The sequence below is a fragment of the Anguilla rostrata genome, chromosome 10 (genome assembly GCF_018555375.3).
Source record: "Anguilla rostrata isolate EN2019 chromosome 10, ASM1855537v3, whole genome shotgun sequence".
In the NCBI taxonomy this organism is placed as follows: domain Eukaryota; kingdom Metazoa; phylum Chordata; class Actinopteri; order Anguilliformes; family Anguillidae; genus Anguilla; species Anguilla rostrata.
Genome location: NC_057942.1, coordinates 33,280,154 through 33,341,101, shown reverse-complemented (window position 1 = coordinate 33,341,101; position 60,948 = coordinate 33,280,154). Strand labels below are relative to the sequence as shown.

The window sequence follows — 60,948 nt, the reverse complement described above, 5'->3', positions numbered from 1 at the left end:
ACTTAATATACTTTTGGAGCCTATAAGACATGTTATGGTTACACTGATTGAATCACTTGCGACAGGGAAAACATGTTTTTAGCAAACTGCTAAACAAATAAACTCAAATCTGGCAAATTTGACACATTTTATTCACTGACAAATATATAATAAAACATGCATTACAAAGTAACCATTAACATATTTGCATGGTTCCAAGGCTGAAAAAGATAAATAAACTTGAGAACTTGTTTAAATAATACATTTTTGATCGCAATACACACCTGAACTCCCAGTGAATAACAAATGGAAACACAACAGTTCTTCGATAGTGAATGGTTCTTGAGTTTCTGTAAGCAGTGCGGGTTGTTTTTCTGGTAAAGTTTTTGTACACCCATACCCTCAAAAAGGCATTAACTGACAAGATGGATTTCACGTTTTCAGAAGTAATTCTGTTCAGCATGAGTTTTACAATACCTGGTGACATTGGCTGAAATTGTGAGTACAGACTAAAACAGTAAATTGATCTACAGTATTTTCATTTGTTGACTATGACTGTATGTATGTAGACTATACCGCTTATGATTTTCCCATTCTAAAGTGTTTTTCAGAAAAATTATTTACAAATTATGCACTGGTTTTTCTTTCATTGAACTTGATCTTGTGATTCATCGTCAGTCTTTAGTTCCTTAGTTGACAAATGCCCAGCTGATTTCATTCTCACTTCTCACAACTAACAATGCAAAGTGTTCCTCCTATTATCTATGCCAAGGTGGTGTCCTAAAGCCATTAATGCACACATCATATGTCATATATGTCAAAATGTCAACAAATTTTTTTCCAATCAAGGTTTGCATGATCACTGGTTGCAGCTGTATTTTAGAATGCAACATGAATTACAGATTCTCTGTGCACCAACATTAGTGCCACCGGCTAGTTTTCTGTATTCGTTTGTGCAGCGGTGGCAGGTTGCAAAAGGGAACAAGCAGACAGCCCTGTCGTGGTTCCAGTTACATCCAGATGTTAAATGCCTCTGCAACATGACTAAAAAGTCTGGGAACACTATTTATGAATACTGTATTTCAGTACATCAGAAGGGTTTAATCCTGCAAACGCTCTAAATGGTCAATAATACCTCGGAAGGAAGTTTTGAGTTTTCAAAAATAATTGTGTACTCAATCACGAAACAACACCATGAAATATCTGACACTCAGGAACCGTGTTACAGACTTCCTTTTCCCTCAATGGACAGGAATTTGTGTACAAACTGCTGAACATAAAAAAAGTTGATCTTACACAATGCATTTACCAGCTCAAAAAGCTCAAGAGAGATTGTGACATAAATATCAAACGCTGCAGAATTGAAATTCCTTCCATGGAAACAGGAAGAAAGCTTCTGAACGCTGACACTGGGCAGAACTGCGTTCGTTATGACGGAAGTAGCCAGCGATATCAATTTTAGGCTTGAGAACTGCTGTATGTGCGCAAAACAACTCGAGCCCTTTACAAATCAAGTCGGCTGCAGGCAGTACCACAGCTCAGAAAACCTGCAGTCCCCTTGTGCCCCGCAGTCAGTTGTGAATGGACGCACTCCAGACCACTCCGCACTCAGTGTTGACCAGCTGTCTGCAAAAGTCCCTTCAGCTGCTGAGCCAATCAGAGTCCAGGGGGAGCCTCTGGATGAGGTAAACACTGGAAACGCTGGAAAGGTACAGGCAGACCTGTCACCACTCGTTTTCCCAGAGGTGACGGAAAAGCAAAATCTAAGCTCAATCAAAGCAAGGCTCCTGGATAGACTCTCAGGATGGTTAGGATCTCATTTTCAGGTGTGCCGTTGTTTTGCATGTGCAGCTTTTTTAATCGTTAAACTGCCGGGGGCCACATTTTACAACCAGAGGGAATTTCTGTCCAGTATGGCAAAAACATTTTTATCTCTTTCTTATTTATCTTGGATGATGACAATGAGGAAAAATAAAAGTAGCGCACGGCCCGTGTTTATCTTGTTCTCCCTCACAGTCCAGAGAATATTCAGGAAAGTTCCAGAAGATCAAGGGGCTGACTTAGTGCTGCACAGTAAAAGTTATTTTGTCTGCAAAAATGACCTGCCCTTACAATTATGGGTCCATTGGCCTGATGCGTCGAAGCCTCAGAAACTGAATTTCTTCCTAGTCCAACACACACACACACACACACACACTGGCGCATTGAAATCACTACATTTGAAGTCCAGTGGAATTCTGGCTTTCCCCCCCCTGTAAACCAGCTGTGACCTCTGGAATCTGAGGGGTGATGCTCCCCACCCTCCCCGCGATCCTTTTAAGTGGTGCAAATTCAAGATCAACAGCTCATTTGCTCCACCAAACCTAACGTGATACAACACCAGAAAATTAAGCTCCAATAGCACGGGGCACCTGGCCCTTTCACTCAATCATACATGACTAATTCCAATGGGACCTCAGAGGATTCTCTGAAAAAGAAAAACGGGGGGCTGGACGCTCGGAGCCCGCTATCACTGGCACAATGCGATAATAGCGACGTCGCTAACAAAGGCCGAGCAAAGGCAACAGAGGAATAGCAGAGATGGCGCTGGCACCTGACTATTTCCATCCGACAACCCTGGCTCCCGAGACGTGGATTAAGGTCCAATTTATCCATTTCTTCTGAGGCTTACCGCTGTCTAAACGGGCAGAAACTTCAAAGTGCAAGACAAACAGGGCAGAAATATATGTGTAGTCTTCGACGGGATCGGCTTAGTTTAGCCCTGTTTAAACGGCTGGAATACAAAAAGGGAAGATGCGTTTGATCTCTGGGAAAAGATGTGTTCGATCCCTCTTTCGCCCCCTTGTGTCCGACTCAGGCAACGCAGCTATACAATGTTCCTGATTGTGATCTTTCTTCAGCAGGCTCTCATACAGCCAATTTCAACAAAGATGATTCAGCAAAATAGCATGTTACCCTCTGTATTAAATTTTGTAGAAGGCATGCTTTTAGTGCATCAGCAAAATCAAATACTCGAATCGAATCCCAGTGGACTCCAAACCTCTGGTTTGATTCACAAGCGAATTTCAGAAAACGGTTTAAGCATGCAGAACCATAAGACATTTATGTGACATTTTCGAATGAAAGAAGAAGAACAACAGCAACAAAGAAAGGCACACAAAGATGGGTAATCAAAATCAGTGAAGTTTATTTGCCTCGGGCTATGGGTTACAACCACAAAGACATTGTGCAAAGAAAGCAAAGATTAAGTTACACTTTGGGGAAAGATGGGGGCTAGCACTGACCGCACATCAATAAAGATATGTCTGAAGAGGGGGCCGGGGAGGGGGGAGGGGGGGGTCATGTCGGGCTGCACATTAAACAGCATATGTCACAGGAAAGAGTACGCTCAAAACACTTAGGTGCCAAAATGGGTTCACTTCCGCGGCTATTAAGAGTCTGCTAACCGAGACGTTAAACGAAAAGCTCTTTACTTTTTACGTTTTCGAGGAGCGAATAAGCGAGTACAGGACGAAGAAGGCAAATAACGTACGGCATTTTTTTTTTCCAACATTCAACAAAAATAGCATCATTAAACCGAGAGTATAAAAATATCCATAGCTGCAAGGCCGTTAATACATCGAGAAACACGATGAGATGAGCCGCCGAATCGGTTAAACGAAAACAGAAATGACGTCCGTTACGCGCGTAAGGGACCGGAGAGTTTTTCGCCTCTGGCGTTTGAGTTTGAGGACAAGCCCTTACGGTGCGCGGGAGGGCTTGCCCTCGCTGGAACCTGCCGACAAGAGCTCGCTCCTGCAAAATAACGCTATCTCCAGAACCATCTCCCCAAGCTCAGCTAAGGCTGAAGTCAGAAACTCAAGGCATGGATATGGATATGTCCCTGTACTGTACAGCGGCGTTTAACTTCTCTGTATAATTTATGGTGAGCGAGCTGAACTGCGGCACTGGTACAGATTACTATCAGATTACACGAGCCTTCTCTATTGAGCTAGAATATATAAACACTGTTAAAAACTTTATACATAATGCTTTTCTTTCGCAGCAAATCGCTGTCCGAGAAAAGCATTACGTGAATAGTGAACTGCCCGTCGGCACTCCGTAACTTACTTTTGGATCCAAACTTTTTCTGTAAATATCTACCTTTTTTTTAGTTTTTCATTTTCTCGTTGCATAAAAGTTTTATTTACAAGCGTGCAGCGTGAGCGGGCGGGACAGCCTGCGGCGCGCGCCCGGAGCTGAGTGTCGAACAGGGCCGGCCCATCTCCCGCCGTTACACCGGGTCTGACTGCATAACAAAAGTGTACAGGTGAACCGTCTGGAGGATTGTGTGCTGTCATGTATTCTGAATAGATAAAAGTTTAGGGGGGGCGGGGGAGGGGGCAGGAGGGGGTTGGGATCAGAGATAGAGACACATTTCATCAAAAGAGAGGAAAGTCAATCAATTGAAAGCTTTAAAAAAACAAAAAACAAAAAAAAAAACAAGAAATGTGTTGTGCATCAGCTCTCCTCTTCCTCACTCTTCGTCGCTCCCGCTCCCTTCGGACTGGTCCTGCGAACGCACCAGACGCCCGTGTCACCATCGCTCGTTATCATCGGTCGCCGGCGGCGACTGACGCCACAGCTGTTATATCTGAAGGGCTATGACGCCGCGGGCTACGCGCGTGTTTTACTTCAATCTACGACAGGAAAGCCCCGCAGACACGCCCCACCCCCACGGGCTTACGAGCACGGGAAAGGAAAAAACCCACCACAGCCGAGACACACAAGAGAAGCCAAGAGAAACAGGACACTTACTTTTTTCCCTGGAAGAGCAGCGGATAAAGACAGAGAGAGACTTGGTCACAGCTGAAGAGCGCATCGGGAAAAGCTCCTGAACTCTACTCATTCAGGGAGACTACAACAGCCAGGCTTACGCGAAAGTTACATTACATTACAGGAATTTAGCACATGCTCTTATCGTTAGCACAAGACCGACGTACACAACTTTTTTTTTCCTTTTTTTTTTTACATAGCATCCATTTATACGGCTGGATATATACTGAAGCAATGCAGGTTAAGTACCGTGCTCACAGGTACAAAGGCAATGTCCTACCTGGGAATCGAACCCGTGACCTTAAGGTTTCAAGACCAGCTCCTTACCCATTACGCTACACTGCTGCCCTAAAGACGAACATCAGCTACAGCGCTGTACACTCATTACCTGCTCGCCTACCGGTTCTGCTTTTGAAGGGGATTAACGCATGCAGGGTGAACTCTGACAGATAGAACAACGCGGGAGGCACGGCAGGAGGCGGGCGGGGCTAGACGAGGATCCTGTCGGGCTCGGAGGCGTCGCTAAGACCTACGTTGTCATCCTGGTCTTCCTCGCTGTCGTCGTCGCTGACGACGGGCTTGGCCTTGGCCCGGCTCTGCCGCTTCTTGCCTTTGTCGTCCTTCTTGCCGAGCTTGATCTTCACCTTCACCGATTTTGCTGCAGGAAAAGGGCGCGGGTTCAGATTATAGCCAAAGAGGCGGCAAAGACGCTTCGCTTTGTTATCCGAAGGTGTCAGGATAAAGGAGGCGCAGGGCAGGGGCCGGTAATCTTACATTCGGACTCGGACTCCTCGTCCTCCTCGTCTTCATCGGCGCTGTCGTCATCACTCTCCTCTTCTTTAGCGATCTTTTGTCGCGCACTCGTGAACACCGACTGAAGCACGATGGAGTCTTCGTAGATCTGTAAAGACCCCGCCACGTTATAAGGGAATGTCAAATTGTTACACACTTGACAATAGCATTTCAGTATGACTGCAATCATGCAGTGTGTGGAGTACACAGAAGCACAAAACCAGCCAAATGGAAGCTGAACTTTGCAGTTACACAGTGTCACAGCTGAGGGCGATTTTAATGAAGCGCCCTTTGGCTGCAGGCCATAGCACTGTTAAAGGATTACATTTACAGTGACACACCTAAGGGTGCTTTTCATGAAGTGTGCTTAGCTGGAGACTACAGCACCGTTAAAGGATTGCAGTTACACAGTGACACAGCTGAGGGTGATTTTCATGAAGTTCGCTTGGAGTGAGACTAAAGCACTGTTAAAGGATTTCAGTTACACAGCGACACAGCTGAGGGTGATTTTCATGTAGTGCGCTTGGCTGGAGTCTAAAGTGCAGTTAAAGGAGAGAGAAGCTCCGCAGACACACCTGGGATCCCTCCAGGTTGAACGTCTGGGCGTTGTGACAGAGGAGCGTGACGTCCTTCTCCAGATCCCCCACGCTCCTGTATCTGTGGTTACGGACACGATCCTGCCAGCAACACAACACAGTCCAATCAGATAAAAAAAACTGCATACAGCAGGCCTTACCATTGGTGCCCCGTGAAATCTTCACCGTATGCAAAATAAGAACTCCCGAAAGTTTGAAAAAAATAAATAAATAAATAAACTACGCCTGACTATGAATTTTGAACAATGGCTCAATAAAGTGGTGATGTCATGTTTGAAAGTATTTTACCAATAATATTGAAATATTACTCCCTGTTTTAAAGAAAAAGAAGAAAAAGATGCCTGGACAGCTAAACATTACCCATCACACAAACAATAGCAACAGAGACTCCTGTATTTGTACTCAGTGCAGTGGAGTGCAGGGCCAGGGCCCAGGCCCGGGTAGATAAAAGCCTACCTTTATCTTCTTGAAGTCCACGGGCTTCCTGATGAGCTCGTAGTACTCGGGGAGCTCCTTCCGCGAGGGCAGCTGGACGAACACCTCGCTGAGCTGTCGGTTGGACCTGAAACCGAGACCCAAGCTCAAAGCCCTCCGCCTTTTTACGCTCATTTACTGGACATCACCGAGGAAAGGGCTAGCAGCCGAGCAACACCACGAGCCGCCAAAGCGAATCCGACCGACGTGAACGTACATCGATTCTCGTCGGACGACAGAAATTGCTCGACACTGGATGTAATTGGACCCGTGAGTCGGTTACTGAAACGGTTGTTGCTCTTGGCAGGCGGACGGACTGGCATTGTTTTAAAAAAAAAAAAACGTTCCAGGCCGCAGAGCCCGAATGGAGAACGTACAGTGAGAAAAATACCGCAGAACCTAGCCAGTCCCAGGAACATAAATCAAACTCCGAATAATGGAGCGATCGACTGCCAAAGCCTGCCCGAGAGACCGCGCTCTGCACGTTTGCTCTTTACCGGCTGTTCTTTACGGGGCCACGGCTGGACCGGAGAGCGCGCCGAAAGCGGCGTTGGCTGTCTCCGAATGCCGCAACGACAGATGCGGCCGGTTTATATTCAGCTACCGCAAAAAAAACCGCCCGCGTCAGACCCCAGGGCGACGACCTGCGACGGCTCAGAAAAAATGCACATCTCCCAGATAATTATCCGCGCCGAGCCGGCAAGACTGCGGTTTCAGCCCGTGCAAGGGTCCACGTTTTAGTTTTTACTTTTTTTTTTTTTACTAAGAACACGTAAAAAATAGAAAATAGGAAATAAATAAAGAAAATAAGCGAAGGCGGTTATGCAGAAAATCATTCAAAATTTTATTGTCTCATTTCAGAAGTTCAGCAGAATACGATAGTGCTGACACAATGTCTAAAACGCACTGGTGCTACTACTGTACTTGCAGGACAAACTAATTGAGGGGCAGGGGGTTGTTGCTATAAAAGTAACCTATAAATGTAGGCTCAGTTAAAGCAGCTGGAAATGGATTGCCAAAATGACAGCCTGCTGGTTAATGACTGAGAAATATTATCAAATACAGTCATGCAGTTAAGTTTCAGAGCTGTATGATATAGCCTGTTTGAAATGCCCATTGGCCTACAGTCGCAGCATTTTCACTATGTAACCACCGGGGGCGCTGCTGAGCGAATAATCAGCAGCATACAATTCTAACATTGGGGATGACAGTTACACATCCTCCCTGGGTGCCATTTATGGACAAATTACTCTGGGACACATCTTGTTTCTGATAACTAGCACCTCAACAGGATGTAGCGTGAGGGACAGTTTTTTTACGCAGTGCCACAGACGGCTTTTTAAATGTTGGGAGGGGGAAACTGAGGTTTCAACTTAACAGTTGTTTTGCCAACCTGTCTATCTAGAGCTCCATGCGGTTCACCGAACACGTCCATCACTTGCGTTATCTGAGCTATGCAAATATGAGAGGAGAGCCCCCCAAGCACTACAGCTTAATATAGCTGATTATCTGTCCTCCAAGACAAGCACAGCTCCTCTTCAAGTGCATGCACAGTCAAGTACATATCTCATATATACAGAAATACGCAGTGCCAATCTTCCAACAAGGATATATGATATATATAAATACCCGAAAAAATTATTTTTCATTTTGTTATGTGGGTGGAATCTATAATATGGGATCCTGGTGACCAGTTTTTCAGAATGTGCAGTATAATCAGGTCACAAGCTCACTGCATGTCCAGTTAGCATTCATGTATGGGAAAAAACATCAATCTGTGATCTAAAGAAAAGGACACAGCTGTAGTCAGGGTAACAGTATAGAGGCTATGAAATGAATACAGAGAAGCTGTTGACTTAGCAATAGGAAGTCTACCTGCCTGAGAACTTTGTTAGTTTGGATCCGCTCAATGCTCAAACTGAAGTTTCACAATTCTAACTATTTAACTGCCTGACCTGCTGCCACTGGCTGAGTTTGTGAAATCCCACTTGTGCTCTGAGAATCTGGGCTGAGTACCATCGAGCGAGGTGGGATCCAGTAAGTACCAGGTCGGCTTGGCCAAGTCTGGAGGCGACAGGGCTCCCTCTGGGGCAGCGTCAGTGTATCAGTGTAACCGATAGCCAGCGCTCGTCACCGGTGCCCCGTGAAGGGAACCGTCTAGCGCGCCCCCCCCCCCCCCCCCCCCCCGGAGAAACGAACCGGCAGGCGGAAAACCGCGCGGGGGTCGAGGCGACAGCGAGCAGTCATTAAGACCCTCTGCAAAGAATTACAACCCACGGAAAGGATGAATTTGACTCATGGAAAGCAGGTATTGGATTCTTGGAAAGGAGAGACTTGCAGTCAGCCAACGCACATTTCAGCAGACTTGGAAAAAAGGCAAGAATTCGACGCACAATCCCAGACCGACCGTCTGTCTATCGCCAGCACAATGAACTCATGTTTACTGAGGAACATTGCTTGTAGATGATGTAGTTTGGATTGCTGAAACCCGACGATGGTGTAATCGATATATTCTTCACGCGTTTCCCCTGACTCACAATAAAATAGCCCTAAAAATCGATAGCCAGCCCTTAAAAGGAAGCTTGAGAAACAACTGCATGCGCTATGGTTCTCGGCCAAATACACTCAAACTGGAATAAATATAACACACGTGCAGTGTCTGCGCAGACGATGTGTTTTTGCTTCAGGGAAAAGGACTTACCCGTCCCTGTAATTGATAACTGTGTCCACGATGGCGTTCATCTGTTTGGTGAGCTTCGGGGGGTTGGGATTGAGCTTCTCTGCTGGGGGTCGGCCCCGCCTCTTTTTCGCCTTCTCCCCGTCCTCTTTCCCGGAATCCTTGTCGACGTGTCTCCGCCGCTTGCGCTTCTTCAGACGGATCTCCTCCTCCATCTCCTCCAGATTGCCGTCCTCGACAGCCTGCCAGGGAAGATGGCAGAAAGATGGTTCTTGGTGGCCCATGCAAATGTTAGCTCCCTTAGTGGCCCATGCTAATGTTGGTCCCTCAGTGGCCCGTGCTAACGTTAACTCCCTTAGTGGCCCATGCTAACATTAGCTCCTTCAGTGGCCCATGCTAACATTAGCTTCCTTAGTGGCCCATGCTAACATTAGCTCCCTTAGTGACCCATGCTGACGTTAACTCCGTCAGTGGCCTGTGCTAAAATTAGCTCCCTTAGTGGCCCATGCGAATGATACCTTCTTTAGTGGCCTCAGCTCATAGAGAAAGTGTGATAAATATTTTAACTTCTTTATAAGAGGTGTGATCAGCAAGGAAAGCAAATGATGACAACATATCCAACTACTAAACAACTACCCTCTTTATTATCAAGGCACAAAGCAAAATAGTGTCAAATCAACTCTATACAGTACAATTTCCCCTGACAGAGTGTGCTTTACCCTGATGAAGTACATTTTACCCTGACAGAATACATGTTTAACCCTCATGGACCCATATAAATACTGTTAAGATCTGAATTAACACTGGGTATTTCACTGTGCAGACACTTCATGGCTACCACACCATAAATGCACCATACAGAAAACTAGCATGTATTTCCGCTTGACATGATTGATGTTTCACAGTTAAACCTAGGCCTCTGTGAACTTTGGAACAGGGCAGAATATTAACTATGGTTCAGCAATGCTACTGGATGTCAAACATCATCTGAAATCACAAGACATCTTCAAAGACTTTACATCACATCAAACAAGTTTGTAATTCAAAACTTCAAAACTAGGTGAGAGACCGTCCAGTTAATCATTATCATGTGTGGTCCTATACCTAGAAACGCTTCAAAACCTTTCTTCTAAAAAAGTCACAAGTTCATCAGATCCTTACAAGCTTGTGCGCAGACAGGCAAGAGTTGATGTGGTGGAAATTATTTAAAATGACTATTGTCTGTTTGTATTTCCACTAATAAGTACAACGTGCTTAAGCCACCTAAAGCTCTAGAGTTTCAAAGGAAAGCAGTGTTCCAGATTTTGACCAAAATTAAAAATGTATTCTCTAGCCAAGAACATGTGGCCTCTACAAAACCAGCAACTCACTTTAATTATAATGTCCCTAGAATTTCTTTGTGCATTTTTGAGTTTAGTGAAAAATATCTTTCTAGTTCATAGGAAGTATTAGCCATTTCCTGAATGTACTCACACAGATTAGTCTAGTGTCATCAGAAGTCTGAGTCTGTACAGATAATAGACTTGCAACCAATAAGAACACTTGGAAGATCACATCCATTTCTGAGAAAACTGAAGCTGCAATACTTGGCCACAGCAGGACATATGTCACACAATTGTAACACACAAAGCTCTCCAGTTGTCAAGACCTGTGACCTGCTACCATCCACAACTACTTGTCCTTAACATTTAATGTTGTTACTTTGGGATCTAAATAGAAGCCCAAATGTTCCCTTTTTCCCCCGGCGCCGCAGGACTGCCACCGTGGGCTATGCGCCGCAAATTGTGGTCACTCACTCACTCACTCCCTCACTCACTCACTCACTCACTGATGACCTTTGTAGGCGCATGCGTGGGTCTGGTTTAATGTGGGTGTCCTGATAAGACACCCAGGAAAACCAGTCAAAAGTTCAAACACACAGAAAAAAAATACAATTCCAACCACAAGCTTTGCAACACAAAGGATATGCAAACTGAAATTTATACTCCTGTCTCGACAACACATTAGCAAGAAAATATGATATGGTCAGTCTTCTTGGTGTCAAGGTCTATATGGTACAGGCTGCATTTACTTCTTTGTTTTTTTAAATAAGGAAATATACAATGGGGAATCAATGTGAACCAAGTTCACTGAGTATCCTAAAGTTCCACTTTGGTAGCTCTTAACAGTGAAAATTGGAAAAATTTGACTTTTTGATTTTACTGTAACCCCACTCAGAAATGCATATAAAAGTACAGTGAGGCTATTAACCTAGCTGTTTGCATTTGTGTAGCAGTCAGCATGGCTCATAACCAACACTGTATTAAGCTCACTGGCTTGACTGAGACACTAATCGAATGAGTGCTTCTAAAGCTGAGACAGCAGCTCCAGGGCTAGAGTTACCTTATAATTAGCGAGTAATTACACCCAAACGATTGAATTTCTTTGAAAATAATGGATTCCATTAAATGCCTTAAAGTCTGACTATTACTTTTTACATCACTTATTTTTTACTGTGCCTCACGTGTAATGAAGGAGATTGAAGAATGCTCAAGTTGGTGGCATGATTTTCCCAGTTTCAGTAAAGTCTCTGCCTCTACAACAAATGAAACTGTTTGCCCTTTTAGCTTTTAGCATTTACGTAAGGGCTGACCAACCCTGTTCCTGGAAATCCACAGTCCCGCAGGTTTTCATTTCCACTCCAATTTGACACATCTGATTATACTAATCAGCAGCTCAAAGAGATCTCTGGTTGTTTAACGAGGAGTGCTTTGTCAGAGCTGGAGTGAGAACCGACAGGATGCTAGATCTCCAGTAACAGGGTTGGGCAGCCCAGATTCACGCTAAATGGTACTGCTTGGAGCAGCTCTCCTCTCCCTGAACGGTTTCGGAGAAGTCATCTGGAAACCATGCTGAAACCCCCCTACTTGGCCTGACTGATTGTGGGGCGACAAAGCCACCATTGTGTAATCCTACTGTGGAAGTGTCATTGAGCGCCAGCTCAGTACGGCGAACACAACTGCCTTCCAGAACCATCTCTACCAATTCCTGCTATAAGTGTGCTTTTCTATACCATACAATAATGGTGTAGTAATACACTTTACGTTTTAAATGGTTATTTTGTGAGGCTATGACTACTGTAACCAAGAAAATTGAACACGTGTTGGTGATACACTGAAGTTGGCAAAAGAAGGCAGAGATAAATGTTGATATATGATGTTTTAAAAATTAAGAATTATAAATCAAATGTGTCATATACAGACTTTTCATTCAGAAGTATGGTGAGTGCTTTTGTTACATCAGGAAAAGTTTTACTTATTTTAGCCATTTTTGAGTGTGCCTTTTTCATCACTGACAATTGCAGATTTCATAAAATTGTTTCTCATAACTGATAACCGTAAACCATATAGGCATGTATCAAAACTCATAATTTCCATGTATATGGACTACAGTGTAAATATGGATAGATTGTTGCTATATGACAAATAATAAAAAAAATAATATTGAAAATAGACTGGACGAGAGTCAGATGTATAAAATGTTTTTTTTTTTTAAGTTTCATTTTTGGACAGTTCAATACTGTGTTTATTTCTACACACGTGCGGGAGTACACACATTAACACACAAGCGCGCGCACACAAAAACACACAATAACATTTAGACTTTTAAATTGTAAATTCTGATAAATCAGTGTGTATGTTTCAAAGAACAAATGCAAAAGCAAACAAATGTACAACAAGAATGCATATAATTTACAGAGCCTTCAAGAACTCTCTCATTACCTGCTAATCTCGCACTGAGCATCGCGAGCCAAACTACGACCCTCATAAAACCGGCAGAGCTGCTTCTAATGAAACGAATCAGTCTGGCTGCTCCTCGTGCCTTTCCCAACCCCCCTTTTTCCCCACAGACGTCAGTCGTCTTGGGGATAGCCGGCAAATCCTGGCTAAGCTCCACCAGCAGACGCGATTAAGAAAGCTCTTCTCAATTTTTCATCTTTACTTTCGTAGCAAAGCGGCAGCGGTCGCCGATCCTGCGTTTCCCGAGGGGAAGCACAGACGGAGACAACAATGACTGTGCTGTCTGCAGCGCAACACGGGAGACGTGCGTTCTGAGGGAACCGAGTCTGCTGCTCTATTCTGAGCGCTCCGCCGACGTTAGAATCAGACGAGCAAACGGAACCGCGCGTCCTCGGGGAATCCCCGGAGCGGGTCTCCATAAAGGAGGGCATAAATCTCCAACGCAATCCGCCGGCACGCGGGACATTACGGGAAAACCTCTTGGAAAGCCCGAGACGAGTGAGTACAGCGACGACAACGAACGACGGCGGAGAACAAATCATATTGACGTGGCAGTGGGGTCCTCAGAGAGAGGGCTATACTGGCACTCGGAAGATTAGCCACACATAAACCGTGAAATGAATTCTGCATGCAACTTTTTCCTTATGCAAAATCCTGCTTAATTTCAGCACTAGACTGCCTTGTCCGCTGCCGTCTCGGATCTGCGGGACATCAACAAACTCCGCCTGTGATACAGCTCGTCTGATTCCTGCGGTGCAGACTGCGATAAAGAAATATATATATTACCTTACTGCAATCAGCAGGCCGGCTATCAGAGATCACAGTTAGAGGGGATAAAATTAAGAGCCCAGCAATGCAGCGTGCAGCTAGTCTCTTCATCGGTTCATCAGTCAAAAAGGAAAGCTGTGGGAATTCTATGTTTTTACATGCAATAAATGTTATTTTTTCTTTTTTTTATGTAATAGTGAAAGGATTGCGGGCTCCAGTTCTGCAGTTTGACTCTGCAGTTTCCCAGGGTAAGGCCCGAAGCCTATCTCATTCTTGCTCGTTTAAATATCGACTACAACTTATCGTTTTTTTCCCTCTCTCCTTCTTATGCTGCCAGGACCGGGGTTTCGTAATGTTCATTTAGAGGGGCGATTTCTTTTGCCTTTCACTGGACCGGGCAGCGTTCTTCAGTCCAGACTTCGCATTTCCTCACGTGCAGGATGCTGACAGTTTATCAGGCTTAGGAAGGCCCCGTATTTAATGCAACATATTTAATCTTTGGCCAGTTAGTATAAATTAGAAAATTATTAAGAAAAGCCACTCATGTAAACAAAGTAATATAATGGATATCACAGATTTGTCTGAATGTTCAGCACATCCTAAAGACAGGAAAATATCACATAGCCAATATATTTTCCTCAGATCGTTTCCTCATACGCACTCATCATTTCATACAAGGTAATATTGCTGTTTTCTGTAAAGATGCAATAACGAAATAAATTGTTTAAAACTCAGTTTCTTTAGTTTAACATTTGTGTCTGAAATGTCACAGTTGAGTGTGTCTATTTACTGTGATTGTCAGGGCAAAAATGATGCACAACTTAACACCACCTCACAACAATCACACAATGCAAGATCTCTAAATCTTTCTATGTATTGTCTTTTTTTTGGCCCATGTGTCTGAGAAAGACCTGGAGACGACGGTAAAAGTTTGAGTGTCGATAAACGACTAAAAAATAAAATCAGTGTACCCACAGGGTGTGTGACATGACGATCTTAGATCGTGAACAATTAAAATTTCTCCAAGATCTGCCTTTACAGAGATCGGAAATATCGTGCTTCAGAGCTACTGTGCATTCTATCAGCACAGTTGCACTGACAGCACTCACTTACTGCTTCCATACTCCGTTTTACTAGCGCTCCCGGCCCCACTGCTAACAAAGACACACCTATAAATCAATAGCATCATACATAGGAGGCGGTAGCTTTAAAAACACAATGCTGGATTGGATACCAGTTTACTTGACTGGCATTCTTTTCTAATTCCCCGCTAACTTGAAAACATGCTGCATGGCTGACACTGACAAAGAGTTTAGTTTCTGAAAAAAAGTTCTAGTTCAGCAATATGGAACTGGTTTGGATTTTCCAGGTCCGACAGAACTCAAAGCACAGTCATTTGCAAAATTTGCAGAAATGAGGTTCGTACATTGAATGAAAATACAGCAAATCATCCGAAAAAAGCGCCCCCCAGAGGGAATGCGGACAGTTTAATATAAGCAGATCTCACGCTTGTCCATCCAGCTCAGCCACGTGTATTTGTTTGTCTCTTGTTGAAAAGTATGACGATATTAGTCTCTATCTTATTGACAAATGCATGTATCATGATCCATAAACTCACACATGATTTATTATCCACAAATATCTTTCAACTTGTGTCTTGTAAATTGTCATTTAAATGAATGTGTACTGAATACATTTGTACAAAAGAATGCATGTGTGAATAGCCTACATATTTTCCCTTTGGCACAAATGCCTCATACTTTGTATATGACAACCAAAAATATGTTTCCAATTTCTCAGTGTATTTTTTTTTTTCAGTGAGACGTTCTCAAATGTAAAATTGGCTTGTGAAGTTTTGAATCTGCATTTGCGGATTGAGAGACGCATACATTCACTAGATTTTAAAAAATATAATGTTATAAGTAGTTTTTGTTTTCTTTTAGATCTATATTTTCTTAAAACGGAGCAAATGGTCTATTGTATAATTACTAGTTTGGCTGTACTGTTCACGAACTTGCCATATAGTCTGAGAAAAGCCACAAGAAAAAAATTGTGATCCATATTGTGAATCGTGATACATATATGTATATATTTTTTAAAATAGTGATATGATATTTTGGCCGTATCGCCCACCCCCATCTCAAATGTTAAAATATTCATGTACAATTAAAAAATAAATGCTTAAAACGGCTCCCTGAGCTGTCACAGGGCGTGGTAAGGGCAGTTCCTTTCTGAAGGCAGTAAATCATACCAGAGTTTCCTTGGGTCAGAGAGTCCATTATTCCGTATTCCATTCTAAGTGAAGCAAAGCTGTTTTTCAATATGTGACTCACCGTGCTTTTTCTCAAGTTACTATTAGCCCTTCAAAATCCAATAAAGAAAAGGCACAACTGCATTCAAATGGAGAAGCAGAAGCAATCTATTCTTTCAAAATCTGTCTTATATTCAATCACATTATTTTTGAAGAGACCTTCATCACTAGGACAGCTCTGAAATGAAACAGCACACAACTTATACTGACATGCATGCAAGAAGTCAAGAAATGTGTGTATCATTAAGAAGCCATTTCTTACTGGCTGTGCAGTAAAATGTCCAGTGTTATTTAAACTCTAACAGAGTATGTAAGAGTCCAATAGGGACCACATGTATTCTGTAAGAGTTCATTTAACACTGAATATTTTACCGTGTGGCACTCCCGTGCCGATTTCAATTCCCTTCTGTGTTGCTTCCTAATCATACCCACCTACCTCAAGTAAAGCAGTAGGATTGTTTCTTTAATACGAGGGCGAAAAAAAGTAGCGATATGAAACAAACCAATATTAATTTGTGGACTCAAGAAAATTAAATGCTAAGTAGTGCAACTTGCTATTATATACAGTATAAGTCCTAGTGCGCAGTGAATGTGTCCTACACTATATACATTACAGAAACCATGTTCTATTTGAAGCTAAAGTTACAGCTACAGATTAGCAGCAATATGGCCTCACCAAGGCAAGCACACACTTGCTAATTTGAAATAAAATTAAAAGGAAAACTTCCTCTGCTTTTCCTGGTTCTTGGCCGTCTGGATAAGAGACGAGACCTTTCAGCCTGTTTCGTAATATAACAGTATTCCGTAATGTCTGTAATGCTGATTAATGAGAGGGAAGTTTCCATGTTGCTCTGCAGGACTCTACCTTTCTTTGGAAGCAGTTTCTTTCCATTGTTCTTTCTAATTTACATTTGCGTTTTAGATAAAGCTGGACATGATGAGGAACTGAGCAGATTCGCCTCGTTAAAACTCGTCATCTGTGATGCAACAACTGAGTTACGCCAAGTCAGATCATGAAAATACCGCTAAAACAATTAAATATGAATTTACTTGAGTTTGATGGGAGACAGTAGCCAGTTGCTACCCATCTGGTGCGAACGGTCACAGCCAACCAGAGCACAGCGCAGCCTTCTCTTGCCAACACCGCCAGGCACGTGGCCTTTTTCCGCACCGAGAAGCCAACAGATGGCGTGTGTGACTGGAGTGAGGAGAGATTGCGGGGGGGGGTGGGGATTTTGGAGAGGAAGACCTACCCGCAGCCACTGCTTCTCGGTCAGGGCGTCGCTGTAGTCCACGTCCCGCCGGTGGCGGGAGCCGCGGCCGAAGATCTTCTCCTCCTCCTCCTCGCAGGTGAGCCGCTCCACCTCGGCGTCGTCCTTGATGATCCAGGAGGGCAGCTCGTCCTCCTCCATCAGCCGCGGCCGGCGCTTGGGGTTCCGCGCGTCCTCCCGCCGCCGGTCCATGTCCATTCGCTGAAAAGCCACAACCGCGGCGACAGCGCTTTAACCTCACAGGCCCCCCGACAACCACCTGACTGCTTCTCCTCCTCTGACCTTGCCCCTTCGGCTTTCCCTTACGATGTCTTAATTACTCTCAATCGCTGATGAGATGTTAGCATGAGATGTGACTGAGTTTGAGACCCCTTCGCTTGGCTTTCCTTGATGCATTCCTCCCCTTCGTTTTGGAAATACGTTTCCTGAAGAGCGGTTAAATTGGGGAGAAAATATATATTTTCAAAGAGAATTATTCACAATCGTTTTAAAGAAGGGGCTTGCCTTTCTGGAATATTTGCTTACAATTGACAGTTTCCCTCAGCGCAGGGCATCCAATGAACTGCATGATGCTCAGATCCTCAGGCCTATACAACGGCTTACCAACAAAAGCATAATTGCAATGAAAACATGCCTTTCAAAATACAGTATTATTTGTTTTATACTGCTCATACTAGGTGTACAAATATACTCTATTTTAATATTTTCTTTTTTCTTTTTTACACACTTCATGATAAATCAACAAATGGAGCCAAGTTCCAATACACAGATGTACAAGCGTAGCCTTTATGAGAAAATAAAGATCGAGTAGGCACGTATCTGACGAGTAATCAATCAATCCATTACTCGTACCCAAGTCACAGCCATTGTGTAATCATTTCCTTGGCTGCTGTTGGCCCCTATGCAATAATAAACAAATCCTATTAAGGGAAAGCTTATGAGGCTATCACTGCTCCAAGAACTAAGCTGTGCTGTCCTTTCATGCGAGATATTACCATTTCATCAGCAGCTGGGGTGAAACCCAAGAAACTGCAGAAATAAATGACTGTTTTGAGTTTACATGACAAGCATGTTGTTTTTCTCATTACAATGGAAAGTGACCACATCATCCCTTAAACTGGGCCTGTTTTACAGTCAACTTCCACAACACCGTAACATTAATCAATGTCGTTTTATTAACTTCCAAGTTTATTATTCACACGTAAGCACAAACTGAAAGGGAAAGGCAGTGAGAAGGGGGTATTGTTAGCAAAGGGCAACAGAAACAGCAGATTTATTCTTACCATGAAAAGCTCAAACTCGTCCTCGTTACGAGCGATCATCTGATTGAGCGTTTCATCGTCCGGGACCTCGTCCTCCTCCTGAAAGCAAACGCACAGGTGTGACACGTGCGCAGTGGTAAGAGCAGGACAGGGCTGTAGACTCCAGCTTGCCCCTGGGTACTGTTTCACAAAGCAGGATTACTGAGTTAGCTGGATAACTGCGCTGAGTAAAACCCGGAACAACTCTTTATTTCAGTCCATGCTCCAGACTTGGGAGGGTTTATTAATACCCGTTCATATACAACAGGGGTGCCCGACTCCAGTCCTAGAGGGCCAGTCCGCATGCTGGTTTTTGTTCCAACCAATTACCTTAGTTTTAGTTTTCTGTCAGCTCTATAAACTACAGGCTGGTTCACTTGAGCACAGTAAAATATTTAAGACACGCCTGCAGTCTAATATCTCATTAATAATCTCAATATGCTTTATGACGCTTATCAAGCACTAGCACGGCTGTGTATTTCTAATGACGTACGGAAAGAGGAGAACCTGGCCAGCCTTCAGTCTCTGACACAAGCCAGCCTTCCTGCCAGGTTTCCAAACCCTGACGAAGAAGGGTTTCCACAAACAGCGCTACAACTGCTGTCACTTCAAAACACCACAGACAGGTACAATAACTCACCGTGTCACTGTTTAGGGATTAAGGGAGATGCAGAGTGACTGCAGTGAAGTAAATTTATGGTGAAAGTGACAGAAGGTCAGATTAGAGATGAAAAAAACTGAAGGAGCCATCTTTGGCTGTCCACAGTCAGAGGAGTATGCCAGCATTTCCATTACACCGTTCACATTCCCCATTATGAAACTTCCTCCATATAAGGTGTGTTATGAATACAGGTTTACTGGCTTACATTTGAGACATGAAATGTTTAGTTGTGGCTGAAATGATTACTGTTACTTTGTCAATATATACGTCTCAGGAACGACGGGAGCCAAGCAAATTACGTATTAAGTGGACACACACGCGCACATACGCACACACACACTGAATAAAATTCACATTCAAGTCACATGTCATTTTAAAATGGCGCCCAATATAAATACTACACATTTAGATGGCTCATATTCAGCAACACAAAGCTAGACTGCCAAAAAAAATGTGGTAAGGGTGATTCCTTTTAACCTTCCTTTGTGAAAGCAGTAAATGATCCCTGAGTTTCCTTGGGTCACCAAATTCATTATTCTGTATTCCATTTAAACTGAAGTAAAACTGTGCCTCATCTGTAAGATGTAACCAAACAACCCTCTGGGATTCAACCAATCTTGTTACATTTTGCTTGTGACACCAGTCACTTGCTGCTTCCTGGTCCGCAGTTACTGGTCCCGGATGAGCTTACCCGGTGCTAATTACAGTCAGTAATTACACACCAGGTAACCTCTAGGGACACTGGAAAGGGAAGGTGCAGCTTGTGAAATCAGTTTCTTGCAATATGATTGGTTCTGCCAAGATTTAGCCAGAGTTCTAAGTCTGTTGTTGTATTGGCTTGAATCGCTGCTTCTAACTGTAGCTCCACCTACACAAAATTCTAACCAATCAGGATGTCACGAAGGCAGAGCACATGCCAAGACGTTCTGTGGACCTCGCACATCAGAGCCAACCTGATCCGGTTAAAAGTGCAGTAGCAAGGCTGTACAAGTCAGAATAACAGCCGAGACCACGATTGATCTGAGTGTGACTGAGCCAGCATTTCAGGGCACACAGGGAGTGATGCGGGCAGGGCAGGAAGTGATGCGGGCCCACCTCGTTCTGCTCCTCGTGCTCCAGGATAGCCTGCAGGAAGGCCCGGCGCTCGTGGCTGGAGGACTTCTGGTCGAACATGCCGGCCTGGATCACCTTCTGGTCCACGTTCAGCTTGTACTTGGCGGCGGCCAGGATCTTCTCCTCCACGCTGTTGACGGTGCAGAGGCGCAGGACGCGCACCTCGTTCTTCTGCCCGATCCGGTGAGCCCTGTCCTGGGCCTGCAGGTCCTGGGGGGACGGGGGAGGCCAAAAAGCAGTCAAAAATCGCTCGCAATCGAGAGTCGACCTGTTCAAGCTGCAGCTTGGTTCAAAAAGCCCTGAGCTCTCAGCATTCCAGGTTGAACAGCCCTGAGCGACATAGCTCAGGAGGTAAGACCGATTGTCTGGTAGTTGGAGGGTTGCCGGTTCAAACCCCGCCCTGGGCATGTCGAAGTGTCCTTGAGCAAGACACCTAACTCCTAACCCCTAACTGCTCTGGCGAATGAGAGGCATCCATTGTAAAGCGCTTTGGATAAAAGCGCTATATAAATGCAGTCCATTTACCATTTACCATTTATGCTACATTACATCCTCTGTCTCCTTCTTCCATCTATTACGTGTTAAGGTCATGTTGTAGGTTTACGCTATCGGTTGCAACACTGATAGTCTGATATGGTCTCTGCTCTCAGCCTAGCTTTCCTTATACGCACTTTGGTAAATGTGTTTTCTAAAACACATTTAGGTTTTCTAAATACCAAAAGGTGAATGTAAAATTCCAGATAATTTTTTTTCTTTTTTAGACGAGCACGTGCACAAATGCGCGCTTTAGGCCGCGCCCTGGAGACGGCCACGGCTCGTTCCACCCGGGCGACCCCCCCGGGGAGGCTCGGCGGACCAACCTGGTGCGGGTTCCAGTCGCTGTCGAAGATGACCACGGTGTCGGCGGCCTGGAGGTTGAGGCCCAGCCCGCCGGCCCGGGTGCTCAGGAGGAAGATGAAGTACACGGAGCCCTTCTCGTTGAACTTCTGCAGCAGGGTCGCACGGTCCTCCGACTTGGTCGTCCCTGCGGGGGTCAACAAAACGGGACGCGGCTTGTTGTACATTCACATACAGGCATTCACCAGAGGCCCATATCCAGTACGTTACAATATTACAGGCATTTAGCTGACGCACTTATCCAGAGCGACTTACACAACTTTCACGTAGCATTTACACATTGCATCCATTTATACACCTGGATATGTACTGAAGCAATGCAGGTTAAATACCTTGATCAAAGGTGCAACGACAGTGTCCTACCCAGGAATCGAACCTGTGTTAGGTTACGAGACCAGTTCCCTTACCCAATGTACTACAATGCCGCCAGTACCTAACAAACACTAGCACCTAACGAGCTAGAACTAGAAAATCAGATCAGGTTCAGATCTGGACCGCATGCGTTCACACGAACACTCTGAACCGCTTTTCTCTTCTTGGGTGCCTTTTCCTCAAAACTGCCGACAGCGGCGACGGCGGTAGAACGCACCATCCAGGCGCAGATAGAGGAAGTTGCGGTAGGCAAAGTAGTCCTCCATGATGGTCATGAGCGTGGTCATCTGGCAGAAGAGCAGCACTCGGTGGTTGGTGGCCTGGAGCTTGGGCAGGATGCGGTCCAGCAGCTCAAACTTCCCCGAGGCGCGGTACAGGTCTTGTCTGGGAGCGAGAGAAGGGAGGAGGAGGAAGATGAGAAGGAGGAGGAAGAGGTCTGTATCAAACACATACCGCCATTCTTGCACGTTTGGAATACACCCCTGGAATTTGTTATTTTACTATTGTATATCACCGGAACAATTATCAGCTATAAAGAATGGAGAAATGCAAAAAACAAAGCTGTGTAAATTGCTCTGGATAAGAGCCTCTGCTAAATGCCTGTAAATATATTACAACATGAGGTAATGAAACTGTCTGTCAGAAAAGTTTGAAGGAAAATCATATTAAATTACATTACATAATGGGCATTTAGCAGATTTTTTTATCCAGAGAAACTTACACACAGCTTTTTGTATTTCTCCAGTGACTGTTGCTGAAATCGATAGCCAGCTACCCAGTGCTGCTTGCTTTGAAGAGCCTTGATTAGCTGTAATGACGTTCAACCAATGGTGACAGAACTAAAAAACTGACATGAAAATTGCTTTTGAAACAAGAAAAAAGCATGTGCTGATCGATTTTGTATGATTAATTTATTGCCTATATGAACACAAAACATTGTGACGTATAGTATATATCTGGAAAAAACATAACATGTTTTTTATGCATGACAGTGAGCAAAACAAGTTCTGTCTTGCAAATATTTTTATGTTACAAAGTCTTTTAATTGCAATTACTGACACACTTACCCACTGATGATGCCGTGTGGGTACCCCAAGTGCTCAGCGAACGATTCCTTAGAAAGAACAGGCATTTGGAAATGAACGTCAAACTGAGCAGGCAAAGACTTCAGCTTCGAAACTGATTGAGCTTAAAAACAGAGGGAACATGTCTTTAAGTGGAGTACCCTTGAATACCAGGCTGCCTAATCCCAAGTGAAGGTATTCAGGTGGAGGGCTCAGCTTAGACAGGGCAATCAAGCTGAAGTGTTCTTCCCTGCCGGGGTACGCACCTCGATGTGCTGGAACATGTACGGGTGATTGCAGATTTTCTTCAGCTGCATGATGGTGTTCATCAGAGTCTTTGCGCCCCCTTTTCCCTGGGTGAAAAAAAAAAAACAGAAACCATTTGTGCGCTAACACCATTTTGCCACCATTCTCCTAGCACAGGGTAAAGAATGCTGCCTCCCTTTCTAAAGAGACTTAGTTAATGCTAATGAACTGCAGCTCTATGTTACAGATTCTACCTGTCTCTTTGCATCCATCGATAATGATGTACACTCCCCCTCAACCAGCATTCTAGTCAGTGTTCTAGAACTCCATTGCTTTCAGTTACCAGTAGTGATTGTGACATCAGCATTAGAATGTTCAGTTAAGAACATTCTAATCAAATATTTGCGATGTCACACCTAAATGGATTAAATATACAAATTCTCCATTTGAGTTTACAGTCCTCAAAATGATGCTGGTAGTTCCGCGAATACAGTTTTCCTGCATTCAGCAGGAAAATGAGTGTTTTCCTGTGACTGTGTCATTAAACTCTTACCTTTTTGTCCTTCTCAGAGCCATCGGTCAGAAGGATGCCCTTGCCCTGCATGTGCCGGTACAGAACCTTCTGGATGGCGGACATGTCGCACTTGATCACGTATTCCACCTGTGAGGAGACCGAACGCACAAAGGTTACGCGCGGAAGGCGATGACCTAAGACCTGTGACCTCTAATGGCAAGATGACTGGCCACCCGTTTTGGCGAGGTCCCCACCTTCTCTGGTAGCTGCGACTCCACCTCCTTCTTCAGCCTACGGAGCAGGAAGGGGCGGAGCACCTTGTGGAGACGGCGGATGATCAAGATGGTCTCCTCCTCATTCAGGTCCACCTGACAAGAAGTGGAGCGCAAGCAGAGGAACTGACATTCAGTCATACAGTCCATAAGAGATCTTCCTTGAGCATCTTACATCTCACAACCTATGCAGGACGTATCTTATGAATATTCATGAATGGGCATGGCTAAGGACAGCTCCTTGGTGATAAATATTGACTTTGAGCACACATCAAAAATTACCAATGAGAACATGTAGTTAGAAAGTAGAGAGAACAGAACGCACACAGGAGATGACCACAAGGCTCCTCTACAGAATCTGTGTTGGTATTCAAAAACTACATTACCCACAAAACAATGCGTCAACAATCCGGATATAAAGCCAAAACCGAGTCATACCCTCTCGCCGGTCATGGCGAAGGGAGCGTTGAACCACTGCTCGAAGGTGCTGCAGCTCTTGAAGATGGTGGGCAGCAGGAAGTTGAGCAGGGCCCAGAGCTCGGGGAGCTTGTTCTGCAGGGGCGTGCCGGTCAGCAGGAGGCGCCGCGGGGCCACGTAGTGCGTGTTCAGCACCTGCGTCAGCTTGCAGTGGTGGTTCTTCATGCGGTGGCCCTCGTCCACGATCATGTACTTCCAGCGGATCTGCGGAGGGGCGGGAGGGGGGCGTCGCAATGAGCGGGAGGGCAAAGGTCGCGGTTCCCCTCGCTCGGCTTTATCGCGCGGACGCGGCGGACCTCACCTTGGCCAGGATGTGCTTGTCCTTGATGATGTACTCGTAGGTGGTCAGGAGCACGTTGAACTTCCCGCTTCGGAGCTGAGGCACCAGGGACCTGCGCAGAGCGGGCGTTCCCTTTTTGCGACCGGGAAAAACAGGAGACGCGCGCGTCAGCGAGGAGAGGCTCACAAAACACGCGCACAAAGAGAACCGTGCCTCTTTTTCCACAACACCTCTTTGACAAAAAAAGGCGTTCTTAAACTTTTAAAGGCGGAGAATAGAAGGAGAGGGAGCCATTTGAAATAATGAAACCCTCTCCGCTACAATGCTCGCACGTCTGTTTTGCTACTCACCTTGTAGGCGATTTTTACCACAGTGGGAGACCACTTATCCAGCTCGTACACCCAGTTGGACAGAGTCCTAGAAAGAAAACATTTCACTGTACAAAAAACAGCTCTGGCTTTTTCAGTGATTTATTTTATTTTCCCCAAATTCTGAAAGCCTAGTTGTATTTTTAGGACAATTTCCCCAAAGTATCCGCACATGAATTGTGGGGACTTGAACGCAATCCAAAGTGTTTGCTGCAAGCTGCTTATTTTCACTCTACAGAGAAACTGCAGACTGCTGTCATCCAATCACCACAGGACAGCCCTGCAGACAAAACCCTCCCTCTCTGGGAACCCACACTGACCAGTCCGCGGTCACCAGTGATACTGTCATAGGATTCAATACCAAACCAGCTATGATACATGCACAAGGTGCTCACTGATACTGATATAATGTGATGCTGTGATGCAGAATGAAAAGTGCATGCAGAGATAAACAATTTGTAATAAGATTTTATGACTCGTAGACAATAAAGTTGACGTTTGCGGCACGAAGCACCTCAATGTGTTTTGCTAAAGTGGGAAGCAAACTAATTCAGGGAAAGATGTCCTACATAGTCTATCTCATTAAACCTTCTCATTAAACAAATCTACACTCAAGCAAGACAGAGAGGGAATCATTTTATAGTCACTGCAGTCTGTGAAGGGACTTAACCCCACAACCTTCCAGGGCCAGAGCGAACGCTAACCATTAAGACCAGAGGACCAGTGGCAGGCTTTTAGCACTGAAAGCAGGCGCGTGGCTGTACGGGGTGGGGGTGCGGGACTCACGACAGCGGGACGATGATCAGGTAGGGCCCGTTGAGCCTCTTGTGCTCCATCAGGTAGGTGATGAGCGCGATGGTCTGGATGGTCTTGCCCAGGCCCATCTCGTCAGCCAGGATCCCGTTCAGGTTGTTGTTGTACAGGGACACCATCCACTCCAGACCCTGAACCTACAAACACAAGAGTCCACCGTTAACTCCCAACGGCCACAGTGATAAATGGAACCCGCCAACACAACAGTCCGCCAATAACTCCCAACTACCACAGCGATAGAGGGAACCCACCAACGGTCCGCCACTAACTCCCAATGACCACAGCGATAGAGGGAACCCACCAACGGTCCGCCAATAACTCCCAACGACCACAACGATGGAGCGAACCACACACATTGTCAGAAAGAATCCTCAGTGTCAAAAGTGAGACTTCAGGAGAACTTTGTAACTATCTGGGAAGTTGCTTTTAAGAGCATTTACATTTTTCCTTTCAACTCTGACTTCAAAGAGCTGCAACTTCACGCGAGCCTTGGGAATGAAAAGAAGACCCTGCATATGCAATTTTCGAACGCTGGCCCTATATGCTCCGTGTCCAAGTCCATCTGACTCCTTCTTCACCGTGTAGCTTTTAAACCCTTTTTCTAGAGTCTGCCACTTCCACAGGGCACCAATGAAGACGACTTTAGCATACTGAACATTTTCACCGCAAATCCTTGCAAATATTTCGATTAGACAGCGCGATGTCCACAAAGGGAGGGAAACGTGGATCGCAAACTCCACCCGGCCCGCACACACACGTCGAAGCAGACAGACGGCTGGTTACGTCCTCATCAAAGCAGGCATTTGACGTGCTCCTCTCGGTTTTTTAGCCTGACAGCTTCCAGGAGAGTTTGTGGGGAGTCTGTATTCCGTGGCAGCTGTGACTTAAACCCTAGATTTACTGGTGAGATTATTATGGATCTGCTGGATCAACAAGATCTGCGCTGTGCGCTATTTCAGCTATTCCCACCAGCCCGTGCAACACTCCCCCAACCCCCCATTGCTCTCTCATCCCTTCCTTCGCTTACTGTATTGGTGTATTGATTTTGGGCGTGCCCATTTCTGTTATTTATATCTACGACCTTGACACCAGGTATAACCCTGGGTAGTATATAGCGTTTCCTGAACGGGATTCATTTAAACACAGTGCTCAGCTTACACACTGATGCTACACCTCCTGCACCATTTCACACACACATTGCTCCTGCTAGGTGCCGCCTTGGATAATCATTATATTCACACAGTTCAACAGCTGCTGTTTCCGAAAATAAGAGTGACAAAAATGAAGCTTGATGAAAATCGGGGCTCTACATTTTAGGAGCATTTGCTACTGAAAACTGATGGGCGTTACGTGGAAAAATAATTTAGGAGCGAGTCTACTAATTGGGATGCATTAGTGTGCTTTTAACTTTATCAACTTAGGAGCACACGCGCTCCTTTGAAAAAATGTTAGAGCTGAGCCCGGAAATTTCAACAATTTGGAATCCATTTTTGGCTAAGTTTGTTTGTTAAAAAACGCTGATGGAGAACAGAGTGTAACAGCCAAACTTGAAGTGCGGTTTAGCAGTTGGTTGATCCTGGGGTTGACATTAGTATTCTGTACACGGGCCTTCCAGTGCTGTAGAAGCCGCCTCAGATAAGGAGCCCAGGAAATCAATGCCGTGCGCGACCTCTGACCTCCCGTATTGACTCCCGCGGCTCTACCTGGTAGTGCTTGAGCATTCCGTTGACCAGCAGCGTGGACTGCTTATCCACCCTCTCCGTGACGGCGTGGGCCACCCCGTAGTACGACTGCGAGCACGTCTCCCCCGTCGGGACGGCGTACTCGTCGTCCACGTCCTGTTTGGCTGACCTGCGGAGAAGGCGGGACGGAGGATGCTCGTCAGCCAATGAGTGCAGTGTCAGCAGTTCGTTAGCCGAGACAGCGTGTGTGCGCTGTAGACAATGACAGCGTGTATTGCTGAACGGCTCGTGAGAAAAGGATACTTGATCGCCAAAGACCAGCCAGACAGGACACTGATGGTATAGAACTTGGACGCTCATAACCGATTCGTCGGGCATATAAGGTCATACCTCCTAGTAATACCACAAATTAACAATTTCACAAGTCCGTATTAAGCAAAGCAAGATAAATTGTTAGCTCGCCTAGATGCGTAACATTCAAATAAAAAATTAAAATTCAATAAAATAAACAACAAACAAACAGACCAATGTCAGTCAATACTGATATGATCTGTTATTACTGAGCATTCCAAAGTGCATGTCAGCGCAAGCTGACATGCACTTCAAAGAGTTCCATTTCAAACGCCGTCTATACTCATTCTATACCCAAGTACAGCCACATAAAGGTAAAAATAGTGCCAACGCTACAAGTGACCTTTGAAGGATAAACGTGCTAACAGGCTGTGAAAGGAGCTCTTTAGCGCTGAGGGTGTAAGAGCGGCGCGCTGGTTTCGGCGGGAAGCGGGGCTACGCACGCGATGATCTGGTGCGCTTCCGTCTCCCACACGTCGTCGGCGTTGGGGTCGACGATCTTCTTCTCCTCGGACTCGGCCCGGGAAACCGCCTCGTCTTCGTCCTGCGCGGAACAGAGGGACCCCCAGTGAGCGGCTCTCTCCCAGAACGGCGAGCGAAACTTATCAAACGGAGACTGAACGTCAGTCTGTGATTAAAAAAAAGGCCTGAGAGAAACCGGCGGGAGAGGACTGGGAGGAGCCGTCAGAGCCGACCGGGAGTGCCGGCCTCGTTTCATTGCTGTTAACGACGACGCGCGGGAAAACCGCGCACACACAAACCTCGTCCTCGAACTCCGAGCCACTTTCTTCGCTGTCGGACCGTGGGGCCACTTCGTATCTATTTGATGGGGAAAAGAGAAGAGAGACACAAAGTAACTGTCAAAAGCTTTAAAAGAGCTGACTTACATCTGAGAAATAAGTGTTTAAAGAATGAAGAAAGAATTATGCAAGGTTCGACTGTGGCGATAAAATGCAACGCATTTAATGGAAATTAAAAAGAATTACTGCATGGGATCTAGTATCCAGCACGGTATCTAGGTTCTGGTTTAGGCTAATGTGTTTGGATATTCTAGATCAGGGTTTCCAAAGCCTTTATCCTGTGAAGGTTCCCTAAAACCACCATGCTGTTGCAGGTGATCCTCAATAATGTGTATAATACTAGAAAAGATGCTGGTCGTTCTTATAACATTCCTACAGAGTGTCTGAATGTTTTTTCACTGGACAGATGGAAATTGGACTCAGGTGCTAGCACCAGGGAGCCTACTGTTAAAGAGAACCACACAGTGTGTTCAACATGCACGGTGCAGTTTAGATCGCGGGAAGACACACGCCGTGCTGATTGAGCGCTCGTGTCACGTGGACTGACGTTTATGATTGGAGTTAGCCAGAACATACAACGGGCAGAGGTTATGGTAGGACTTAGCTCGGTATGTTAAGAACAGACAGAGGGTTATGGTTAGGGTTAGGGTTAGGCCGGTACATATAGACAGACAGGGGGTTATGGTTAGGGTTAGGGCTAGGCCAGTACATACAGACGGGCAGAGAGTTATGGTTAGGGTTAGGCCGGTATGTATAGACAGACAGGGGGTTACGGTTAGGGTTAGGGTTAGGCCAGTACATACAGACGGGCAGAGGGTTAGGGTTAGGGTTAGGCCGGTATGTATAGACAGACAGGGGGTTAGGGTTAGGGTTAGGGTTAGGCCAGTTCATACAGACGGGCAGAGGGTTAGGGTTAGGGTTAGGCCAGTATGTATAGACAGACAGGGGGTTATGGTTAGGGTTAGGGTTGGGCCCGCAGGCGGAGACGGGCGGAGGGCTCTCACCCAGGGTTCATCTCCAGCCAGGCCTCCAGCTGGCTGGACTTGGGCGCGTCGGTCCCCTGCAGCACCTTCCCCGTCTCCGTCTGGATCACCTTCACCGGGAGCTCGCTCATCTGACTGCTCTCATCGATCGGCTTTCATAAAAAAACCATATTCATAATGTAACAAATATGACAAGGTGTGATATCATTTAGCTGCTTTTCTTAGTGGACACCAATATCAAGGGTGATTTGCTTAGTTCAACTTATAACTTCAGAGGGCCTGGTTTACGAAGACCTTTAGCATAAGCAAAGAGAGTAACAGTATTTTTTTTTTTTTTGCACCAATCGTTGGCTGTCTTTTCAGTTTTGCATGTGTTAAAAGATTTTTTTATAAAATGGGTTGTTTCCGTTTTGTGTCATGCCTAACAACACCCCTGTGGCCATGACTATATACACAATACAATCCTTTTAAAGTGTCATCCACTGACAGTGAAAAACATTACCACAGACATGCTGTCCATACAAGCTCCAAACATCTGTGACTTTCTCACCTCCCCATCCGGACCAATGGCACCCATTTCATCAGGGTTCTCATCCACTTTCTACAGACAAAGCACAAAACAGGTTACCAAGTTAGCGATGGACAAAGTCCATCCAAGGAAAGCATTCATATAAACATGGCATCAGCACCCAAGGATGCAGAGAAAGAGAAGGCAAACCTTCTTCTTCTTCTTTTTCTTCTTCTTCTCCTTGGCGGCCTGGGCGGCCTTGTGCTCGTAGACCAGGTCGGTCAGGTTGGCCACGTACTCGTCCGTCTGCTGCAGCAGGTAGGCCAGGCGCTTGTCCTTCTTCTGGTCGATGAGTTTACGGTATCCCTCCTCATCCTCAGCCTGGGGAGGGGGGCAAAGGGAGTGAGTAACCCTGGTAAAATAGCACTTAAACTCCCCCCCCCCCAACACCCCCACCCCATATATCCATTATCACACAACACTGATAAAACAATCACAAGCTTTAAGGATGCGGCATGGCAATGGAAAATTCCGTTGGTAAACGCTGCCCGCCGAACCCATCGCTCAGCAGGGCTCTGATGGGGGATGCGGTCCGTCTGATTTTTCGGGGGTTCCCGCAGCGATAACTCAGGGGTGTTTACCGCACCCGTCCGGACGGCCCGACCGCGGCCCACGTACCATCAGCCTCCTCATCCTCTCCTTCTCGATCCGCTCCGTCTCCTTCTTCTGCTCGCGCTCCGTGTTGGTGTGCCAGGTGGCGATGGCCTTGGACAGCTTCTGGATCTTTCCGGTGATGGACCGGTGATATTCCTTGAAGTCCTTGGCATGTTGAAGGATGCTGTTAAGGTATTCCTAAAAAAAAAAAAAAGAGAGAGATAGCGGAGAAAGTCAATTTCTGCAAAGACTTCCTCCAATTAGTGACTCAAGTTTAGAAAGGAGCTGTTGCACAAAATGAATGAGCTGGAATAGCCTATGCTGCTGGTGCATGAACCAGATCATCAAATGAAGAAGGAATGCCAACCTCACACAGAAAAAAGTCTTCATAGTAAAACATTTGTTTACTGATGCTTAAAGATCATTCAAAAGTCGCAAAAGGTCATCTGGACTGCATTGATAAATTAGTTTGCTTTATTTTATGGATAAATTATAAAAACTATGTGATTGTGCAAAATTTGATGAGTGCATCTGATAGCCATTACATTACTTTTACTTGGCAGAGGAATTTATCCAAAGCGATGTACAATAAGTGCATACCGAAGGTCATTGGAACAACTACAAAACACAGGTCCAATAAGGTACAATACTCATTTTGTAACAGTTATTCATAGCCGTGAGCACAGTAAGTCAAGTTCACACAATAAACATTACTCTCTGGCCTAACCGACGCTAAGTCAAACTAGGTAGTATGACAAGCTACAACATCAAGATAATTATATAAAGTACAATATAAGTGCTGGACGGAGGTATATGTACTGTAACATGAAAGCCGTACATCGTTAGCTGCTAGTCGTCGTTAACCTCCGATGTAATGTACACTTTCTACACTTCTTCTGTGGTCTGTAAAAGCCTCCAGCACAAACACTGCAGGAGTCCTTCCTGCTCCTCGACTTCCTTGTCATATTTCATTTTGTTAGTTTCCTCCATCTGAGACCTTCCAGATGCAGGAATAAATTTCTTATCGACTGCCTGAGACTAAAATAGAAGAAGTACTCGAGCTGGATCAGCCGTCATCTCTGTAATGTAAGTGCGTGTTTTCGGGTAATTTCGTAAATTTGTTTTTGTATATGCCTGGTCGGCTTCCGCTTAGAATATAAACGTCTCCTCATCAGCGGAGCCCAACAAGTTATTCATCACAGCGCACGGAGACATGACAGAAACGAATCAAAAAAGAGAAAATGATTACCTCTCCCGATTTTATGAGTGAGTACGCCACAACTGATTTCACAATTCAGCAATGCATAACATTCACTTAACATTTATGAATCCCTTGAAGCAATTTTTTTAAGACACCCAATACCAAGATCATTTTCAGAAGCCTCCTGTATTTATATCTGAGTTTGGATACAGGGCTTCTTGCAGCCTCATCTCAGTACTGTTTACCATACTACGCTTACAGGAAGGCACACTAAATTGCATTGCTTCTGTCTTTACATTCCTGCCTGTTGCCATCAAGGTGGTAGGCAAAACCAGAGGTACACGTTGCTCTTTAGCTACCTAACCTGACTACATGCATAGTGAGACTACACTAAGGTCCTTAGCTAATTTATTAAACTACTGTGACTAAAACGATGACTGTGTTTGCAGGTATTGACCCCTCCATACAGAGGAAAAACTTGAAAACCTAGACTTCATTCATTCAGTGTTTATTTCACTCAGGCCTGTTTGATTTGAGTGTACCCAGCACCCAGATTGACTATAATAGCAAGGAGAGCATAAAGACTTGTATTTAAATGGAAAGTTAAGGACAAATGTTAACAGAACCAAGACCCTGGTGTTTTAACTAATTGAGACATTTGCGACAGCTGTGAGCTAAAACGAGCGGACCAGTTTAGCCTGGTTGGGCCCAGGTTGACCTGTTCGGGCCCAGTTTAGCCTGTTTGGACCCTGACTGGCCTGGTTTAGCCCAGCCGGGCCTGGTTGGGCCCATTTTAGCCTGGTAAGATCAGTTTAGCCCATTTCAGCCCGGTTTGGCTCGCTCAGACCCAATTTAACTTGTTTGGGCCCGGTTTAGCCTGTTTGGACCCAGATTTGGCCAGGTTTAGCCGACCTGGGCCCGGTTTGGCCTGTTTGGACCCAGATTGGCCAGGTTTAGCCCAGCTGGGCCCGGTTGGGCCTGGTTGGGCTCAGTATAGCCCACCTGGGCCCAGTTGGGCCCGGTTGGGCCCGGGTGTGCCGGAGCAGTACCTGGTGCTTCTGCCTGCGCTTCCTCTCCTGCTCGATCTTCTGCTGCTTCTCCAGCTTCTCGGTCATGCGGGCCTCGCGCAGGGTCTGCCGCTTGCTGCGCTTGTAGGCCTTGGAGTTGAGCGCCGTCTCCAGGGTGGTGTCGCGCCGCATGCAGGCCACCACATCCTGCCTCAGCTGCCAAAGAGAGAGCGGTGACACTTTCCCACCAACCAATCAGAAGACTTCCAGGACAAAATGGCTAAATTCACTTTTACTGTATCAATGCAGAATTATCTAATAACTTGAAATTTGTATTGGAGTCTGAGGCCAAATAGACTCACTGAAGATTAGTCAAATGTTGAGACTCTTGCGTTATAACATTTCAAACACAGTGTTTGGGTACGATTTTGCTTTCTCGTGTTGGTGTGAACTTTCAGAACCATATGGCTGTCCTAGAAGAAAAAATGGCATGCAAAGGTGGCTATTTTAATACAATAATTAAATTATTGTTTTGTAAAATATTTTTTTTTTTTTAATCTCCGATTGCTTGAAAATTGTGGGTGTATTGAAACTAGCAGTAGCGTATCATAGAGTGACCCAAACCCAAACAAGGCCAATTAAGCAGTACCTGTCTCTGAAAGTTAAGCAGCCTCAAGGCCTTTAACTCCACTGTCGCTTTTGTTCTCAGGTCAGGGGGCAAAGAACCAGGCAAATTCTCCAGCTCCTGGATTCTGTGAGCAATCCTAGCCTGGAGCCTGCATTGAAAGAGACAGAAAAAAATAAGAGCTGAACTGATGCACTGTTCTTTTCTGCCCCCTACTGGTAAAACGTGATTATTGCATGAGATGCACACAAAGACCTGGATTTAATCAAACAACGTTCTCAACACTGACACATACATCCAAGTGTTTGTTTTACGTCAGTTTGCTGTCTTCAGAAATTGGCAGAATTAGGTCGCCAACTGCCTTTGTGAATAAAAGCAAACAAACCGGGATTTATTCGTATGAGTCGAAGTTAACCACAAACATTTATTGAATCCAAGTCCTTCAACCAGCCAAAAAGGGACATCATTATTTAAAGCACCAGCATCTCATAGCCTTTAAAAATACACAGACACCACTCAAGTTCTGCACCAAAGAAATATACATAGAGATATTTGTATTCTGTCACAAGAGCAAAATAGATTAATCCATCCTTGTCTAACCATCAGTGAACCACATTATTAGGACTTAAGTAATAAGCATTATACAGTGAAACAAATATGGGACCAATACACTCTATACAAATAACAAATATGTTCCAGTACACTCTAATAGTCACCCGATATCACATAAAACAGAAAGAATTTCCAAACAAGTATCTTCTTTGTTAATGACGTTTAAGGTGATCTATCGCAGCATTCTCCAACATATGCAAATTCAGTTCTGCAAAAAGAGAACGCCTTCCTGCATGCATGCAGTTCTCACGTGTGGTTCTCACCCTTTCCGCCCATTTCCGCTCAAACAACCTTTATGTTTGGTCACACAAGCAGTCTGGTCCAACTCAATCTAAATATTTGCTGTCTGCAAAAGGCCTACGTGTGCAATAGGACTTCTGTCCAAAGTTCACAAATCCACCTCACTTTATCGTCCGGCTAAATGTAGCCCTTGAACTTGAAGTACTACTTAAACAGTCTCCTCCCTTCCGAGTTTAGAGAAGAGAATTTATTTCTAACATCAAGAGGGACGGTGGAAGAGCATGGAGGAGCATCCTAATTAGAGTCCCCCTAACTGGCAGCACTGGTCTGTGACTGCCATTACTCCAGATGGCATTCCATGAATAAAACATCTCGAGATCACAGAAAATAGGGGCGCCTAGTCATGGTTGTCCGAATCCCCGGCCAATGATGAAACGGACACAAACGAAAAGCAACAGATTGCTCGGTCACAAGACAGACCACAAAATGTTCCAAAAGTCCAAAAAACCTGGCTCCACCACAGAAAAATTGTCCTCACTGCAAAAAAGAGGATTTTTAATGAGCACGTAAGTGCCTTGAGTTTAGAGTAGGTTTTTTGGAACATTTTTTTCTTCAAAATTCTAACTCAGAGTTCTAGAACTCCATTGCTCTCAGTTACCAGTGATGACTGTTACATCATCATTAGAATGTTTGGTTCAGAACATTCTAATCACATACAGCACACTATTCATTTTGGCAAGGTCCAAAAAATGAATGGGAGTCAACTGGGAGCCAGACAACAAGGAGGAACGGTGATGACGTTAACGGTCAGCAGGGACAGCCGATGTTGCTAGTATTCACGCTATGCAAATACAATGGGGTAAGCTCCACAAAATGACCTATGTTATACCAATGAGAAATATCCCTATAAAAGGTTAAGGGTAGCCTGCACCCTGCTGACCTACAGGACCGGGCCAGGCCTGGGTGAGGGAGTGCGCAGAGCGGTTTGGGTCGCCTGAGGTACCTGTACTCCCTCTCCTGCAGGATCTCGGCGGGGTCCAGGCCCTGGGGCTTCTGGATGGGCGTGATGCGGTTCTGCTTCTGCTGCATCTGGAACATGGGCGAGGGCTGCCCCGGGAGCTGCTGCTGCTGCTGCTGCTGCTGCTGCGGGACCGAGGTGCTGGGCATGGGCGGCGGGGCCGACGGCAACTGCGGCGGGGCGGGGGAGGGCCTCCCGCTCGCCGCCGGGACCGCCAGCTTCTGGGGGGTGCCCGCCACGTCGCCGCTTTGTCCTGAAACGAGCGCAAGCAGCTGAATTCACTGAGACGTCTCCGAAACTTTGGGCAAATTTCAAATCATTCACAAGGAGAAGAAATCCACAGCAATGCCTGAACTCTGTACGTGGATCAATTCTTTTTTAGGGTAAGAATTTCAGGGCAGTTTATCTAGTTCTTTCTTACAAAAGAAAGTACTGAAATGAACTGAAATGTGCTGAAATGACACACACCTTCAGGCCAGGGTTTCGGTCCTGGCATGGGGACGTGTCCTTGCATCCCAGGGGTGGGGCATGGTCCCGATGGAGGCCCGCCCATGGGATGCACTGGCATACCTGCAAACCAATCACGGTCCACCAAACACAGGTGAGTAAACAGTGCAGGCATTCGCCCACATTCAGCACAGCTGGAGCACCTGCACAGGCAGCATCACAACAGGCCTAATTCAGCCTTGATCTCACAGTCTGTTAAACATTACGTCTTCATCTAACCGTTGCTCGATAAATGCTAACACTGTCGTGATTATTTAGCACGATGGCTCAAGCATGCAACTGCACAGTAAAATGTTCAGTGTTAAATGAACTGTTACAGAGTCCATTTGGTCCCTCTTGGGGGTTCAGACCAAAAATGTGCAACGCGACGAACTGCAACTGGCGACTATTTGCCGTGTTCTAGAACTCACCACCTGCAATAAGACAAGTTGAATGGCCTGCAACAGCAAGCTCCGGCATCTGACGCTCTGAGCCAGGTACACAGTAAAATGTCCTTTGTGTTAATTCAACTCTAACCATGTTAATTCAACTTCAACGGATAAAATTTGGTCCCACTCTGGAATGTGGGACTAAATGTAATTAGTTACAGCTGAATTAACACTATTAGAATTAAATTACCACTGCACGATTTACTGCGAATTTCACACAGCCGCAACTCCTCTCTACAAAAGGGTTTGGTCATGTCGCCAATCTTTGGTCTGAATTGGGCGGTAAAGCTCAAATGACGCGAGGCGTCTTGCTGCGTGTCATGCGGCACATGGACGAGCGTGTCACGCGGCGCGCGGACGAGCTCCGCCCACCCACCTGGGGGCCTGCTGTAGGGCGCGCTGGCGGGCTGCTGCTGCATGGTGGGCAGGCTTCTCTTGCCCTGCACGGCCAGCTGCAGGTTCTCGGGCAGCGGCTGGCCCCGCCCCAGGATCTTGTAGGCCAGGATCTGGGCGCGGAGCTGCTGGAGCTGCACGGGGCTGAAGGCCGAGGGGCCCCGCCCCTGCTGCTGCTGCTGCCCGAGGGCCTGGGGGTCCCCCGGCATGATGGGCCCGCCGGGCTGGGCGGGGGGCATCTGGGGGGGCGTGGGACCCCCTCCAGACATGGGGCTGGAGGCGTGCTCGGGCACCCCCATGGGGGACGGGTGAGGGGACATGTAACCTGTAATGAGGCAGGGTAAATATTTGTCTCTCAGTGGTATCTGTAAAACTGATATTCCACTTGCAGATTTATTTTTCTCATTTAACACAATTAAAAACAGTAAAAAGAGACTAACTTCATTCTTAACCAGTGAACATTTGAACAGATTAAATTGCTCTACTCAAATGGCTCAGAGCAACCAAATTACTAAAACCATTTGAGTAAACATTATTTAATAAACCTGCCAGCATTGCATGCACAACCTGAACTTCTGCTGTGTTAAATTGAAATAATCTGCAAAAGGCCTTGGTAAGCTGTAACAATAGCACATGGCCAAGTTTCAAGTTTAGTGCAATGTATCTAAATAATAATCAGTCAGGACTATCTTATTTGTTTCTATCTTATTTGTTTTTTTTCCACTGTATTTTTTAGAAATTATTATTTTCAGATCTATGAAGTGAAATGAGACAGTATTAAGTAGTTGTGTATTTTTACATTTGCTCCTACAAATGTCAAATTCAAACAGTGTGTAGGTTGATTCACCTTGTCTGACAAAAACACTAATATTAATTACCTGTACACACTAAACAAATGAATTAGTTAGCACGTATCACTCTTTAATACACTTTTTTTTACCCATGTCTGAATGCATACCAGCTCAAACCTCAGGCAAATGCTCCATTTGGAAACACCTCTAGTTGACTGTATGATCCATTTTTAATGAAATATTTCTAACCAGACGTGAGATACAGCTTGTAGCTGGATATTGGGCAGCACTGGATTAATACGGTCTGAGGAAAAGGAGAGCAGCTGTGGACGTTGCACTCAATGATTTCTGAGGGACGGATGAACGCTTTGACCATGGGCACTTGACTTGACGGGTTTTCCTCTCTTTAGTACAGTACATGGTCCATGTGAGACTCACCAATGGCAGATGGCCCTCATCTGTGGACCCTGCTGGTGGGGGTAGTAATGTATAAATAGCCTTGCTGCCAACAGTAACTGTATATGTGTCCGTGTGTGTGTGTGTGTGTGTGTGTGTGCGTGTGTGTGTGGGAGTGTGTGCATGTGTGTGTGCACACGTGCGTGTGTGAGCACATATGGATGTTAAGAACTGTTTTGAACAGTGTTATTTTTTATACAAACTTCAAAAAAAGTAATCTCTCTTGTTATACTGAAGTAGTGCGCACATATTACTAGTGAATTAGTGGTATAACCAAGAAATTAATAATCAGGTATCAAGTAATTAATTAAAGTTCAGTTTCCTCTTCAAAATATCTCAGAAAACTTCAAAGAATAATATTCTCCCTTTAAGATGGTCAAACTGCTAAATTATCAGCTAGATACCTTGTTACCTTGCTAACTGCTTACATCTGAAAGTTAACTTTATTTAAGTGACAATTATCAGTGACAAATTAGTTAGTTAGATTAAAAACAACAGACCACCAAGACCTTTTTTAAAACCAAAGAAGTGATAGCATGTGATACAAGTATTTTTAAAACCAAAATAGTGACAGCAGTGACAGTTTTTTAAAACCAAGGAAGTGATAGCAAGTGACAGAAGTTTTTCAAAAACCAAAAAAGTGATGACAAGTGACAGTTTTTTTTTTAAACCAAAGAAGTGATAGCAAGTGATGGAAGATTTAAAAAAACCAAAGAAGTGATAGTAAGAGATAGAAGTTTGTTTTTTTTAAAGCAAAGATGTGTTAGCAAGTGACAGAAGTTTTTTTTTTTTTAAACCAAAGAAGTGATGGCAAGCTAAATGGAGCCACAAGTAGTTATTTACAGCCCTTGCTGGCTGCGTGCACATCAGCATATTCCCCGGCTCTACGGGGAGCCAGACTCCCGCTGTGCAAAATCAATGTGGAGCCGAGAGAGGAGAAATAATGAAGTGTTAACAAACAGGATTAGCCGCAAATAGCCACTTTCCCTCGCTCGCGCCTCGGTGTGAAACGGAGATGAGAGCAGATTTCACCGTCCCAGGCTGAGCGTTTCGGGAGAAAGAGAAAAAAAAGCTAAAGCTGACAGATCAGACTGCGAAGACCGAAGGTGCCATCCTGGAAATTTTTGTCACCACATTTTTTAAACTTTAACACTTATAGCATTGTTCAGAAACGAGAGCTTTTAAATTTCAATTTTTCCTTCTCTGAGTAATATCGAAAACATAACCAGCGTGCGTTTTACAAATTTATCAGACCAGAAGGACAGAATGCAAAATAAATAAATAAATAAAAACAATAAAACGCTACATTTCTCACCCTGGACTACGCCGTACCCGCCAAGAGCCCTCTACCAGCAGAAAGGCAATTTGGCAGCAAACCTGACGCCGTTTAACTGTGCGGAGCTGGCAGCGCCAGCGGGGGGCGCCTTACCTTGGCTGAGCTGGTCCATCGGGCTCTGAGGGGGCCCCATGCCGCTGTGCAGTGATCTCATGCCCATGCCCTTCATCTGGGCGAAGTGCATCTCCTCCCCCATTCCTTTGTCGTGCATGCCTTCCATGGGCTGAAACCGTGCAAACAGAGCTGGAATGTGTTACCGCGTCCATTTTTCTTCTCCAATAAACACGACGTCGCCGCGACGGTCACGTGTACACGGGAAAAGCTCGCCCGGTCTTGGCCGTCTTCCCTAAGTGCCAGTAAAACTAATGGCGTGTGCGCGCGGGGTGTGTAAATAGAATGACTGGACGCTTTCGCGCCGCGAGGCTCATAAATTCACCCGCAGTGGCTACCAGCACGACCGACGGGCAATATCATGCGCAATCGCCTGCTTTACAATGTGTCGTGCTATCGCCCTATCGCCTCAGGTGTGAGAATGTGGTGATTCTAGCTCTGTTCAAAACCCCGTCGTCTCAAGCGCATTATGTCCTGCGCTTATATCTACACTGCATTAATGTATCATTGTTAAAAGTCTGGATAACAGTCTCAGCTAAATGAATAAATGTAAACGTACAGCGTGTGTGGTTGGCAAACACCTTATCTGATGGCTGACTGAAGTGAAGCCCTGGTCACCCTACCCAGGCAGAACACTCTATTAACACAGTACAATGTCCAGTGCTAATTCGGCTCTAACAGTGTCAATCCAACTCTTTAACAGTTAACATTCGGGCCCACTCAGAATGTGGGACCAAATGCTATCTGTTAAGAGCTGAATTAACACTGGGCATTCTGCTGTGCAGAACCGTACCTTGTGCATCTGATGCATGCCTTCTGGGGGGTAATCTCCTGGACCCTGGCCTGGAAGGCTGTGCGGGACACTGGGCGGGCCAGGACTTGGACCCATCATGCTGTGCACAGAACCAGGAGAGGGGCCCGGACCAGGACTGGGGCCCAGAATGGGTCCTGGAGACATGCCCGGACCGGGAGAAGGGCCAGGGTGGGACATCGCACCCGAGGGGTCCGTAGGGGTCGACATCAGTGACAATGTCACTTCAGCCCTCTGCAAGCCTGTAGATGCAGGAATGACTTAAATCCTAAACAAAGCCTAAGTTCTCCACGAGGCAGATAATAAAATTAAAAACGTGCAGACATGGATTTTCCCTTAGTAAAAGTCTCTTTAATAAGCTTAACCGACACAACAGAATTTATATGTTCCTCGAAACAATGACGCCCAAGTTGGCTGTATGTGCAAAACTTAAATCTAGGTCAACCCTCGTGATTTAAAAAAAAACACTGGATCTGTTGTTTTTGTGGGGGCAAGGCTGAAATGTTGTGTTTATAATAAAGTCCTTCTTAATCACACCGTTCAAAATAGTGGGAAGTCCCAGCGAGGGACATAACGGTATCCCTATCACTGCAGAGCAAAGCGTGCCCCAATTTGCATAACAAAAAGCTATTCATCACTGTGACACGCCTTCAAGCTGACCCCTTTCGACTGCTAAAAGGTACATCAAAGCCTGAAAATGAACTACACATGCCAATATTAATGAAGCGCACGCCATGTCTCTATTAATAAACCAAACACGCTCAAATTGTAATCGAGCTGGTTGGCCAGCTAGTTGGGCTTAGCGCAAGCTAATTTCCCCCAAAAAAGAACTGTTTTTCGTCTTGGCGTAGTTCCAAAAATAGCTGTTAAAAATGAATTCATAAGTGTCCACTCAGTAATCGTTTATGCACTGAAACTTAATGTTAATCCACGATTTTTTTACTACCTTAAATACGTAATGTAACGAATATATAGGGCTATCCGTCAGGTCCAGAAAAGTGGATTTCATGTTTTTTAATGAGTTTGCACGAGGCCTGTAAACGTTACATTTACGAAAAAACGAACATTTTTCAGCTTGCTATATAGTGCCTAGAAGCTAACTACATAGTCTAGTGAGCTAACTTACCTTGCAAATTATAGCAACAATAGCTACATGCCAAGTTAAAAAATCGATATCGACATTTTCAGGTATCAGTATTCTGTTAGTCTAATTACAATATCCACATGGCACAGGAAGACACTAGCATTCACGTTAGCAAGCTAACATTAGCTTTACACTTCCTGACTAAAAATATTAGCACGCTAAGTTAGCTTGTCTGACCGCAGGCCTCAACTTGTTTCACCCCTTGCAAACTTCATCTTTAAACTTCAGCTAACCTCAGACAGCAATGTATATTTTTCCACCATTACTGATCAGGGACAATGTTTTCCTGTCAAATTTAGTTATGAAACAGTGACTGTCGAGTTCACTCATATTTTATGAAAGCAAAATGCCCGTTTCTAAAATGTACTGTACCCGCTACAGTACACAGCGAGGGCACTGCTATGTTTTGGGAAGGCTCTACTGATTGGATCATGATGGCTTCCCCGACCGCTGGTTCTCTGTCCTGTAACGCTACCCCTAACTCATCTACCGCAGCTCATCAAAATCAGGGAAAAGTTCACATAGGATTAAATGTGCCATGAATCGCGCATACAGCATATACCAGTAATCGTGTCAACTTGTACATTTTATGCAGAATGTAGGTCAGCGCAAAAGCGATTTAGCTTGCTAGCCTGCTAGTATCAATAATAAGTTCAGAAAAGCAAGCGCTAATGCTACAGGCTAGCGTCAGATTTTACAGTAATGTGCAGCACGTATTAATTTCACACAATCTTCTTTATAGAACTGTTGCAAACACTTAAAATCAACTGTCGTAAAATAAAATGGATATAAGTCCCGTTTACCTTACAGAAGAATACGAAGAAATTGCACCCAAAAATAATATTTCGGTTTCAAAATATGACTGCCATCAACAGTTCCCATCCCCCCTATTTTGCTGACACCTTCAAGTTCAGATTTTTTTTACATGTACAGTTTTGATTCGTTGATACTACAGGAAATACCACCCAACTCCACGAATGATTGGCTCAGGAGCTCATCAATTCTGTTTTCTTTCTTGTTGGGCGGAGCCCTGTAGCCCTCAAATGCGCAGAAAGTACTGGAACAGTGCATGCAATCCAGAAAAAAATTCTTTATGATCGGAATGGGACAACTGTGTGGACGCTTAGGAACAACGTCGTTGGATGAAACTCGAAAACGTTTCCTTTTCGGTGCAAAATGATGTGAAATAAAGACAGCGACGAAGCTGTGCATTTAAATCCAAATGACAAAACGTTACTGTAGTCGTTTTTTGCTGGGCATGTGGCGAGTTTACAACCTGCCTAGCAGTCACCCAGCTTGCCCAAAATAGATCTAGGTGTGTTTCTATTCCGCAATTGTCAGCTAGATAACTCCACCAGTAAGTCGCTAAAATTCAATTCCTTTGGACACATTTTCAAATCATTTATCGCGGATTACGAAGCGTGTGAAAACCTTGCTTTATAACTAACTAGCGCAATCTTCATTTCTCTTTTGACAGAACTTCAACGTCAAGGTGAATTATGTCAATCATGCAGCGTCATCAAGTAGATGTAGCGAAAGAATCCTGTATCAAGTTACTTTGGTAATGTTATGCTCATACAATATTATTTAACTACAGAAACACGACGAAAATAGCCATCACCTCTTTCTAACGATCATTGCGAAGCAAACATAATTTTGAACCACGGATTGATTTTCGGCCACTTTTAAAATTGACATACTGACCTTGTTGGTCGCCTGCCTTAAGTGGGTCAATGAAAAATGGATTCCCTCTCATGGCTCCTTCCCAGACTTTTTGTTTGTTGCTCCAAGGTAGTTCAATGCTTGTATTTTAAGTACAGGCTCTGTCGACAATATTTTGTATTTTTGTGAAATAGCCTTAGAAATAAATTTGATTTGATTTTCAGTTAAACATACTCATATCTATGTCCACAAAATGTCAAGGGAATGGTTACACTTTTAGAGTGGTCAAAACTATATTTCAGATCGGGTGTACTTGTATTCATTATATTAATGGATTTTGATTTAACACCATATTTAACTTTGTAGGTGTATAGGTGTAAATTAAAATGTATGCATTAATGGTGCCATTTGCTGATATTTATAATTGAACGTAAATAAATATTTATAGGTAGAATGCCAAAGGTTGTGATGGGATAGGGATGCCAGTTGTGATGGGATAGGGATGCCAGTTGTGATGGGATAAGAAATATTTTGCGTGTACCACTTTCAACCACATGATGGCAGCAATGACTTGTACTACAGCACTGTGTCCACCATTGATCGCAAACATTCTAGAGGAACTTGTCTGGGTGAATTTGCGTAGACATTAGCGGTCACCATTATTATTGGCATGAACACCTGGGTAGACAGAGAACCGTCCTTACACTCTAAGCAAACATGTCTAGTTCTAAATGGTCGAAAACAAACTAAGATTTACATTCTGTTATTAATAGTTCAATGAACTCTGCCTTAGATGGGCTAAGGTAAACAAGATGAGCTGGGTACATTTGCATTCTCTGATATAAAAAACCTTTGTTTTTTTAGCACAGAATCCCAGCTGTTTCCATGAATCGTTTTATTTGTTTAAACGTGAAAGTTTAGAGTCCCTAAAACAACTTTCCGATCATTATAAAACATGCATGGTGCATTCAGCATCACCCTGTTGTATCTAATAAGGTGTATCCAAATTTGATTTGACTATTTTTATTTCATTTTACATAAATCTATATTGTCTTAAGTACTCATATATATGAGGCCTTTTGCATATACAATGAACAAATAAAATAACAGAAAAAAATAAACTTTTTTTCAGTTGTTTAACTGTTGGTATACCAAAAGTGTTTTAATTTTTATTTAATGTTCTTTGATTCTTGTCATCTGTTTGGAACCAAAATAAAGTGTGAATAAAGTTTTATGCGTCTTTCGTTGCAAAAGTAATCAGTGGCAGTTAAAAACTGATGTAGACATGGTTCTGTCAATTACCTGAAACCTATTAACAGAAATACCAGTCCTTCACACTTCGTGCTTCCAGTTTTCTGTCACAGTGTTCTGGTTTTCTAGGATGGATCCACCTGTGTAATTGCATCAGGTGGGCAGTGACCGCATGGTCAGTGTTTGAATGACAGATTAGGATCTTGCGGTTGTTCCCCTGCCTGAAGACGCTAACCACACATCCAAATTAGCACCCCACACAGGTGTACAGCACATAGTGTTCATTTCTCAGGTCATGGAGTGTGAAAATGCTTTGAAATGGTGTAGATACCATTGTTCTTGCCATGACTGAATATGACTGGAGAGGTATTTGGGCAAAGCTTGTTTAAAACTCCTTCAGTTTATCTCTTACAATTGTAGACATTCTCTATTTCATATTGTTATAGTAGAAATAGCAAATTAATATGTCACATATACATAAATTCTTATAATTCAACTATAGACATCTCAATTAGTCAGTGGCTTTCTGATGTAACTGAAAAACTATGTATATATATATATATATATATATATATATATATATATATATATATAACTGTATTGTTTTCAAATGAAGGTAGTCTGACATGATACTGTAAATGTCATCTCTATATCTCAATAACAAAAGGTATTATTTTGTAAACTAGCATGCGGTGATAATGTGCACCTTCAGAACCTTCCCAGCACCCCCTGCAAGAATTACTCATAGTTATCTATTTAATCTTTTGTATTGAATGGCAGATTCCCTTTGTGAATCCAACCATAGGGAAACATCTCTTTCAGCCTACAGCTGAATCGCAGCATTCATTTAGAGCACAACAGAGGCACGGGTTGCATCCAGGAATATTTGAATAGTTTATGGCCACATATACAAAACTCGGAGCCAGTGTCTAGTAATTACTTCCCCACCTCAACAACCTCCACCTTTCTTGTCTTCTTCAGATAGGATGTGTGCAAGGTACCTGCATGTAAATCCATCCAAATAAACCCTCTGAATCTATTTACGAGGTTTAAAGCTCCATTTGAACTTTATTGGCCAGGAAAGGACTCTCCCCACATGTATTTGTCAGTAAAAATATTGGTGGTTGTGGTTACAATTCACCCTTAAACCAGAGATTGACTGAGCCTGTTTAGGCTTACCAGCATGAAAGTATTCAAGCCTTATTGGTCTATTAAACTAATAAGTCAAACCACATTAGCGCACCAGATACAAACAGAAGAGAAGCAATTTGGAGTTAAGAGGATTCTTTTAACAAAGAAAGCCTTGATAAAAAGTTAACATTATTTCATTTTATTTTATTTTATTTGCTAAAAAGCTTATATTTTTAAAATGACCTGAACCATACCTCGATATCACAGCAGCTGGAATGTGAAAATATTTCTACTATTCATTATTTTGTTTTATATTTAAATGTCAAAAAGTTCTGTTTTTCATCATGCAAGACATAAAATGGCTAACTTAATGAAGTTATCATTTAAAAATGAAAAGCCGATGACAGCTTTTTTTTAAAATCAGTTTGTTGCTAATACGAATATGCCAATACTTAATTATTACAATTGAAATTTAATCAACCACTCACAATCTCGCCTAGTTTATCCCTCTCAAATCATTCTGCGTTTGTTTTTGTTGACGACATTTAAGCCTACTTCAGGACTATAAATCTTAGAATACTTCCATTCTCGTGACCACGTTATTTCTCGTAGCCTATAACCGAGGCCATGCGTTCTTTTTTCGATACATGACTGTGTAAACTGGTTTAAACAAAACAGTTTAAAAGTTAAAAACTGAGAGGATGCCATTTAAAGGTAATAATTCGAAATAATTCTCGATATTTTTCACACAATTCAAAGGTTACATCACTCGAATCTGCGATTAACAGACGATATGCACAATCTAAAATGTTTCTGTTTGAAGTAAAAGCAGTGCGACATTAGCACTGGAAGTGGGGCTATACAATCATAACTCTGGCCGGAGTCAGATATTAAGGCTAATGCTTGTTTCAAATTTTGTCAATAAAGTTTGCTGCAAAAGATGGGTGTTCTAGTCAGTGAAACGATTGGCCCTATCCCTCACAATGAGTTTTTGCTGCTGCCTGTTGTGTGGAACATAAAAGACGGTCATCAAATTGTAGCATTCATATGCGTTTTTAAACCTGTAGGAAAGTCTGATGGGTGCTTAGTCTATGCCTTGTTTTGCTGTTTTCTTTCAGCGTTCCGAAAGTGGTAGACTTTCAGTCTGTATCTGTATAATCACAATTAATGGTATCGATATTTTAAATAATAATAATAATAATAATAATTATTATTATTATTATTATTATTATTATTATTATTATTATAGCTAATTATTGCATAGGTTAGTTAATTTTCCAAAGATGTTGTAGCCACTATGCTTTTACACTTTATTGGATAATTCCTCTGAGCGCTAACTCAGGACATTAAACAATCAAATAATTTGAAGAGAATAGGGTCCTTTCTGCTTACAGACAGCATATGGCTTATTATTATTATTATTATTATTATTATTATTATTATTATTCACAGCAATCATTGTCATAATATACTGGGGACATACAAAGAAAGGTAGTTTTATTGCAAATGTGTCAATATTCTTCTCATGCCATGAAAAAGGTTTGCCTTTGTTATCTTGTTAGGCCAGTTCATATATGCGTCCTCTTCATGAAATAAAGAAACCAAAGACTTAAAGTCACCCACTAAGTTACTCCAGTTGACTCTTGGATCCAATAGGTGTCCGTTCTCGCAGCTCCACTGCAATAAAGCACTTCCTAAACACCCCTCATGGCCAGTTGGGTGCTCTCCGTCTTCTTCATGAGATGGCCCTGGGATGATGTTTATTATTTATCTGCTCTCTTCATGTCCTTCTCGTGAAAAGGAAGGACACTCAGTGAGATTTATGGGCAGGTGCTGCGTGTCTCCCATCGCCTGACCCCCGCTCCTCGGTGCGCCGGCGCTCGATTCGCGAAGCCGCGTTTTTAGCGGCCTCGCGGGACCGAGATCTGATGGGGAGCGGCGCGGAAAATCTTTTTCCAAGATGGTGCGGGATTCCAGAGAGGTCGCGTACGAGGCAGAAATAAAGGAAGTGCTGTCAGCGGAGGGCCCTTTGTAGTTGTCTTTGTTGCAGGTGCTCTGCCAGTCATTATTATAAGCCACCCCCACCCCGTTGATTATCGCAACCTGCCTGACATCTGCTTGTCTAACTAAGCCATTGAGGCAGGCCTGGAGGGCTCTTCCCACATGTACATACTCTGTCTGAGGACGGGCACATCCATGGTGTATGAAGTTCCGCTACCTTGATAGAAAGTAGTACTGAGGATGTACACAACAAATGGCTGCATTTTAACGCCGGGGGAATTCCGAGTCTACCTAAACTGGTCCAAAACCAGGGGAAATTGGAGACCAGCTCAGTGAGGTCTTTTGAATTCCTTTGGGAATGTCAGAAATCCACTCCATGTGCAATATGTTTACCGTGCAGGGATTGTCTCCTTTATATACACCAAGAAATGCAACTGCAGTGCTACGTATGCTAGAAAACAGTAAGCACAATATGTTAAACTTTAGAAGGCCAATTCGAAACAGTAGTCCACTAAAATAAATAGCCCTTCCCCTGCCCCTCACCACACTCACAAGCTGTTTCCATTCACATTAGATAAACTCATCAAATACCAAGCAAGGAAAGTAGTACATGATGTTACAAAACTGCACACAACTTCAGCAAAGCTACAAATATTCCAAATTCAAGGGAATAAAGTTTCTAGCTTTGCTTCCTTCAGTCAGTCTTTAATCTTTTTTTTACTTAACTTTGAAAAGCAGGAAACAGTGATTAATGTTGAATAATACTGCAATTTAAAAACAGAAAAAATGTAAAGCTGATATAAAACACCAGTACGGTGCGAAGTAGGCAACCCTAACCTGCAATGTGTTTTGAACTTGTCACAGTGAATACTTTTAGCTCTTTACCTATGACATCAGTTGAGTACCTGCCCATCAGCACACACCGGGCATCTGTGAACAGTTAAACACACTTCACCTTAAAAGTAATATACCTCATCTATTCTGATTTACCACTGCTAGCAACTGCTCACCTATGGCAGCCATCTCTGTCTGCAACGTACACAATGCAAGCGCATGCTCATCCTAATTCTGCTGCGTGAACACATGCATAACGGCTGGAGTCTCCTGAATAGTTGACATATGAACCTCGTTATTAAATTGACCTCATATTTGAATACGTACACGGCAATATGAACCTACGTGTACAGCCTGCAGTCTGATCCAGGTGAATGTGCTCCTTGCGCACATGCAAATTCCTGCTATCCATGATGGTGACGATACGGCAATAACAATGAAGATACAGATCATTCCGAAAAACGTCATTTCGCATGTCACTCCTAAAGAAGGAATACTTGCCTTGAAAAAGGTCAAGCTCTTTTGTTGACCTGCAGCATGTAATGGATGCCAGCCAAAGGTGAAGTGCCATGTCCATTAGTTAAGCATGATGTCAGAGGTGATCCCTGCTTTTAAAGCATTTCAGGGAACTGACATTATTCCACCTTCTGTGGAGCACAAACATGTTTTGGACACACTGATTGGGCCAAAAAATCTCCCTTAGCCTGTAAACTCTCATAATAGTAAACATATAATAATAGAGATGTATGATTGATGTATGTGGGCGGCGTATTTGCGCAAATTAGATTCCATATGACATGCTATTTATTAAGTTATACATTTACAACAGGCAAAGAACAGTGATTGGCTAATGCAACTGGAAGTTAAGCCTGCAGGCTCAGATGTACCTGACAAGCGCTGCTTTTATTCATGTTGTGTAAGATGTATGCAAACTGAAAATGTGGTCATACGAGGTTCTCGTTTTGATCTTTGTGCCTAAAATCACAAGTCTGCATTCAACAAAGAGATCTGGAGAGGCCTCATTTACCTGCTTTGTGAGACCAATTTGTTTGGCGTGTATTTTAAATTTCTCTTGTCAAGCTACTTTTGAGCTAATGACAGATATGTCCTGATTTATTTCCAGAGCAATTGACACAACCGTGATTGTCTTCCAACAGATGCACAGTGATGCCAGTCTTTTGACCGCAGGGAGTGACTTAAGTGTTTAGTTGTTAAACTAATGTTTCAGGCAGTCTATGTAGCTTTGTTAAGCCTCTATTGAAGGACTGACAGCTCTCCTCAGCATGCAATTAATCTGAGATTCATCTGTACACAGAATGCAATGTAAATGCACTACACCTTCTTTTATCTTGCTATTAAAATGCAAATCCTCAACATTTTCAACCTGGGGGGCAGCCAGTTTATAGGGTATTCTGTTTTTTTAGAACCGAACAGATGTATTACCTGTAACTTTTTCACCCTCTCCGAGATACCTGTGTCAGCTTGTCTGCTACAAAGAGAATGACGTTAATGATACATTTTTCGTGACCGACAAAACCGATGAATAACAAAAATACTGTAGACTGCTGAGAGATGATTTTCATGATTGTAAAAATGTATAAAATGTAGCAAACATAAACTCCCCTGAATGGTTTCATTTTTTTTAAATTGTGGAAACTGATTGTAGGCAGATTTCTAACTTGCATATTAAATACATATGGTTTTATTCATAAACGTTTTACGGCCGTCTGCAGAGATGTTTGCCTTTGCAGACAAATCTAATCCCCATTTTTCTAGAGAGGATAGGTCAACTGTTGTAAGTGACCTGTCAGAAGGTGAGTAAATGGCCAACAAAATGCCTTCAGATCTGACAGTTTTCATAATCATCATGGAATCTGTCATTAATACTTGTACAATGTACAAACTTAACAACAAAACTACAGAATAAATAAACAAAAAATAAATGTGTGTATAAATTTCTGTATTTCACAAAAATATTTATTAGCCCAAACTGATCAGTAATATTTGTGCAAATATACATTTTAGGGACACAAGGAAAGTACCTATCATGTCCAGAACAGAGAAGCAGTTTAGATCCATACCCGATTTGCCTCTTATACATAGAGCAAAGGGAACAACAGACTTCATTAAGTCTGTTGTTCCCTTCATTAAGAAATGTAATTGCCATACCCTTTGGTGGAAAGGTATGGTAAAAGGTGACACCTGGATTCAATGAAATGCATGCTCTGGATTTTTCTGGCACAAAGGGTAAACAAATACATTCAAACATAAATATTTAAGAGGCATTGGCAACACCTAACCTTGCATTTAGTGTTGAGTTGCGGGTTGTATAGATCTGTAATCAATTTGTGTGAGATTGATATATCTGGTACTGCAATGGGGAAATTTTATGAATCCTGGGAGTACTGCTTTGTTTCTACTGCTGCGAAAGGGGCCTACAAACCATAATAAATGTAAGGCTGCAAATACAACTAGTGGAGTGGTCCTTTTTAGACTTCAAATAAGACATCTACTAATACATTTTGTGTACACATAGTGAGAGGATTGCAGCTAAATCTCATCTTTCACATTCCCAAAAAACAAATCACTTCAGAAAAGCCCATGTTGACTTATCATCGTTCACTTATAATGCTGATAACTCCTGAATAATACACCACAATATATCCTAAATCGGCATGCATTAGGACATGTCAATCACTGCAAGTGTTGGCTGGAAGTTGGTGATGTTAACAAGGGCAACAGAAATTTTCTTATTGAAGCAAGGCAATCTTTTTTCTTTCCAGGCAATGGGAAGAGACTGACATTTGTACTAGCAGGAACCTGTCTACAGATCACAAAGAGAAAGGTGGAGTATGAGAACATTGTTAAAACAACTCAACGCTTTCTCAAGTGCCTTCTGAAATAGTTCGGAAACTGCTTGAAATAGCAATCGAAGTGATTGTTGTCAGAATTCTGTCATCAATTGTGAAAAAGTACATGAAAAGAATTATTTTGTATTCCTGTGATGGCTTGTTACATTATTAACTAATGAACAAGGGGAAAGCATTGCTGGTTTTGATAATCAAAATCAGATCTGTTTTTCAATTGGCCTTGATTTGCAGTGTGTTCTTATAAGACTATGAATTGTTGTTAACAGTAGATCTTCAAATACTAAATAAACAATACATCAGTACAGAAACCAAATCCAAAGACCAACCTGTAGTTAAAACAGGAAACTTAAACAGGAGTTAATAAAGAATAAGAAGGAATAAGAGGCTTCAGTGAATGCACAGGATCCTAATTAAGAACAAGATTTATTTTATATATTTAATTGTTATTGTTCATGGAATTAAATCAAACTGTGACAGATCAGTGCTTTATTGATGGGGGTTGGGCATAGCAGCATAGACAAGTAGACAGGAAAGAAAGTGCTTTCTAACCTTCTTCATTCATAAAGACAACAAGTTATATAGTGCCGTAAAGTTCACTTAAGTGTTACTAAAACTAAAAATAAGTGCCTAAAACTTCTAAAAAATGGAACAGGAATATGGCAAATGCATATTTTTGGTCCATATTGTCGGTTAGCAACAATGTGAGACTAAGTAAAGCAATAAACATAAATGTGTGATCCACTGGTTTTGCTAATACGAGGCACATTAACAAAACACGTTTTCAGGAGAAGGTCATTGGGATGCTTGAGAGAACAAATTCTGAGAGACCCTTTGTCCTCAAGACATTAAATAAGATGTCACTGCACTGGCCTCAGGTTTCCTGACAAACCAGCAACAGAAACCCATCCCCCACTTCTTCCTAAACTTTCTGGTGGATAGGCTGAAGCACTGGAAAATGCCCCCTCGTCAGGCAACAGGCCACACATCGAACTCTCAATGACTTTTTAAACCACGTCCTGGGACAGTGGCGGCTCAGCTAGTCCCGACCACACGGAGCAAGTGCACGCACAGCTATCGGTGCTTTCCACCACCCCACACCCCCCCCGCGTCGATCCAACGATAACGCCTAAGCCACTCTCTGCAGGTGTCTCTTCAGCAGAGCTGAAAGAAAAGCAAAGCTTACACTGTCAAACCCTCATCATTAATCACCTCCCACACTCGTCACATCCAGCACTCTTATTCCTCCGTTAACAAGCTATTACAGGCCAGGGTGTGTGGCTTCGTTTATTCGCCACTTCTCCAAGCGAGGCTCTCAGTAACCTGTGGCGCAATGTTTTATTTTTGATATTTCTCTTTTCAGCGGCGTTGAAAAGAAGGCAGTTACTGTAACACTGCTCGCATTGTTCCCCCCGTCAGAAAAAGTCCTGCATCTGTCAAACTTTGGAGATTGTTTTTCTTTCCTTTTTCTATGCTTCTCTACCTATTCACCCACAGTCATGGTTGGAAAACCAAAAAAAATACATTTTCTTCCTTTTTTGTTCTTCCATTCTTGACAGGGTAGAATGCCTTATTTCCTGACACTTTCCCCATTGCAGAAATTACAGGACAGGGGTTGGTCCAGTGCTGATTTTAATATCTGGTCTTAATTGTTTAATATGGAGGAAATGGTAACCCTGTCAGATTTCTCTAGCTGCTTACAAGCTTTGGGCACAATGCATGAAATAACACCTGGGCACCTGGTACCTGGGTTTTCCCTACAGTTCCTCAGAACACCCTCATTTTATTTGGCACCTACCTGTATGCCTGTCTTTTACCATTCACAACCAGTTCACGTAGAGTTCAATGCACTCAATAAGGCTGGAAAAGTATTTTTGTATTTATGTGTATTCATGTATTTTTTATCTGAAATTTAGTTAAATGGACAGCCTCTGTGAATAGGCTCTTTCCCATTTCAGCATGACAATGCCCCTGGGCACAGATCAAGGTCCATATAGATATGGTTTTGTCAAGAACGGTTTGAAAAAAACTTGACTGGCCTGCACAGAGCCCTGACCTCAACCCCATCCAACACCTTTGGGATTAATTGGAAAGCCAACCTGTGAGCCAGGCCTAATTGCCCAATCAATGCCTGACCTCACTAATGCTCTACTGGCTCAATGGAAGCCAAACCCTGCAGCAATGCTCCAGCATCTAGTATAAAGCCTTCCCACAGGAGTGGAGGTTGTTACAGCAGCAAAGGGTGGACCAACTCCATATTGATACCCATAATTTTGGATGAGATGTTGGATGTCAAGTGTCCACATACGTTTGGCGATGTAGTGTATATGAACACAGTTTCACATCTATTTCTTCTGCCTCCAGCATCAGGCACTTTCAGTAACCCCTGGAAATGTGTAACCATTAGACAATTTAAATCACTCTATAACCTTTCCTGCTCTACATTTCTGAACTTTTCTTTATGTTCACTGAACCACGAACGCAAACAAAGCGGGGAATTCCAATAGCTGATCCAGTAGCATGAAACCACTTTCGGAATTGCACCTAAACAACGCACTTTAAGTTAAGAGTTTGGTATCCGCAAGCCTTAAATTCCCTCTGACAATTACTCCCCTCAGGCTCTTCTAATCCTGAAATACGCTCCTGTGACTAATGTCGGAATTTAGCAAGAAATCAGCTCTGGTTTCACGAGGCTTTATTGTAATAAAGCATGATGCTGATCCCTGGGCCTGTGATGAATGTACAAAGAGAAGGGGTGGGGATTTTCGTATACCTTCTTGTCTTTCATTATTGGTTTTGTGGTGGTGATAATGAAAAGTGCCACAGAAGCATGTAACAAGCCTTTTTCACTCTGCTGCCAAAGGAGATAAGCTATTATGTCAACAGAAGAATTGAGAAAGTACATCTGAGACGTTTCACTTCTTGTTGTCTTAGAGGTGAAGCATAAAGTCATTTTTTATGCCATTTGTTCTGCTATCCTTGAATTTCAGCCAGCATAAACAGAAATTAGCTTAAGGCAGCTTTACCTCTAAATCCCAAATGACAAAACGTAACAGGCTTTATCAGTTTGCTGAAGAGGTTCAGTATCTGTCACAAGACAGGAGAATAAATAACAATGAATTAAAGTGGAGGGGAAAACAACAGAATAAAGGAATCATTGGTGTCACGGTAGGTTGCTTTACTATGGCAACATGTTTTTTTTTCCTGAAACATTTTTGCAATAATATTTGTAGAAGGACTATTCCACTGGCTAAAATTTAATCACATCTAACAGCTAGTATTACAGGAAACTGCACTACTCTCTTCTCACCATTTCAGGAGCACCACCTATAGGGTGGACTATTTGCCAGCCAGCTGAATCATCGTGCAAGAAATGTAACTAAAGGTTAAGCCTTCGCTAAGTGACGGTTGCTGTAAACCATGAATGTCTGTTTGCTGTAAATATAACGTTTCCAGAACTGTCATAACGTAAGCATTCAGTCATCGATGTTCTATTTCCATGCTCTGCAGTCAACGTGACAGAGGAACTCTGGCATGCAAAGCAGTCTTGCTTGATAGGAAATTAATAAAGATGGCTGCTTTGTCTAACCGATTCAGGTTTCCTTCCAATATCCCACCCCTCCTTTCAAAATGGCAGCCAGAATGAGGCGGAAGTTTCAGCGAACCGTACAATCTACTGTCCGCAGCCGTGTCTCAGTGGTTCTGCCTAGGAACCAGATCCTCACCACAACCGTAAATCGCCGCTGAGTCACTGGTTTGGCCACTTACGATCTGACCTGGTGAAACGTATGCTTCCATCCGGCACAGGCCGGTCAATGTCACGCAGCCGACTAGCGGTTGCGTACCGCCTACATGGGGATGCGTGTTTGCCAAGCGCAGAATTCCCCATATTCAGCTCCTGTTGATCGAGACATGGCACTTGTGTAACTTCGAAGAGCTACGCCCCTCAACCGTGGAGATCTTTGTCTTTCTTCTACAGAGTCAATGCACGAACTAAGCCTAGCTGCTGCGGTTCTTTCAGCACAACTCACTGACGAGCACTTGAAGGGTGGATTATTACTTGAGAGAAAAAAATAAAAAATGACAAAAGTGAACCGGCGGTTGTTTTCACTTCTGCCGGGAGACGTGACAGGCCTCTCATTTCTTGTGTTTCATGGGAAAGACCGTTTGTAATCCTGACACACAAGTCGTCACATAAATCGTTCACTCAGAAAAGGGGAGAGGTTCAAATCAGTTGCAAAAACTGCACAAAGGCAAAATGGCTGTTTTTATATCAACAAAATACATATCTACTGAGAGCAGATGCTGATTCTGATATATGACCATAGGTGTAGTCAGACCTTCCATTGAAATGGTGATCGTCTGTCCACTGCGATTTTAATCTGTGCATGCTGGGCTGAAGTATTACATGAAAAACGGAAGAACAAAGTGCATGTACTATGTGAAAAAGGTGGATGGTGCAAGCTTGCTTCTGTTTGCCTTCCGTATTCCCACAAGCCAAGATTTCTTCGCTGTTGGAGGGCGTGTCCTCATCTCCCTCGCAGTGTAAGTCTTCCTGGCCCGCCACGGTCGGCTCCGTTGTGGAGGACGCAACACGCCAGGATGACACGGGCGCTCTTTTTGGGAGAGTACTGCAGGGGCGAGACACCCCGGCCCAGGCAGGGAAAGTGGGCCTTCAGGAGCCCCACTGTCTTCTTCACCACATTGTGGCTTCGGAGCAGGGCCTTGTTATGACCCACCTCTACGTCCCCCTGAGGGTTGGACCTAATGAATGGCTTTACTTACCCACCACAATGGATATTTAAGAATCCTAATGAACAATTACCAATAACTATACTTTTCCACCACAATAAATACTCGCCAATGACTCATTTCATTTTGTTTCATTTTCATTAATATTTTAAGTGCAAATATAAGACTAAACTACTTGTTTGTTAAGACTGACTTAGTTTTTGCAGTGTGAAGTAGTTCACTTTATTTTTCACTTTATACTGTTGCAGTAGTTCACTTTATTTTTACCTAAATTATGAATATAATGTAATCTAATATTGTACATCTGGAGTTGTAAAGCCTTAAATAGAATAACCCTTAAATGGGCGAGAATTGGCTAGATTTGGCCTCTGTGTGAAGGGGTTAATTTTCTTAACATCTAATTAATAGTCTTGCATGCATGTGATATGTGTTTGCTAAATACCTCAAATATAGCTACCACATGTAATGTCATTTTGAGCAAGCTCTGTGAAAAAGGTAGATAGCCTACTGACTCTGGCATTGCCAGAAATTTCTGTTATAAGACATAATATTAGACAACAATCACAGGGTTACTTACAGGAGTCAAGTTGTCAGCTAGAGTATGCTATATTAACCATCAACTGTATTTGTTTTGTAGCTACCTAAGGAAGGTGAGAACTGAACTTGCTCACCCGGAAGCAAAATACGCGGAATAAACCTTTTAGTAATAACAAATGCTTTTTTTTTTTCTGCTGGTAATGACGAGTGGTACTGAAGTTAAGTGTAACTTCTTTTTTAAGTTTTCCTTTTTATAAATTTCTTTATAATAATTTTTTTATTCATTTGGGAAGGGATGGATGTCTCCTAATTAAAACTATTGTAGAAACAAACTATTATTATAGTTGGTACTTCTGACCCAATATGAATGCCTGTGTATTGGTATATAAATCCCTTATTAGTTTTCCCTAATTTGATAATGATAGGAAAATTCTACATTTTAGGGCATGTTTAGCTACAGATTGAATAATGCTTTTTATTTCTGTCATCATTTAATTTGCTTTCTCATGTCTTAAAGAAGCCATTCAACCACAGACAAAATGCAGCTTGGCGGTATTATAGCGAAAGTGCTCAGTTTAACAGCATAATGTAAACATTCAGTGACATCTGCAATAAATCAGGCTTACGACCTAATGGCCTAAGGTCTTTATTTTCTGCCATTTAAAACCCAATGAAAATTAATTTAAAATGCTAAGTACTGGTTGTACCAAATGTGTTAAATATAGGTAATGGGAGTAAATCACACAGCTAATTTTTGAAAAACAGGTACAGAAGTACAGAACCTAATGGAGCATGAATTCACTGTTCCGTATAGACATACAGATTTATGTGCAATTGTAAAACAATAAGATGAACATAATTTTGTTCTGGCATAAAGTATAATTACTGTTAGCATAGTCTTTAAGAGACTTTACTAAATGAAAATTATATATTTTTGAAATCACTTATTGATACTTTTTGATAGTTCATTTAGACTATTTGAGATGAGTTATTATGCATAATTGAGTTAGAATCTTCAATATATCTTATTGTTGGCTTTAAACTAAATGCATGGATCATTAGAGACCACTGGAAACACTGTTAATGACACGTCTTTGGGTCACTCATTGAGCCACTGATGTCGCTTGTAAGGTAAACACCTGGCCCCAGGCTAATGTAAACAAAGCATTTAGCTCTTTAAATAAAGTGTGCTCCCGGCCCGAGACGCAGAAAGAAACGTGATACAGTTGATGGACTGAGTCTTCAGGCTTTCTTGCGTCGAGCGAAAGCATATACCTGCTTATATTCCCAGAGCGAAACATTGCATTGTGGGCCACATTGCTGCGAGGAAGTGTTGGGTTTCTCAGGTTAAACACCCTTGATTTAAACAATGTGTCGACCAAGTGTGCTCTCTTCTTCCGTGAAAGGAAGATAAGAATCCGCAGTACCTTTGAATATCTCATTTTTATTGGTAATTTCCAGGACAAATATGAAGTGTAGTGCAGAATTATACTCCTCCAGAGATCATAGTGCCGTTGACGAGGAGAATCGTGAACTATATCGGACTTTAAAAGTGTTTTAGCAGCTGCTTGTCAGTCTGACTAATACGCTGTTAACATTTTCTAACAACTGATACAGTCCAAGTATTTTTCATCCTGTTCCCAAAACTGTACGCAGATGAATCCAGTTAACATCCACTCATTTAATGTCCTGGAAAAATTTATATCCTTTTTGTTTAAATGGCGACTTGCCACATGTGTCTGTTCCTGTGCTAACTTACTCCTGTTAATGTCACAATCAGATCAATATCTTACAGTTTTTTCAGCATAAATTTGCTGGGTTGGGAGACAAGACAAAGATGTAGAAAGCCCTGGAAAACAGATTTCCCTCAGTAGAAAACATTAATACACAGTAAAATCACTTTTAGCAATTTTGCTATAACATTTAACATACTCCAAAGGTAGGGTCTTCTCATTGTAACATATAAAACCATGGGGCTGTCTGTGCCAACTGAGGGATAGAACAGACCATGGGTCTGCCATGCTTTTGAAAGCGTTCAAAATAAGATGTGCTATTTCTTTGGCAAATAAAACCTCTCCTTTCTTCACTCGAAAGCTGACCAAAATCCAGGGAACATGTAATAATTCAAAAAGAGAAGAAAGCACCAGTTCCTCTGTTGCTCATATTGCAAGGTAAAGTTCATCTAATACGAGAGTATCATTTCAGTTATTGCAGTATTATGTCAATCCAAGCCAGCAGCACAGGCAAATATGCCTGCATTGCTAATACAATTTAATTTTTTTAATTCTGAGGTCCAAGTGAAGTTACAAGATCGATAAACACTGATGTAGTCCTTGCTAAATGGAGCAATAAATGACATCATCATACTTGTAAGGTACCACTGCACCAAAATTACAAACCCAGCAGTCAGGGTATTGGATAGCCATTACAGCATCAATGCATTGGCAAGGTTTTTCATGGCGAGAAAGGGGAATTCCACAAACCCATCAGATAACCAGAGCCAGCGTGAGGGTACTCTCTTTCCACAAAATGAAGGACATGAAAAGGGTTCAACAGAGGGACAAACGTGTGGCCCCTTCTCTGTGTGGCCCCTGAGACCTTTATCCCGCTTGCCCCCGCTCCCCCTGTTTATCGGAGGCTTGTTTTCACGAAACCCTCTTCTGCTCTTTCATCGACTTTCTTTTACTCAGCATTGAGGCAAGGAAGAATACAGTCAAATGCAGGTGCTACAGCCTCCTTGTCAAAATCAGAAGGCATAAAAAAAAGTCTGACACCGACCTTCATAAATCCGGCAACGGGGTTGCGGAGCTCAAAACGAGGTTCACGTTCACGCCACCATTGGTACCATGGTGGCATTTCTGTAATCTCAAACGTGCGATAGCAGCCACCAGCCCAACACTGTTATCACTTATATAGCAATAAACACATATACATCACAGGACGCCCTGATGATCCACAGGTTTACCTTTTTTGTTATTCACCATTGTACAAGACTACCGTACCACCCAATGGCACAGTATTGGACATTTATGAAATATTGCAGTTTGTTTTCAGTTTGTTTTTTTTTTTGTTTTTTTCTCTCTGCAAATGTTAGAAGCTTTCGTCATTTTATATTCAAGGCTAATATCAGCATCTTTTCATGCAAAGACATTAATACATCAATCATAATTTTAGACAAGACATTCATTTTAAGTGAAATAATTCATTAATGTGAGTAAAAGTACTTGTGTGTACCATCTAAAATTATGGTCAATATCTCAATGTCTTTGCAAAACAAATAGACATTTTTGTTTTTTGTGTATTATTTTATTGAAATTTATTGAGAACAAAAATATAGATTTTAATGTATATTACATGGTGGTAAGACCAAATTAATGACCTTGGAATCAGTGCCTTTGAACTTTTTTCCAAATGTGAACTTGAGTGTCTGTAAGGTGTCGCCCATTTTGAAAACACATGTTCCAAATGAGTGCAGGAGCAAGTGTAAAAGAGGTTTACACTTGGACCGACAACCCTGCTGTGTAACTGATAGTTTGGAATTTCTACATGTGGAAGGTGCATTTTATTGATGAGATGAGCTTCTTTGCAGCCTTCGTCAGTAGAATACCACATTATGTGTGAACATTCAGGAACATTTTGCCATATGGCCAGTCCGCCAAAACATTTTGGGATTACAAATGGAATCTGGAAAGTTTTTTTTTTTTTTTCACTTTTGAATGTATAACATAACACTTAAACATCTATATGATTTGCTCGCAATGGTAGATAGTAAAAAAACTACCTTGAAATCTTTGAAGAGGTAAATACTTGATATAAATCTTGATGCTATTTTCAAAGAACAGAGTTGTTCATATTTGAGAATGAAATTACAGCATTTCCAAAAGAATAATAACTGCCCGTTCAAGAAAGCAATCAAAATTAATTACTAAAACCATCATTGGCCTGTGTAAAAAGCTTGATGTCTTTTGTATAAACTGGTGCAAAAATAAGTGGCGCGGGTGGTAAAATGGGGGGAGGTGAAGTGAGGTGTTACAGGGCAGCAACAGGCGTGAGAAGCAGGCAATGCGATAAACAGACCGGGCCAGCAGATGTGGCCAATTAAGGCTGTTATCTTTATCTTCGACGGCTTTTTGTTTTTCCCGCCGCTGCTCTAGGGACAGGAAGACAGGTGCAAGAAGCGTCACCTCCCATAAAGAAGGGCGGTTTCACGTTTCTCGGCTAATGGGGGAGACGTGCCGAAATAGCTGCACGGACATTTGGCCCGTTACCCTTGTTTTCTTTCGCTCTTATCGAAAACCGTTAAAGACGTTTCTGCGATATATTTACTATGCAACTTACTAAGCAAGCGTTTCGCAGATGAATACTGTAAAAAAGGACAGGAGCAGGAGGAGTGCTGGATGACTTCAGCTGCTCGC

General features: G+C 43.2%; 1 protein-coding gene and 1 long non-coding RNA gene across 3 annotated transcripts; one reads left to right on the top strand and one right to left on the bottom strand.

The window, feature by feature from the left end:
- Positions 1-3,144: 3,144 nt before the first annotated feature.
- smarca2 (SWI/SNF related, matrix associated, actin dependent regulator of chromatin, subfamily a, member 2) lies at positions 3,145-42,456 on the bottom strand. Of its 2 annotated transcripts, XM_064296613.1 has the most exons (34): positions 42,302-42,456; positions 40,337-40,596; positions 39,526-39,655; positions 36,833-37,174; positions 35,990-36,091; positions 35,507-35,774; positions 33,676-33,802; positions 33,069-33,242; positions 30,843-31,016; positions 30,375-30,545; positions 30,207-30,257; positions 29,678-29,808; positions 28,635-28,692; positions 28,317-28,417; positions 27,544-27,691; positions 25,814-25,977; positions 25,010-25,076; positions 24,681-24,791; positions 24,341-24,583; positions 23,885-23,998; positions 23,670-23,777; positions 23,137-23,223; positions 22,874-22,920; positions 22,024-22,190; positions 21,398-21,561; positions 20,520-20,747; positions 18,746-18,823; positions 17,445-17,663; positions 9,358-9,575; positions 6,639-6,744; positions 6,162-6,263; positions 5,569-5,695; positions 5,328-5,452; positions 3,145-4,531 (listed from the first exon to the last, which is right to left on the bottom strand). In XM_064296613.1, exons 2-34 carry the CDS (start codon positions 40,562-40,564, stop codon positions 4,496-4,498), a joined length of 4,716 nt encoding a protein of 1,571 aa, XP_064152683.1. In that variant the 5' UTR covers positions 40,565-40,596; positions 42,302-42,456; the 3' UTR covers positions 3,145-4,495. The 2 variants fall into 2 exon arrangements, with proteins under 2 accessions (XP_064152683.1, XP_064152684.1); XM_064296614.1 differs by lacking the exons at positions 17,445-17,663; positions 18,746-18,823; positions 20,520-20,747; ... (23 more) ...; positions 40,337-40,596; positions 42,302-42,456 and adding an exon at positions 13,899-14,218.
- LOC135233261 (uncharacterized) lies at positions 13,137-16,018 on the top strand. The gene is made up of 3 exons (XR_010323797.1): positions 13,137-13,610; positions 14,078-14,128; positions 14,218-16,018. It is a non-coding gene; the product is annotated as an uncharacterized LOC135233261 (long non-coding RNA).
- Positions 42,457-60,948: the final 18,492 nt, after the last annotated feature.

Coding starts and splice junctions, on each gene's coding strand:
- smarca2 (XM_064296613.1), bottom strand. CDS start 40,564: ATGTCGACCCCTACGGACCCCTCGGGTGCGATGTCCCACCCTGGCCCT. Junction 28,693..29,677: donor TGGCTGGAGATGAACCCTGG/GTGAGAGCCCTC, acceptor CCCATCAAATAG/ATACGAAGTGGCCCCACGGT. Junction 27,692..28,316: donor GAAGCGCACCAGATCATCGC/GTGCGTAGCCCC, acceptor CCTTCTCCGCAG/GTCAGCCAAACAGGACGTGG.